We start from the raw sequence: 72,089 nt of genomic DNA, 5'->3' as shown, positions 1-72,089 counted from the left end.
CTCCTCTGCTTCCCACCAGTTCTGTCAGTCTACATAAATCTAGTTCCTAGCTGTTGCCTGTCAGATGGACTCAACTTCAGATTGCTCAATTCTGAAAACTTGGGCAGAGCATCTGAATTCTAACTATTCTTATATCAATTATCTTTTCTTAAGGAACAAAAGAACACTTTCATGAAGCGTAACATTATTTTGGCTATTGACTTTATGTTACTCTAGAGAAAATATTTTCCTGTTCCTGCCTCATGAGTGTTTCTGGGGAAAGAACACTGGGATGTTGGCTAGAAGACGAGCCTTGAAATTTCAAGGGTGATTGAACAGCCGCAGACAATGGGAGAGATTTAGAGTCTACTGGTTCACATTGCAGGTGGGAAATGAAACTTTGATCAATGAGTTAGTCATTCACATATCAAAAGATTAGAAGCAAAGGTCTGAGGGGGAAAGCAGGCAGCATGTAGCCTGTATGAATTAGCAGATTCATCATTTCAAGGTTTCTCTTTTCCTCTTTTCCAGGTCCCTGTGCTCGTTGCTTTAAGTAATGACAAGTCTTATACTCTGAAAACCTTATGTTTGCCTTCAGGGTAATATCAATTAATGTGGTTGCTAAAAACTCATCAGACCTATGAAAGTTATCTTTCAATTTATGATTCATATTGAACCAAATATGTTAAATATCAGTTGATTTTTTAAGAGGAGTAAATATGATAAAAAAGAATATTCAAAATAAGAAAATTCACATGCAAAGATCAACACCCTCTTCATGTTTTTGAAACAAGCCTCAAGGTTGAAAATCACAAAGAAAATTTTAAAAATTGCATCTTCCATTTTCCAGTTCTACAGAAAAGTGAAGAAAGAAAATCTTTGCTGGTAGTCATTAGTAGGAGTCCACAGATTAAAACCATTATCTTACAGCTATCAGAATGTCCAAAATGCTGACAGCATCAAACACTAGCAAGGACGTGGACTAACAGCAAAGCTCATTTATTGCTTGGTGGAAGTGCAAAATGGTATAGATACGTTGGAAGACAGTTTGATGGTTTCTTACGAAATGAAACATACTCTTACCATTCCATCCAACAACTGCACTACTTAATATTTACCCAAAGAAGTTAAAAAAAGGTCTCTCTATACAAAAATTGCATATGGTTGCTTATAGTAGCTTTATTGATAACTGACAAAACTTGGAAGCATCCAAAATGTCCTACAATAGGTAATTAGATCAATCAAATTGTGGTACATCCAGACAATAGACTATTACTCAGTGCTGAAAAGAAATGAACCACCTAGACGTGAAAAGACATGGGGAAACTTAAATGCATATCACTGAATGAAAGAAGCCAAACTGAAAATCTACATAGTGTATGATTCCAACTAAATGAATGAAAAGCTATGAAGACAGTAAAAGGATACATTATTGTCAGGGGTTGAGGGAGGAAGGGATGAATCAGCAGTGTACAGAGAACTTTTAAGGCAGTAAAACTATTTTTATGATAACACAGTGGTACATACATGTCATTATACATTTCTCAAAACCCTAGGATAGACAACATCAAGAGTGAACTGTAGTATAAACTAAGGACCTTGGGTGATAATGATGTAACTTCATCAGTTATAATAAATGTACTGTTCTGATGGGGGATGCTGATAGTGGGGGGAGGTTGTGTCTGTGTGGGGACAGGGAGTAGAAAGGAAATCTCTGAACCTTCCATTCAATTTTGCTGTGAACCTAAAAATGCCCTAAAATATAAAGTCCACTTTAAAAATAATATCTGAGAGGGGCTTCTGGGTGGCTCGGTGAACTAAGCATCTATCTCTTGATTGCAGTTCACATCATGATCTCACGGTCCTGAGATGGAGCCCCTCATAGGGCTTCATGCTGTGTGTGAAGCCTGCTTGAGATTTTCTCTTTGTCTCCCTCTGCCCCTCCTCTCTGCTTGCTCTCTCCCTCTCTCACAAAAAAAAAAAAAAAAAAAACCCGAGAACTGTCTAGTTTATTCATTTATTCTGCATGGGAGCCTTTAAGGAGTACCTACCATATGTCAGATACAGTGACCTCTGCCTTTGAAGAATTATAAAATAGGGAAAAAACAATAAACTGGATGAAATATGGCAGCTATTATAATATTAAAAAAATCTAAGATATTCTACAGAAAACAGTCTCTAAAATTCACAACCACAAATGTCAAAAGTTATGTGGTCAGATCCTGAAAGAGATTTGCTCTATTTCTGCAGCAGTTCTCTGACACTATCCCTCTCCATAAAAGGAAAAATATTACAATATCACATCTGATGGTTAAATGTGGAGTGGAACGTGTAGGTCAACAGCACAGTTTTATACATTGTTTGTAGAGCTTTCGATCCATACAGAAGAAGCAATGGGATGTGGGGATATCAAATTATTTGCCTGTGCTCCAGAGTAAAATCCTAAACTGTGATACCCTTGCAGAAAGGAAACTGTAGTGACATGAGTAATTTGTTTATAATCTGACTTGGAGTTACATGCATAATCTATTCACAATTAATTTTCCTTTCTTTAATTTTGGTTAAAAAATGTATAAACATATTTGGAAAATAATATAGAGTTTTATCAATACTGGATATTATAATGTTATTCAATCATTTACAAGAATTTATAATGAATTCATATTACTCAAATACTAATGTAACCTAGAGGTAAAATAAGAGAGTAAACGTAGCAGGTATATTTGAGAAGGAATGCTTTCAAATTCAAGTAGGAAGTCCAACTGTTGGGGCACCTGGGTGGCTTAGTGGATTAAGCCTCTGCCTTCGGCTCAGGTCATGATCTCAGGGTCCTGGGATAGAGCCCCGCATCAGGCTCTCTGCTCAGCGGGGAGCCTGCTTCCCCCTCCCCCTCTGCCTGCCTTTCTGCCTACTTGTGATCTCTTCCTCTCTGTCAAATAAATAAATAAAATCTTAAAAAAATTATAAAGAAGTCCAACTGTCAGTGGTTTAAATAAATGCTTAGTTTTTATATATGAAATGAAGTCTGAGTTGGCTGTTGCTGTAGTTCAGTGCTGTAAAGTGTCATACAGACCCTGTGCTAGGAGATTTTTACATTTTTGCCTACATTTTCCATTCATAATCATATTGGTTGCCTTGTGGTCATAAGAAAAGTGCTGCAACACAGTATCAGGACTGAATTCAAGGTGAAAAAAAAAAGAAAAAAGAAAGAAAAAGCAAAGGAAGAGAAGTGTCAGCCACTCTTTTGTTTTATCAGTCAAGCAAAAGTATTCCTGTTAGGTAGAAGCCAGACGAGCAGTGGAAGGAATACCAGAGGCAGAGTGCCGAGTTCTTGAAGGGGAAGAACAGAAACAGGAGCTGAAAGCAAGGACGGTGACAAATAAGCTACACAGTATAAATCCAAGAGCTCAACATCCTGACCTTGTGGCTTCCAAGATGTTGGGCCTGAGAGCAAGAACCACTGGTGCAGAACATGTGCTCTCTTCTTCCATTTCTGCCCCAAGGTAACCTCTAGACTCATCATAATGCATTTGCATTGAGGGACCAGCCCCAACAGATGGAGAAAGACTGCCATGATGGTTCTGGCACAAACCTTGTAGGGTCAAAGTCTTCCCCTCCCAACCTATGGGAGTTTCCCAAATGACTGGAAGCAGCCTCCATCAGAGACCACTCCACTGTATGTTGCAGTTCCTCCTAGCCCACAGAGAGTCAATAATATCCAATTGCAAAAGAACCTAGGATTGGTTCCACCTTGTGGGACCTGCCCACTCTCCCACCTTGAGAGTGTACTTTTCCTTTAATAAACCACTTTGTGCTTGTCCCTTTCCTACTGATTATCTTTACTTGAGTGTGTATTCTCACATAAATCTTCTTGTAGGGAATCCAAGGACCAAGACCTCCATGTACACAACACAGACTCTCTCAGAAACCACTCCATTGCACTTACACTGAAATGTCATTGGAGAGGTTGCAGACAACCTGGCAAGGACAACAGGATAGTTATGAATGGCTCAGGCAAATCATGATGCATGACCAGAGGCTGGCTTCTGTTATTAGAGAGATGGGAAATAAATATTGGGCAGTCAATATATTCCATAGTGTACCACCCAGCTCTATGTACCAAACCTACGCATCGTGTGGCCAGTCCTTTCTCAGACCAGAGAAAAGAGAGTGGTCCCCCATCTGGGAGCGGATTTCCCATGATACCTCACATTTGTATATTCAGTGTAAGGCTACACTTCCAACAATCTTTGTATCAAAGACAGGAGTTATGCTTTGTTGTAGGAAAAAAATGCAGGCAGTAGAAGAAGCAGTACCTGGGAAAATCATCATGGAAATTTTATATGTCGATTATTCTTTCTAGTGAAGGAAATGGTACAAACCACTTCAAATTCTAGAAATGAATTTTATAATTCATAGCAAGACAATCAGTTACTAGAACTGGCTGATATAGTTTCACACCAATAGTACTAAATGGCGATAAAATGTCAAGAAGTTGAGGGGCACCTGGGTGGCTCAGTGGGTTAAGCCTCTGCCTTTGGCTCAGGTCATGATCTCAGGGTCCTGGGATCGAGCCCCACATCGGGCTCTCTGCTCGGCGGGGAGCCTGCTTCCCCCTCTCTCTGCCTGCCTCTCTGCCTACTTGTGATCTCTGGCTGTCAAATAAATAAATAAAATCTTAAAAAAAAAAAATGTCAAGAAGTTGGTTAGGGCCTGTGCATATCAACCTGGGTTTAGCTTTAATGCCTCGAAGATGATGTTAGTGTCAAAAGCTGACAACTAAGAGAAATTGAGGTGACTCTGCCCATCCTGTTTTCAATACAAAAGTAGTAATAGATAGAGCTCTTATTAATCTGATGAATTCAAAGACTAAAGCCCTATAAAAATGAATTTTTTTGAAAAAGAACATCTATAATTCAACTTTTAGAAGAAATGCACACATTTGAAAGAAAATATCCATTAGAAATAAATTTATATTACCATAAAATTCAAAAATTTTATCCTTTGTGAAAAAAGAAACTGGTGCCAGGTGGACTGGAGAGACCTTGGGTTCTAAGGCCTTGACAGCCCATCCAAAAGATGTCGCCAGAGGCTCTTGATCTCCACAGCTTTCTTCCTTATTTGGTCAGGGGTTTCCTGCCATGGCCCCTCAGGTAGGAGATTTCAGTGTGCTAACAGGGTAAAATGAAGGAATAACATGAACTTTGACCTACTTTCTCAGCCCTCTGGTTTGATCTGTTTTCTTATTGTTTTGTGTTGGACTGCTGCCAGGACAGGCCTCTGACCTCCTTGTGGTTGGCCATGACTTCTTTCCTGCCCTGCAGACATGCTGTTAGCACCTAACTAACTGCCTGCTCTCACAAAACGAAAGGTGAAGTGGTAAGCAAATGCTGCAAAGGGCAAAAGAAATAATATACAAAAAGAATAAAAAAGAAACTAGATACAAAACGGGGACATGATAAAGCAATTATGTTGTCATCGCGGAGTTCAAATCACCATTGAAATTTTTTAAAACCTTTGCACATATTTAAATTTGAGTGACTCTGAACTTAAAAACTAGACTGGCCAACAAAGTTATAGTGAAGAAAATAAGAATGTGCTACTACAGGTAACATTTAACCAATATAGCCAAAGCTGTAGGCAGAGAAATTCACATTCCTAATAGTTCACGTAAAAGGGAACAATGATAAGAACTTGACCTAATTTTCAAATAAATAAATAAATGAAAAATAAAGCTAAACCAAGGAAATAGAAGGAAGGAAATAAAGTTACCAAGAGCTAGAAGGGTAGGGGGTGAAATTAGAACTCAGTGTAAACAAGAAAGGGGCAATAATTCTCTGAATCTGGTAAAAATGTTGTATAGAAAGATACAAAAGTAGTTTTGAGTAAGAAATTTGTAAATGACACTTATTCTGTACTAGACAATAATCTATGTCAATATGGTATTATTTAATTCTGACCACTGCCCAAGGAGGTAGCTAATTTCATTATTCTGCTTTTCATATATGAAAAAAACTGAGGCATGGAGAAAGTAAGTTAAGTTGGATTCTGTGCCTAGCCTAACCAGGGCACAGATCACAGAGAGGAGGCAGTAAAACCAGGATTTGAACTAGAGCAATCCATCTCCTGGCTCCTGACTTTGGACTCAACATAATGCTGTAGAAACCATGCTTCTAAAATGCATCAATAAACATAATTTAAAACAAATACCCAAGGTATATTTTTGGACTTGAAAAACTAATTGTAAATTATATTTTAAGAATCTTCAAGAATGTTTTGATTTAGAAGAATAATAGAGATTGATTTTACCACCAGTTATTATGGAACACATAATCAGTAATATTGTTCTGTAATTAGACTAGATAAATCACCATAACATACCAGAAAGTGACAAAACTAAGCTTACTAGAATGAAATATGTGCAGTGATGAGATTTAAATCAGTGGTAAGAGGATTAATTCATAAATGGACAGACATTTATTAGAAAATATTCCTATGTATACAATGAATTACAGAATGATTTAATGGTTAATCATGGTTTAAATGAGCGAACTGTAAAATACATAATGGATATTTAGCTGACCTTCAGCTGGGTATTGTCTAACTACAAAAAATGAGAAATGTATAAATTGATAGATTTAAATATAAAAAGTTATGAGACAATATGACAAAAATCACAAAATTAAAAAATAGTCTGAAAACTAAAGTATATTTTAAATATACACACACAAAAAAATTTACTAGAGTATTCTACCAAATAAGTTAAAAAAAAATAAAAATCCCAATTGTAAAACATAAAAGGTAATTCCAACAAAGTTACCCTCTGAAATAGAGAATATAAATGACTATTGAATATGTAGTAAAATAATGAAATTTTTTACCAAAGATACAATAAAACAACAATAGAGTACTATTTGCATGTTATCAAACTGTCGAACTTTTTAAAAAAACTTTTGAAAATAGCTCCATGAATCAGGTACCTTTGTGCATTGTTGGTGGTCATATAAATTGGTACAACCTTCACAAAATGTAATTTGATAGAAATAAATTAATGTACTAAAGCATTCACGAGCACTTTCGAAGAATTCTGTGTTAAGAATTTTCTTTCCTTTTTTCTCTTTTTTTCTTTTCTTCTTTTCGTTTCTTTTCTTTTCTTTTAAGGGGTGCCTGGGTGGCTCAGTGGATTAAGCCTCTGCCTTTGGATCAGGTCATGATCTCAGAGTCCTGGAATCAAGCCCCGCATCAAGCCCCACATCGGGCTCTCTGCTCAGCAGGGAGCCTGCTTCCTCCTCTCTCTCTGTCTGCCTCTCTGACTACTTGTGATCTCTCTCTCTGTCAAACAAATAAATAAATAAAATCTTTTTAAAAAAAGAATTTTCTTTTAATTTGGTATAGAATGTAGTAGTGAAGCATGATTTCTAAGCTTCCTTCCTATATTAGGTGTTTTCCTATCTACCTATCTATCTATCTATCTATCATCTATCTATCTGCCATCTATCTAGCTATCTACTGTCTACATACACACACGCACGCACACACAGAGTATTCAAGATGATACACACAGAAAGCAAAGGGCATAAAGGAAAACTATAGTCACGCAAGAACTTACTTCAAAAAGAGAGAGTAAGAGAGATTTGCCTCTAGCAAGCACAAGTGCATAGTGCATAATTTATTGCACATTTCCTTCCAATTTTACGTAATAGCTTGCATTGTTCAGGCACCAGTGTTAGCTATACCAGTTTGATTGCTTTTTTATGGCAGAAAATTACAGTGCTGCAAAGTCCATTATTTTTTATATAACATTTAATAAACAATTCATTTTAGGGTTTTGGAACCAAAGGAAATGAAAACTACCTCTTGCAGATGGGTAATCCCAATGGTTTCTATATTTAAAGGAGAATGAATCCTGAATACCTTGCTTAACTCAATTGATTTTAACAAGTACTGTATATAACACTGGACCACGCTTTGAGATGCTCACCAGAAAATCTTACTGAAATTCCAATGCTTGAAGAAGTAGGTAAGAATATCATAGAGCCAAACGATGAAACGGTAACATAAGAAATATTGTTGACAAGTCCTTCCCTAAGTCACAACTTCTTTTACATGATATTTACATAAAATTCACATCTTCTGATCTAAAGGGGCAGGTGAGTCTGCTCAGGATAAATTGTCACTGTGGATAGAAAATAATAGGAAAGTAAAAGAAGGGTAGTGTAGAAATGAATGTTTTGCTAGGTGACCCCACATTTCAGTGCAAAAAGAAAATAACAGCCAGAGGATTTTTTTCTAGATCCTGTGAGCTCCTAAGCTAATTTGTGTCAGAGATTTGTGATTTTAAGGTCTTCAGGAAGGAGGAAGGATGTGTTTCAGGGATGTTATTTGCTCTTATGTATCATGACTGGGCCCTTTCTTCTCTGCCTTGATCTATCTTAGCTGGCTAGTGAAGGATGGAGGGGTGTTTGTTATTTCAGTCTGTTTTGGTTAATCTAATTTAATTAGACGTATAAAGGATTTTTTATTAAACATATGATTCAAGAAATCATTAATCTGAATAAATATTTATTGCTCTTCAAATGATATTTATATTTTGAGTAATAGTTTTGGAATGCTAAATATTTTTTAAAACATAATAGAGAAGCAAATATGTAAAAATTAATATTTTAGATCAGAATTAGAGCAAGTAAACTTATTTGTCATTTCTTGGCAAAGCAAGGTTATGTTTTATAGATACTTTTTTTCATCTACAGAGACTGTTCAGAGACACACAGCATATTTCACATGACTAATAGGTTTCACTGTCCCATGTCTAGAAACTGAAAACATCTCTTCTAACTTGAGACAACAAAGCAACATTTGTCTCAATTTTCCTGAAGTGAAACAGAAACAGGTTTATGAAAACGTTTTTCTACCTCTGCTCTGTGAATGGTTTGATATTAAGGTCCGAAGTTCCTTTTAAGTACTTACATTCTGTAAATTCTATAAATCTATTTTCCTAGCAATGTCACTTTCTCAATATCGCATAGGGTGGCAAAAATAAAAGCATAAGATGAAGCAGTGATTCCCAGGCTTGTCAAAACCAAAAGAAGTCACCTACCTATATTCATTTCCCAAGGCTGAAAACAAGGTATCACAGACTGAGTCTTAGACCAAGAGAAATTTATTCTCTCATCTTCTAGACGCTCTAAGACTGGAATCAAAGTGCTCACAGATCATGCTCCTTCTGAAGCCTCAGGAGAAGGATCCTTCCTTGCCTCTTCCAACTTGTGGTGGCCCCAGGTGTACCCTGGCTGGTGGCAGCATCACTCAGATCTCTGCCTCCGTCTTCACCTGGTTATCTTCTCTCTGTGCTGACACTTTGTTAAATTCACACTTGTGAAGCAGAGCCCCAGATATTGGATGGCTAGCCAAGGTTCAACAAAAGACCAAAAGATGTCAAGAGATGGTAAGAGAAAGTGAAACAGATAAATTTATTAATCACAGGTCCTGGAAGAAGTATGCAGGATGCCTTGAGGGGCCACTGTGGGAGGTCAAGGCAGAATGCCAGCAGACAGTCCGGACCGGGGCACATGCCTTTATTAGGGTCTGCAGGTAAAGTGCTTTGGGTTCCCCAGCTAAGGCTGGATTGGTCAGTTCAAATTGAAAAGAGTGACCCTTGGTAAGCTTCAGGAGAGTCTTATCTAAGAGATACAGAAAAGGAGGGCCCTGGGAACTGGGGGGAGACTGTTGTTTACATGGGCTGCTGGGCAAGTCTTATCAGAAACTGAAATCTCCTTGCGACTCTGGTCTGAGCTGGCAGAAGGTGCTGAAGTCAGTTTGAGGTCTCTGGAGGCCACCTAGACATATACAATGAATGCTGAAGCAGCAATACCATGGAGTACTTTGGCCAAACTCTCCATACTCTGCCTTCACATAGTCTTATTGTAAGGACTTTAATAGAGTTTAATAGCACCAGAGTCAAGTTTGTAAGGTCAAATCTGGGTATGCCTCCCTTATAGTTCTGAACTTTGTAAATTAATGGAATTTAATATCAGAGATGTTAACTAAGTTTAGTATCCACATTTTCCTGATATTTATCTTGGGTTTCCTGAAAATACATAGTTTTCTGGGTTTAGGAAATTTTGTAATTATGAGTAATATGTATATTCATTTGTAATGTTGGTAATATTTACAAAACTATAAAGTTAGTTTTATATCTACTAATGAGGAGCAGAAAAGATTTAGTAGAAGGATAAAAATAAAAAGAAGGAAGAGATATGCAGACTTGAAAATGAAATAGAACTTTATAGTAATTATATTGGGAAATACATTCCGTGTTTACAACAATTATATTTTTTTAATTTGAATATCAACATTCAAACCCATGCTGTTTTTAATAGCAAGTACATTTTCCTTTTTGAAATATCCATGACATCCCTATTGATACTTTTAGTCAGTATGCAGATTCAAAACCATGAAGGGTTTGCTGTGATCTGACTTTTGCTTCTTCTCTCTTACAAATATAATACAAAATGTAAAATAATGTAAATGTAATGTACCAAAATCCCCTTTGTTATCCATAACATAAATATGTAATCCTCACTAAAAATATGCAATAAAGTTTTATGACAAATATTCAAATTTTTAATATTCAACAAGTTGGTAAATATATTCTAAAAATCAAATCAATGGCAATATCTACCATATTGCAAAATTCTCCCCAATCTTCACAACCTTGCCAATGTCACAAAACTGATAAATCTTTCATACAAATAAACTGGTAGGACAGAAGGAGAACAGGCTCTCTGTTGCATCTGCCATCACTTTGACTAGGAAGTGTGATTCTGAGGTTGATAGGGTAAGAACTGATTCATCCTTCCAGTACCTTCTCCTTGAAACTAAATCCTTGGATAGTGGAATTATACGATAAGATTAAACGTGATGTAATTCTTCTTATCAAGTGTCATTTCCTTATTATTTGCTTAATATTCCATGTAAGTAATTTATTCTAACCACCTAGCTTTAAAGAATGTTTAGTGGGAGAAAACATACCTTTGCTGGTCTGAACATGTTTATTATATAGGCATACCTTGGAGATATTGTGCATTTAGTTCCAGACCATCACAATAAAGTAAATACTCTAATAAGGCAAGTCAAACAATTTTTTTGGTTTCCTAGTGCATAATAGACTGTAGTGTAGTCTATTAGGTGTACAATAGCACTATGTCCAAAATATATATATATATACACCCTAATTTAAAAACACTTTATTGCTAAAAAATGCTAACCATCATCTGTGCTTTCAGCCAGTGGTAATCTTTTTGCTGATGGAGAGTCTTACCTCATTGTTGGTAGTTAAAGACTGATCAAGGTGGTGGTTGCTGAAGACTGGGGTGGCAGTGGCATTTTCTTAAAATTAGATAGCAATGAAGTTTGCTCCATTGATTGACTCTTCCTTTCATAAATGATTTCTCTGTAACATGTGATCCTGTTTGATAGCATTTTACCCACAGCAGAAGTTCTTTCAAAATTATAGTCCATCTTCTCAAACCCTGCCCCACATTTATCAACGAAGTTTATGAAACACTCTAAATCCTGTCATAACATTTCAACAATCTTCACTGTATCTTCACCAGGAGCAGATTCCATCTCAAAAAAAATTTTTTTTTGTTCATCTATAAGAAACAACTCTTCATCTGTAAATGTTTTATCATGAGATTGCTGCAATTCAGTCACATTTTCAGACTCCACTTCTAATTCCAATTTTCATGCTCTTTACACCACATCTGCAGTTACAGCCTTCACTGACATCTTGAATCCCTCAAAATCATCCATGATGGTTGGAATCCACTTCTTCCAAACTCCTGTTCATGTTGTTATTTTGATCTCTTCCCATGACTCATGAATGTTCTTAGTGGCATCTAAGTGAATTCTTTCCAGAAGATTTTCAATTAACTCTACCCAGACCCATCAGAGGAATCACTATGGCAGCTAAAAGCCTGGAATGTATTTCTTAAATAATAAAATTTGAAAGTTGAAATTGCTGCTTGATCCATGGGCTGCAGAATGGATGTTGTATTGTGTTGGTAGGCATGAAAACAACAATATTGTTTTGCATCTCCATGAGAGCTTTTAGGGATCAACTGCACTGTCAGCGAGTTGTAATTTTTTGAAAGAAATCTTTTATCTGAGCAGTAGGTCTCCCCAGTGGGCACAGAATATTCAATAAGCCATGTTGTGAACAGATGTCTGTCATCAAGGCTTTGTTGTTTCATCTATAGAGCATAGGCAGAGTAGATTTAGCATAATTCTTAAAGGCCCCAGAATTTGCAGAATCATAAGTGAGGATTGGCCTCAATTTCAAGTCACTAAGTTGCTTTAGCCCCAAAAAGGGAAGTCAAACTATCCTTTGAAGTTTTGAAGTCTTGAAGCTAGTTATTGACTTATCTTCTCTAGCTATGAAAATCCTAGATAGCATCTTCTTTCAAAAGAAGGCTGTTTCATCTGCATTGAAAATATGTGGTTTAGTGTCACCACCTTCATGAATTATCTGAGCTAGATCTTTTGAATAACTTTCTGAAGCTTCTACATCAGCATTTGTTGCTGCACTTTGCATTTTTATGGTATGGAGATGGTTTCTTTCCTTAAACCTCATGGCCCGACCTCTCCTAGCTTCCAGCTCTTCTTCTGCAGCTTCCTCACATCTCCCAGCCTTCGTTAAATTGATGAGAGTTAAGGTCTTGCCTTGGATGATGCTCTGGACTAAGGTAATGTGGCTGATTTGATTTTCTATCCAGACCACTAAAACTTTCTCTATATCAACAGTAAAGCTGTTAAACTTATTCATTCATGTATTCACTGGAGTAGCACTATACCATTTCCTTTGAGAATTTTTCCTTTGCACTCACAACTTGTCTTACTGGTGCAAGAGGCTTTCAGCATACCAGAGCTTTTGACATGCCTTCCTCACTAAGCTTAATCATTCCTAGCTTTTGATTTAAAGCAAAAGATGTGTGAATCTTCCTTTCACTTGAACTCTTAAAAGCCATTGTAGGATTATTAATTGGCCTAATTTCAATATTATTGTGCCTCAGGGACTAGGAGTTCCAAGAAAAGGAGAGAGAGATAGAGAAATAGTTAGTCAGTGGAGCAGTCAGAACACACACAACATTTATTGATTAAGCTTGTTGTCTTATATAGGTGCAGTTTGTGGCATTCCAAAACAATTATAGTAGTAACATCAAAGATCACTGCTCACAGATCACCATAACAAATAGAATAATAGTGACATATTTTGAAATAATGCAAGAATTACCAAAAGGTGGCAGAGGCAGCAATTGAAAAAATGCTATTGAAAAAATAGTGCTGATGGACTTGCTTGATGAAGGGTTGCCACAGACTTTCAATCTCTAAAAAATGCAACACCTGCAAAGCACAGTAAAGGAAAACAAGGCATGCCTGTATTTCTGGAGGAAGAAATCTTGTGATACTTTCATATTTAAATAATTTATAGGGATGCCTGGGTGGCTCAGTTGGTTAAACATCTGCCTTAGGCTCAGGTCATGATCCCAAGGTCCAGGTCTTTGTTCCACAGAGAGCCTGCTTCTCCCTCTTCTTCCCTCCCATTTCTCCCTACTTCTCCCTCTGACTGCCACTCCCCCTACTCTTGTGCTTGCTCTCTCTCTGACAAATAAATAAATAAAATCTTTTTAAAAATAAATAAGTAATGTAAAGAATCAAACAATTTTAAAGATACACAATGCACAAGGATATAAGCAACAAACCAATCAGTAAACATTCTTGCTGACACTCCAGCTGCCCTGAGAGCAGAGGGCATACTGAAGCAGGTACTGGGGCTTGAGTTCTCATGCCCACACAGAGACAAGAGATGAAGGTAAAAAATAACAAGAACTTTCATGAGAGAATCAGGACCCAGGTTCAATACATCATCTAAAATGTCTAATTTTGAATAAAAACTGCATCATGACAAGAAACAGGAAAATGTGACCCATATACAGGAAAAAAAGCAACAGAAACTGTGTCAGGACCGAGATGCCAAACTTAACAAAGATATCAAAGCATCCATTATAAATGTGTTCAGAGAACTGAAGGAGTTTAGAAGAGACAAAGGAAGGCATGATGACAATGTCTGATCCACCAGAGACTATCAATAAGGAAATGGAAATTATAAAAAAGAATCAAATAGAATTTCCAGAGTTGAAAAGTACAATAGCTAAAAAAAAGTCAGTGAACTTGAAAATAGAATTGATATAGATTATGTAATCTGAAAGGCAGAAAGGAAATATATTTTAAAAAAAGGACTTCAAAGTAATGTAAGCACCAACAAGTATACCAAGATATGCACAAATAGGAGTCCCAGAAGAGAGAAAAAGAGGAGAAAAAAGACAAATAAATAAATAATAAAAAGTTCCAAAATTTTTTGAAAAACATTAATCTACACATCCAAGAAGCCCAACAAACTCTAAAAGGATAAATGGAAAGATATCACACCAAATATTATCATAAAAAAATGCCATAAACCAACAACAAAGAGAAAATCTTGAAAGTGGTAAGAAAAAAAAATCAAGCAACCAAGTAAATAATGCTATAACTGAATTTATATAGCTTAGAGATACTTATATACTGTGACAGTGAATACTATAATTTTTCCTAGGCTTTATATCCTTTAGATACTTTTAATTTTCAAAGTGCACCCCGAAATTCTAGCATTCAAATCCAAATCTAAGAATAAAAAGAATAACAACCACTGGAATCCAAGAACAGACAGATGAACTGAGTGAAATTCAGTATTTTTTACTTGATCCTGGTTAATCACTTTCATGTAGAAATTTTTAAAGATCATTTAAGTTGGGGGTGGGGTGCCTGGGTGGGTAAGTCGGTTGAGCATCTGAATCTTGATTTCAGCTCATGTCATGATCCCAGGGTCCTGGGATCGAGCCCTGAGTTGTGCTCCACACTCAGTGTGGAGTCTGCTTAGGATTCTCTCCGTCCCTCTTCCTCTGCCCCTCCCCCAGCTCACACACACCTGCATTCTCTCTCTTTCTAAAAATAAATAAATAGATCTTTTTCAAAATCATTTAACTTGGTTTTATTCATGAACTCATAAACTCCTCCATAAGTAATATGTAACTACTATTCCACTTGTGATATAAATCAAATCTATCAAATTGTTTAAATATGCCAAATAATGTAAAAAAAAAAACTTATAACTGTTGAATCACTATATTATACACCTGAAACAAACATAACACTGGAATTTAAATTAAATTAGACTGAATTGAAATTGCATAAAAGATTTTTAAAGTGATCTAAGGAAATATTTTTGTATATTGTTTATATTATTTCTAAGAGTATCTATTGGCAAAAAAAAACCTATCATCTATGGAAAGAAGGCAAAATTTGTTATTTGAAGATCAGATTTTAAGTTTTCACTGACATTTACTAGCAATATATATTGCTCACTTGAATCAAACTCTGTAAGTCTTCATATTTTTACCTATGAATTAAAAATATTTTCTTAATACCCAAGGAAATAAGTCACAACAAAATGTACTGTGAGATATGCAGCCTGAGTATGGCTATTCTACTTCCCTAAACCATAAATTCTGTGAAGATAGATGTTATCAACTGTGTATAACACCTAATCTAAGATACTTATTGATATATACTTGACAGGAACTGACACTTCTTGTTTAAATTGAAAGCACTGGAGAGTAGTGTGTATTTGAAATACAAATACCGTTCTTCTCAAAGTTGTGCTCTCTTGAACTATAATTAAAGATGTATTTTCTTATTTAACAGATATGACAACAAAATGAAATGTTCAAAGCAGTGAGTGATGAATCATACAACACCAACAGGAAAAATAAACTGCTCTTGACTATTGAAAGTTACTTGTTCTGGTGAAATAAATTGTTTTACAAATTATATTTCTGTCTCAGGTTATTGATTTTGCCAATCCATTTTCTTCCTGGCTCATGTAGAAATACATATTCTTAATAAAACACTAATATCTGTAGTGTTATATTTTGTTATCCCATTTATATAAAAAGGTACATAGGTACAATCTATTAAAACAACATCTTCTTGGGTGCCTGACTACTCCATCAGTAGAACATCTGACTCTTGATCGTGGGGTCATGAATTTGAGCCATATGTTGGGTAAAGAGATTACTTTAAAAGAAAAAAAAAAGGAGTAAAATCCATCTTCTTTTGTAGGAGAGTATATTATCTTATTGTTTTCAATGAGGTTATCTTTCATTGTAAAAATAAATGGAAACAAATTAACTAGAGAGCCTTTTAAATTTCTCTGCCCCCTTTCTCCATTTCCTTTTTTACTTACCCTTTTATTTTTAAGAGAGAAAGAAAGTGTGCACACGAGTTGGGGGAGGGACAGATAAAGAGAATCTCAAGCAGACTTCACACCCAGTATGGAGCCAAACTCAGGGCTCCATCTCAGGACGCTGATACCATGACCTGAGGCGAAATCAAGAGTCAGCCACTCAACAGAATGAGCCACCCAGTGCGCCTACCCTACCTTTCTCCAACGCCAACACTCAGCTCTTAAGAGAAAATCATTAACATTGTGACGGCAAAAGTTTTTGTTTTTAAGAACTATGTTCAACAAGAGCTAAAGCAAAATAAATCCATCAAATGAACAAATAATTAGCCAAATAATTACCATCTTTGTAAGTATTCCCTCCAATTCTGTAAGCAATGATGATCTTTGATAGATCAGGATTGACTCTAATCCTGTTGTCATTATCTATGTGACCACCAATTTTTTTTATGAATTTAGTAGGCTATGAGGATACACCAGGCATTCCATTAAGTGCTTTGAATACTTTATCTCATCTTTATACTATTTTACTGAGAAGAAAACTAAGACTCAGAGCACTCATTTGCCTAATATGGTACGGTAGGGAAGAAGTCTGAGACTAGAGGACATAGACTGTTGGTCTTTAATAGTTGGGCAACCACTGTCAGGTATTGGAAGTTGAGTAACTTATTAAACACTTCTTGCCCAATTTCATCCTCTGTACAATAAGGACAATCAAAATATCTATCTCATTAAATTATTATGCTTATTAAGTGAGATGAGTTTATGTGAACACACTTCTCAGATTATTTGTCATATAACAAATAAAGCTTAATAGTTAGACACAGGACCTCCCCCAAACATATCACTCATTTAATATAAATTTCTAAAGTTACAAATCATCTATAATAGCGATAACCCTCCCTCACCTATTATTAATTTACATTGTACTTGTTTGGAACCAAAAGTGAATCTGAATATGGTTAGAGTGATGATTTCTATTCTAATTTATAGAATTTACGAATCCTTTTTCTATGCATGAATAATTTGATCTTCAAAACATTGTTTATACAGTCTGGAAAGAGAAGAATTCTAATTACCTATTGTTTTATAAAACTAAGAGCACATTTTGAAATTACTTATTTTATTAAGACTTTCTTCTTCAGTAAAAAAGAAATTCATGAACCCTAGAAGATGCAGAGTGCGGGACCGGAAACCAAAAGTTAAACTCAAAGCATACAACTCCAGTGTGCTAAATAATACAACGGACACATCATTTGTACTATCATTCCAAGAAATATTTTAATTATGTCAATATAAACTAGCTCATTTAATCTGAACAATAACTTTGAGGCAAGTATCATTATTATTATTTCCAGTTAACAAATGAAAAAATTGAGCATAAAAATATTAAGCAACTTCTTAGGGTCACACATCTAATGAGTGTCATCTACACAGATATAGCACCTCTGGGAAAGTTATTTACCCCATCAGGGCCTCTGTTCTCAATTGTGAATAAAAAGGTTGAAGATATCACAGAAGGTAGGATTTTTAAATCATCACTGCCATGAGTCACATCTCTTACCCAGTGTCATTTTTCATTGATAATTCAGTGGATAGGGGTGGCTGGGAAACAGATAAATATGGAAAGTTCTGGAATTCCTGAACTAGCTGTCTGGGTCTTTTCTTGATGTATAAGAATATACCCTGGCCCAGAGCTAATACATGAGGTCTCTAAGTAAACCGAAAAGGGCCTCATTGTATAATGAAAGCTCTTTTAATCATGAAACATCTCTATTTTATACTTCCTAACTACACAGTTCACACTGACATTTTCCAGTAAATCACAACTCATCAATCCATAAACAACCCAAACAGACCATGTATACCCTGCTAAAATCATTCTATAAATAGGAGTTTTATCTTTCCATCAAGGAATAGTTTCAGGAGGCATGTTTACAAGGTGATTTGATCAGGTCATTTTTCCCCAGGTGTCCTAGGTTAGAACTGGGTACCAATCACCTGCGATCTTTTTCCTGCATGCTGATCTAGATTATGTCCAAAATATCTTTCAAGTCTATCATTGTGATATTTCAAGGTCAGTTGTGTTATAACCCATATCCCTCTCAATTAACATTAAATTCCTCATTAACATCCAAAATACTTTAGTAGGCTAAGGAGATAAGAATAAGCAAAATATCACTGCTAGGATTTAGTCTTTCAGTATGGAACTTAAAATGTTAAATATTTTTTAACAGAACATGAGTTTTTGCCATAGAATTACTCAATAGAACACTGTCAGAAAAAAAAAAAAAACCACCACATAATTCAATAAGCAATTTTTAAAGCTTCATTAAGGGCTTGGGTTTTCTTTTCTCCTCTTGCCTGTTATTGAGCAACCAGAGATTTAGTAATAGCTGTTGAGAATTCATCACTCATCATATTAAAGTCATAACACATTGTCTTCAAAAATGAATGCCAAGGCTGCCCTGGTGGCTCAGTGGGTTAAGCCTCTGCCTTCGGCTCAGGTCACAATCTCAGGGTTCTGAGATCAAGACCTGCATCAGGCTCTCTGCTGGCCGGCGAGCCTGCTTCCCACTCTCTCTCTACCTGCCTCTCTGCCTACTTGTGATATCTCTCTCTCTCTCTCTCTGTCAAATAAATAAATAAAATCTTTAAAAAAAAAAAGAATGCTAAGAATTACTTATATCTTTTAGGCTACCCTAAAGTTTTAGGACAAATACTGATAATAAGTATAAAATTGGTGATAAGCATAAAAACATCTACCCAAATAAAAGGGAAATATACCATCTAATATTATATGAAAGATTAAATAAGTAGAAACAATGAAATAATTAAGATAATAAAAACAAAATTAAAAAATTAGAAAATACTAAACTATGGAATGTCAAATACATCCTAGCATCAGAGTGTATGGGTGTGTATACACATCTTACTAATTACATATTCATACGTATACATTAATATACAACCATATTAAAGACATATTTCTCCAATTATGATTTGTTTTATAGTTTTCAATTTTTTAATTACATATGTGGATTTTCCTTTGTGATTTATTTTATTTACTCAGTTATAATTTCCCTCCTCATCTAATTTTGTCAGGAAAATCTTGTCTTTATTGTGTTATCATATCAGAGATTTTATTTTTATATTTAAGTCATCAATCCATCTTGATAAAAAAGATGAGATTAAATCCAAGGATAGTTAAAAATAGAAAACTCATCTACAACTGTACCATTTTCTGAAACAAGACAAGTTTTCCAGTTGGCTCATAAAGGACTGGAAAACATAAAATAGTCAAGGATCAAGGGAGCTACTTAAAATTTTCAAGCAATAATTCTTAAAATACTGTGAAACTCATGGCTGGCAAAGTATATAAGAAGTGAGGCACTGGTAGATGTCTAAACTGCTACAAACATTCAGAACAGCAAAATTACAATAGAAATCAGAAGCCATACAATTTTCCTCATCAATAACTCTACTTCCAAGAATCAATGCTAATAAATAATCTCAAATTCAGATGTTACATAGGAATTAAAATATTGTGCCATTAATTATAATAGTGAAAACCTGGAAGAAATTTAAATGTCCAACTGTGTGAAAATAGCCTTGTAAACTAGATATATATAAAGGAAAAAATTATATGGAGTTCAAAATAAATTTTCCTAAAAACATTAATTCCATGGTGGTGTTTAAGGTTTACTGAAAATTTGTGATACAAAATTGTAAGGCAGTATAATCTTTTTATATAAATGGTATAAATTTCCTAATTTACACTTAATACACACACATGCATACATAGAAAAATGCATAGAAGAAAATGCACTAGAACGAAAACAGTGATTCTCCTTGGGAGAAGAATTTGATATATGATTTTTATTTACCTTCTTTCAGTTTTCTATGTTATCCATGTTAACAGCTTTGTTATTTGAGTCTTTGATACAGCAACCAAATCCATATCCTAATTTATACATCATTTTTGAGACTGTGAATTTGTCTTCAATAAAATGAAAAAAGATCCTTGAAGAACATTTATAAAAACGCTGATGAATAATTATTTAGATTTCAGGATCTTAAAAGTGTGACTTTCGAATTTCTGCTTGTTTTTCCAAGAGAAACTAAGTTTTCCGTAAGAACTCTTGAGTCCTTAGTAGCTTCCTGTCATGATTTAGAATTTACCATGCTGGGTTAGCTCACACTCAGACCAAAAATATCTCATAAACAGAAATGCCAAAAAGTGGGGCGCCTGGGTGGCTCAGTGCGTTAAGCCTCTGCCTTTGGCTCAGGTCATGATCTCAGGGTCCTGGGATCAAGCCCTGCATAAGGCTCTCTGCTCAGCAAGGAACCTGCTTTACCATCTCTCTCTCTGCCTGCCTCTGCCTACTTGTGATCATTAAAAAAAATAAAAAATGCCAAAAAGCCATTCTGTTCCTTTGATTGTACCATGAAGGATTACATATTAGCCATGATCTCCAAATATCTTCAATTTGATCAAATAACTCATAGATCTGATAGGTAATCAAATATGGGTTCCATTTTATTCTCAACTCTCAGAGTATTCTAATATCTTTTAAATTTGTTCTATCAACAATGTTACTATATGTAGATGTGAAAATTTTCAATTTGTTAAGTTTTGTGCTATCTATTTTATTTGGAGGAATATAACTGCTAATGGTATTCTTACCTATAAATTTTAACTGTCATGTTTAACTGTTTATGTTTTTGTAAAATCTGTGTCTTTCTAGTGATGATGAGAAGGAACACGATGGGCTGTGGGGAAAGGTGAGCCATCTTGAGCTGAGTACTGAGTGCCCTGTTCCTCCTTCATGTCATTGGATTGCATGCAAATTGCCCTGTGTCTCCAACTAAGGTGCATATGCTTACAGCTTCTCTCTGAGGCAACAGAGTATAGTACAAAGTATTTTGTTTAGACCCAAAGACTTGGTCAGTGTCAGTATTACAAAGCGAGAAAGTTAATTTCTTGCTGTCCCAGACATCAACTAGTTAATATTCAGACTCCTATACCTCTGCAGTGTCCCCCACATCCAACCTTGAAATACCCTCAGAGCTACTGCCCTGAGTACTGGGTACATTTGGGGTTATCTTTTTCAAATTCATCCCAATGACTTTTCTGCTTCAGGTGGTTTTTCCAAGTTGCTGCCCCCTTTCAATTTGAAATTTGTTCTGATTGTCATGGTAATTATGCATTTTGCTTATCTTTTTTAATAAATATTCATTCTCTGTCATTTCTAAGGATTTGAGTTCTGGGCAAGGATGGTACATTAATAAAATAAAACTTAAAAAACACTTTTTCCAAATGTATCTTAGGTGTTTTCTATTTTTTAAAACTGCTTAGTTAATTAAAATAACATTATATTATTTAAATCTGGAGAAATTTGGCAGGAAATAAATATCTTTATGAAAGTCACTGTAACAAGGAAAATATTCCTCCAGGCTTCTTTTATATTTCTTACAAATAGCTGTTTTATAAAAGTCAGACATGCCTTTTTAAAATGTATTTTGGTTTTGATATTAAATTATATAACTTTAATGTGGTTTATTAATATATAATTGATTCTCATGAATTTTTCATTTATTGAAATATTTTATTTTTTATATATCTATTACATTTTGCTTTTGCTTTCTAATATTTCCTATTGTGTTATATAATTTTTCAAGGAAAAAATTATAAAATACAGGAGTCAGAATGGTTATGCTGGTATTTTTTCTTTCTAATTTACATGAGAGAAATTCCAACATTATTATTGGTTTTTTATCGATTAATTCTTACACTTTAATGAAACTTTATAATTTTTTCTGATCTACTTTTGGAGACCAAAAAATCATGTGACAAGCTCTGTCTTTCAAATCTTTATTGTAGGAGCACCTGGGAGGCATAGTTGGTTAAGTGCCTAATTCTTGATTTCAGCTCAGATGGTGATCTCAGGGCCCTGATGTTAGGACTGTGAGAACAAACCCTGTATTGGACTCAGCGTGCTCAACATGGAGTCTGCTTGAAATTCTCTCTCCCTCTCCCTCTGCCCCTCCCACTCATGCTCTCTAAAATGAATAAATATTTTTTAAATAAATAAATAAATATTTTATTGTAGAATGTATGATTTATCGCTATCATGATTTTTCTCTTCATGTTTTTTAACTAAAATTTTCCTGTTTCCCATATTAATATTGGGATCCATGCTTTTGTTTTTGTCTTTTGTTTGCATTTTCTTACTTTACTTTTATCAGGTCTTTTATTTTTCAAGTTTTTAGGAAGATGGGGAACATATCCATTTTATATTGACATGATTTTTATTTTTTATATTACATTATATTTGAAAAACCTTGGAGTTTCCATTTTTCTACCAATGATTTTAACTTTTCTATCTAGCTTAGTAAGTGTTTTATGTTTTAATTCTATCGTATAGTTTATTCACTGTTTTAAATCTTGTTCTTTTTTAATTTTGCTATATGGCCTACTTTCCTTTGATGTTTCTACTTTTTCTCTCTTGTTTTCTAAGTATGGACTCTTGTTGTGACTTAAAATATTTTTATATTCAAGTCTTTTTAAATCTGAATAGAACTCATTTTATTTCATTATCTATATCAAGACTGGGATAGTATATATTGACTTTATGTGATGTGAGACAAGATCAGCACATCCAATTTTTGCCATTGTTAAACCACCAGATTTTTCTGTGACTTCACTAAAATAAAAGGAAAATAAAAGTAGGAATACCTACTCATTCAAATGTAATTTTTTAAAAGTTTCCAGGACACATAACACCAGAATATTTCTATAAATACTCTACATGCACCTTTTTATCCCATAATTGTACTCTGTGCCAATTGTGACTTTTCTCCTTTTTCTCTCTCAAGTAAAATATCTTGCCTTGTTCCTTTGTCTTTTCTCAAGTCTTCATCCTCTCAACCCTCCTCCCATCTCTTCTCTCTCACTTCCTTCCCTTCTGTCTTCCCCATTTATACTTGTTTCTATGACCTCCCCAATAACCATAAAGCTACTGTTGGTCAGTCCTTCTCAATTATTTAAGAGAAGTATTCCCTCTCTCACTTTCTACAATTCCCACTCATCACCACAGTTAGCAAATCAAATCGTTTGAAAGAGTTAACTCTCCTCTGAAGAATTAGCAGGTGCATATACAGTTGGCCATTGAACAACACACAGTTGAATGGCACAGGTCCACTGACCCATGGATTTTTTACAGTACAGGGCTACGAATGTATTTTCTCTTTCTTTTAATTTTCTTAATAACATTTTACTTTCTCTAGCTTACTTTAGTGTAAAAATATATTTCATAACATACAAAATGTGTGTTGACTGTTCATGTCAACAATAAGCTATCAGTAGTTAAGTTATGGGGCAGTCAAAATTTATATGGCTTTTTTTTTACTGTGTCAATATTGGTGTCCCTAATGCCCTTATTGTTCAAGGGTCAATTGTCTATGCTTATCATTATTGATCTGTAACTTTCTTCTACCAGGAAAATAAGTGATGATCATATACAAAGAAAGCAGCACAATCTATGTTGTGGCTTCTCTATCATTTTGAGGCTCATGGCCAAATCCTTTCCCCTATTCTCTTTCCCTATACAGTCAGGTTTAACTCAACGCTGAAGGCTTTAGGGTGTTTTTGTCCACTTAAGCTGAATTGTCATCACAAACACCTGGGAACTAGATTTTTAACTATCTTGGAAATATAAATATCTGTCTTAGATCTGAAAGGAAATCAGGCTGGTGAGTCAGTAACCTCTGTTAGCATCTCGCCATACCTCTACTGCCCATCCTCCTATTTCTTACGGAAAAATAATCTTGGATATTTGTCTTAAAAAATTAATCTCTCCCTCTAGAGATTCTCTAGAGCCTCTGTATCACAACAAAAGGAAAAGAACTCCACATTTATATAGGATCTTTCCCCCCACATGGATATAGTCCACATAACATGTCCTTTGTCCCTCCTTGTTTTACCCCCCCCAAAAAAGGTAAAGTCATTTCTTCCTCATTAAGCCTTGGGTATAACCTTCCATTTATCCATGTGATCACACTAGAAGCAAATTAAGAGAAACTGTCCCTGGGGCACCTGGAAGGCTCAGCGGGTTAAGCCTCTGCCTTCAGCTCAGGTCATGATCTCCAGGGTCCTAGGATCGAGCCCCATATCGGGCTCTCTGCTCAGTGGGGAGCCTGCTTCTTTCTCTTTCTGCCTGATTCTCTGCCTGCTTATGATCTCTGTCTGTTAAATACATAAATAAAGAGAGAGAGAAACCGTCCCTAAATTATGTTAAGTACTTAGGAGCCTTGATTGGAACTGGAGTTCCACCTGTCATGACTTCCCTTCTTTTCAAATCCATGCCTCCTTGAATATGTTGCATCTTACTTTTCACACACCAGATCTGCCAAATTTTTATCAGGGATGGATACAACATAGGTAGTATAATACTTCTTACTTCCTCTCAGTAAATTCTGACTCCTTCTTCCTCCAACTCCACCACAACCAACTAACATCATTCAGTTAACTATTTACTCTACTGTCAGAATAGTCTCCCTAGCTACCCTACAACCCAGCAATTGCACTACTGGTTATTTACCCCAAAGGTACAAATGTACTGATCCAAAGGGACACATGCACCCCAATGTTTATAGCAGCAATGCCCACAATAACCAAACTATAGAAAGAGCCTAGATGTCCATCAACAGATGAATGGATAAAGAAGATGTGGAGAGTACACATAAACACACACACACACACACACACACACACACACACAATGGAATATTACACAGCCATCAGAAAATGAAATCTTGTCATTTGCAATGATGTGGATTGAACTAGAGGGTATTATGCTAAGCAAAATAAGTCAGTCAGAGAAAGACAATTGTTATATAATCTCACTGATATGTGGAATTTGAGAAACAAGGCAGCGGATCATAGGGGAAGAGAGGAAAAAATGAAACAAGATAAAACCAGAGAGGAGACAAACCATAAGAGACTCTTAATCTCAGGAAACAAACTGAGGCTTCCTGGAGTGGAGGGGGGTGGGAAGGATGGGGTGGCTGGGTGATGGACATTGGGGAGGGTCTGTATTGAGGTGAGCACTGTGTATTGTGTAAGACTCATGGGCACCTGGGTGGCTCAGTTACTTAAGCACCTGCCTGCAGCTCAGGTCATGATCCCAGAGTCCTGGGTTCAAGTCCCGCATCAGCTCCTCCTGCTCTGTGGGGAGTCTGCTTCTCCTTCTCCCTCTGCCTGCCACTCCCCCTGCATGTGCTCTCTCTCTCTCCATCAAATAAATAAATAATTCTAAAAAAAAAAAAAACTGACCCATACTCTCGAAACAAATAATACATTATATGTTAAGAAAAAAAAAATAGTCTTCTTAATTCTTAAGTCTGATCCTGTTTCTCTTCTGCCCAAAAAATATTATGCAATAAAATTCAAACTCCTCAAGATTACACTCATGGTTCTCAGTCATATGGTCTCAATCCACTTCCAGATCTTAACTTTTACTGTTTTTTTCTCATTGCTTATATTGCGTTCAAATCAGACATTAGCAAATCCATTTTCATTTGCATGCTTTTTTTCATGCTGGATTTTCATGCTTTTTTTGAATGCTTTTTCCACTTGAAATGCTATCGACACTTAGAGACAAACAGAGGATCATAGGAGAAAGGAGGGACAAATAAAACAAGATGAAATCAGAGAGGGAGACAAATCATAAGAGACTCTTAATCATAGGAAATAAACTAACGGTTGCTGGAGGGGAGGATGTAGGGGAATGGGTTAAGAGGGTGATAGACATTAAGGAGGGCATGTGATGTAATAAACACTGGGTATTATATAAGACTGATGAATCACTGAACTTCACCACTGAAACTCCACCTCTGAAACTAATAATACACTATATGTTAATTAATTGAATTTAAATTAAAAAAATAGCAAAAAAAAAGAAGTGCTTTCGACACTTGGAAAACTTTATCAAGCCTATAATTTGAAATCTTATCAATCTCAAATCTCATGTTCATCCTTGGCCTACGTTATTCCTCATTTCAAGATAATCACTCCTGACTTTTTAATCCCAATGGAAAACAACAATCTACTCTCCCTTTTTATTTCAGGTGTATAGTTAACTGTTACATTGACAGTCCAATGAATGCTGCCCTTAGTATTCATAGTCTTCATATCTTATGTTATATTTATATTCTCCTACAATGACCCTGGACTTGGCAACATTACTGTTTATAAAATGGGACATTAGCAGATGTGATACAAGCAGAGACTTGATAAGTTTTTGAACATTGGTCCTTATCTCCTTGGGAAAATTCCTCTTAGAATTCAAGAAGTTGTTATACTAAAAAAAAATTCTAGACTATCCTGCTTAAAGAGAGCTCATGTAGTAAAATACTGGAAGATTGTACACAGATGTAGAAAGGGACCACTTGGAAAAACAAGTGAAGTGCTCTAAATTGTGGTCATCACCAAGACCCAAAGACATGGGAGAGATCTTCAACTTTTAGCCCAGCCCATTCACCAGTTTCCTACCACATAGGCAAAAGAATGACCTACTCAACTCAAAACATCATGCAAAATAATGTCATTGTTTTAAGTCAGTAAGATTTCAGGTGGATTATTATGCACTGACAGATAACTGAAATAGTGTATTTTTCTTTTCCACTGGATTGAAAACACTTTAAATTGATTCAATGTGTTTTCACTTTGTTGAACAATACTTAGCATAGTGCCTTACAAAGTGTATATATTAAATAAATATCTAATTTAATATGGTCTCCTGGTATATTCATTACAAATCTGGAAAGTTAGCATGACAGATTTTTTAATCCCTATTTTAAAATGATAGGAATATCTGTTAACATTTGTATAGTAATTTAATATGGTTCCAAGTGGATTTAAAAAAAAACCCAACTCTAGAACTAATATTCAAGTATAACAAGGTTACAGAATATAAGATTATTATACTAAAATTAATTGCTTTCCTATATACCAGCAATGAACTATTGGAATTTGAAATTAAAAACACAACAAAGGGGTGCCTGGGTAGCTCAGTTGGTTAAGCAACTGCCTTCAGCTCCAGTAATGATCTCAGGGTCCTGGGATCGAGCCCCACATTGGGCTCTCTGCTCAGCAGGGAGTCTGCTTCTCCCTCTGCCTCTGCTCCTCTCTCTGCTCATGCTCTGTCTCCCTCTCTCAAATAAATAAAATCTTAAAAAAAAAAAACACAACAAAGATGACTTTTTTAAAAAAGAAGAAGTAATCCATATTCATGGAGAGGAAGATTCAATATTGTTAAGATGTCAGTTCTCCCCAATTTGATCTATAGATGCCACAAAATCCCAGGAAGTTGTTTTGTGAATACCAACAAACTGATTCTACAGTTTTTATGGAATGGCAAAGGACCCAGAATAGCCAATGCAATATTTCAGAATAGCAAAGTCAGAGAACTTACATTACCTGACTTCAAGATTTACTATAATGCTACAGTGATGAAAATAGTGTGGTATTGGTAAAGGAACAAACAAATGAATGGAGCAGAAGAGAGAGCCCAGTAATAAAATTACATAAACAGAGTCAACTAACTTGACAAAAGAGTAGAAGCAACCCAATGGAGAAAGGACAGCCTTTTCAACAAATGGTCCTGGAAAAATTAAAGATACACACACACAGACAGACACACACAACTAAGTCTAGATATGAATATTATATCTATCCCTAGAATTACCTCAAAATTGACACAGACCTAAATGTAAGATGCCAAACTATAAAAATTCTAGTAGAAAACATTGAAAATCTAGATAGATGACTTTAGATTTAGTGTACAACACAGAAGTACAATCCATTAAAAAATTTGATAAATTAGATTTATTAAAATTGAAAACTGCCTATGAAAGACACTGTTAAGAGAATAAAAATGCAAGCCAGAGACTGTTGGAATATCTGAGAAAGGACTATTATCCAAAATATACCCAAAAAAAACTTAAATTTAACAATAAGAAAACAAACAGCAGCACTAAAATGTAGACAAAAGATCTAAAGAGATACCACACCAAAGAAGATATACAGATGGCAAATAAGTACATGAAAAGATGCTCACTATAACAGGTCATTAGGGAAACGTAAATTCAAACAATGAGGTACCACTGTACACCTAGGCCAATAACCAGAATATTGACAACACCAAATGCTTGTGAGACGCTGCAACAACATGAACTCCCATTCATTGCTGATGGGAATGCAAAGGAGTACAGACACCTTCAAACATAGTGTTACATTTTACAAAGCTAAACATAGACTTATCATAGCACCCAGCATTTGTGCTCCTTGGTATTTACCCAAATGAGTCGAAAATATGTCCACACAAAAGCCTGCAAAAATCAGCTTTATTCATAATTGCCAAAATCTGGAATAAAACAAAATATCACTTAATATGTGAATTGATTAATGTGGTGTATCTATGCATGAGAATAGTATTCATTGATAAAAAGAAATGAACTGTCAATCCATACAAAGGCATGTAAGAATCTTAAACATATTGCTAAGTGGAAGAAGCCGGTGTGAAAGAGCGACATACTGTATGATTCCAACTATGTGACATCTTGGAAAAGGCAAAACTATGGAGACAGCAAAAAAGATCAGTGGTTTTCAAGGGTTTCTGAGAGGCAAGGAGGGATGAATAGGTGGAGTACAGTGGATTTTTAGGGCACTGAAACTATTCTGAGTGGTACTGTAATGATGAATATATGATTATCTATTTTTCAAAACCAACAGTACTATGCAACATGAAGAGTGAATCCTAATATAAACCATAGACTTCAGTTACTAATGTATCAATGTTATTTCATTAATTATCAGAAATCTAATATATGAAAAAGAAAACACATGGTATAGGGCTTGGCACTTAGCAGCACTGCAATGAGCCATGACTACTTCCTATAACTAAAATGGTTAGCAAATACTGGGAAATATTATTGTGTAATTGGCTTCTAAGAAGTGAGATACTGAAAGTCCATTTGAAAAATATTTTTGTCTTGTATACATTTTCCCTTTTTTTATTTAAGTAAAAAAATTCATTATACAGTAATTTTATGTATCAACTTGACAGGACCACAAGATGCACAGCTATTTGATCAAACATTATTCTGGGTGTTTCTCTGAGAGTGTGTTTTGGCAAAATTAGCATTTAAATCAGAAGACCAAGTAAAGCACACTGCCCTCCCTCCTGTGGGTGGGTCTCATCTAATCAGTTGAAACCCTATATAGAACAAAAAGATGACTCTCTCCCAAGTAAGAGACTCCCACCTGACTGCTTTCAAACTGGAAGATCAGCTTTCTATCTGCCTTCAAACTCAGATTGAAACATTGGCTCTTCCTGGGTCTCCTGACATATAGTAAATACAAATTAAATTTTGTTGACCAGATGACAAAATTATGGCCTAATTTTTGTAAAGTCTACTTGCATTGAGGTCCTCTTTCACTCAATGGACTGATATGAGTCTATTCTTTTCCTGAGAAGCCTGACTTACTTTTTCACAAATACCTTGATAATAAGATTATCCCTACAATTATTTGTGTGACCTTAGTGAATCTCTTTCCTATAGCACAAAGGACCTACAGGTACCTTTGTCACTGCCCTTAATATTACATTATCCACAAAGTAGCTACATTTTTGTAATGTCGGTTATCATTTTTTCTGATTAAGCTACTACAGAATCATTATTTCTGTAAAATTTCCCTTAAAATTTTCCAAATTTCTTGTCTTTGAAGTTACAGCAGTTTTCAGAATTTATACTGTGATTTTCATGAGAATTAAAAACAGATATTAAGTAAGTATGTCTAGTTTGTTTCTTTTCTATAGAGTTCTTTTTCAAATTATCTCTTTATCCTATTCCTATCTCCTTTATCTTGTCAACTCCTTTGATAAGTCTGTTAGGTCTTTCTTTCTTTCTTTCTTTCTCATGCACACCTAGCGGCAATTCTGGTTTTTTGGTTTGTTTTTTTTTTTAATCTGAAAAATAATGGCTGGAGTTTGGGATCCCCCACAACTAACTATAACTTTTTTTTTTTAACCTTAAAAGAAGGGTAAAATGATCTCGGTCTGAATTTCCTATTCAAAAAAATGGGAGGGGCGCCTGGGTGGCTCAGTGGGTTAAGCCGCTGCCTTCGGCTCAGGTCATGATCTCGGGGTCCTGGGATCAAGCCCCGCATCGGGCTCTCTGCTCAGCAGGGAGCCTGATTCCTCCTCTCTCTCTACCTGCCTCTCTGCCTGCTTGTGATCTCTCTCTGTCAAATAAATAAATAAAATCTTAAAAAAAAAAAAACTTTAAAAAAAAAATGGGAAATGGGAGATATCTGAAAAGTGTATTTTCTAACATATTTTTGCTGAAACTCTTGAGTCAGGCTGAAATTTCTGTGTGCTTTTTTCTAGCCAGCAAGATCTCTGCTTTAGACAGCTCTGGTGCATGCTGTACTGGCTTTAAGCTTTTCACTTCATGTTTAAACTCTGGGTTGATAAAATGCTTTTACCACGAAGGTTTACCACTAACTCATGAAATGTAGAAAAATAACAACATATAGATGGTTTAGACAAAATAAGTAGTATAGATTAATATTTACTTACTGTTTTGCCTTAAATTCCAAGAAGCTCTGTGATAAATAAATTGCTCTATTACATTATTATTAAGAATAACTAACTTATCTTTAGCTCCCTTTTAGTTGCATTTCTGGGCCATTATATGGTAATTAGAATTTGATAGATATATATATGAACATTATCAGCCCCCGTAATTTTTTTTTAATTTGGTGTTATATTTAATTAATAAAACAGAGGTATTTATAAAGAAAATATGACTATAGTCCTTACAGGTAAATATGAAATGAAACTCACATTGAGGTCATTCTTCTTTACATACAACAAAAGAATAAGGAACGTATTGTAAAATAGTGCTTACTATGATTCCAAGAATTTCTGAAACATTATATGGGTATAAACAATAAGCAAAACCTTCCAAACACCACCAGCCCCCCAAAATCACATAATCATATAAACTTTGATCAAGAACTTCAATCCCTCCCCTAAAAAAGAACTTCAAACCGGAGCTCAACAGTCAGCATTCTCTTCAAGTATAATAAAAGTGAACTTCCCTCTGATAACCTTTTTTTTTTTTTAACTTCTGTGATGTTCTTGCCAAACCTGACACTCACCAGGAAACAGATCAACAGTTTCTGGGGTGCAGAGACATCCACTGAGAAAGAAGGAGATGTGAAACTGCCCCAGTCACCCAGTTCATACCAGGATGTACCCCCATGCGAAATGACTTTATCCTTCATAAATTCAGTTTGATTTTTTATAGAATAAGTGTATTTAGAGTTATTCATTTTTAAAAGTTATAACATTATATAAGTGACTTATCACTTGTTATCATAAAAGGCCCTCTCTTCCTTCAACTAACATGAGCCTATTAGGCCAATCAATACTAGGTATAGAGGCAAGAAAAGGCAAATTTTGCCTCTGTTGGTTTAACTGCCCTCATTGCATGCATTTTTTTTTCAAATAATATATCAACACATTTAAAAAATATAAAGGTTATTTTTAAATTCATCTTGTCACATTTTTTAGAATTGGAAGTCATAAAGACGTTCCTTTTTTTTTTTAAGATTTTATTTATTTATTTGACAGACAGAGATTACAAGTAGGCAGAGAGGCTGGCAGAGAGAGGGGGGGGAAGCAGGCTCCCTGCTGAGCAGAGAGCCCCATGTGGGGCTCGATCCCAGGACTCTGAGATCATGACCTGAGCCGAAGGCAGAGGCTTTAACCCACTGAGCCACCCAGGCACCCCTCATAAAGACATTCTTGACTTCTTATTCCCACATCTCTTTTTACTTCTAGAGATACAGGTTATCACAGTGAAATTTTCTCTGACAGCTAAAACTCATGCTTAATATTCTATTTCCTGTGGAAAAGGATTGGATTATATAAATGTGACATGTGTCAAATGGCAATTTCAAACATTAAAAGTTACCATCTTACCTGGAGGCCATCACTCTGAATTTAAAGAAGAAATTTTTTAACTACTTGTAAGATTAAATACCATATTTTGAATTTCAATCATTCTAAATCTTGTATCAATGAATGTTTTGATATCAGCAATAAATATGTGAATGCTATGGTTTCAGCATGTGGCCAGACTCCAAGTCACATTTTGTCTTTTGGGGTTTGGACATTCAGAGCACGTTGTTTTCAACAGAATTAGAACTCCAAGTCTGTGTTCAACATAGCACCAAATTTGCAAACAAACCATTCCAGCACATAAAATACACTGATGACCCTGACAGTGATGATTTTGACACAGCTGAAACAAGGACAGCTAAAGCTGTGTGCCCTTTCAAAGCAATCAAAACTGTTCAGCGTCAAGAGGAAAAAAAAAAAAAAAAACAGAAATTGTCACAATGCAAATGTTTACTCAACTTAAGTATACTCTACTTTAACCAAGTACACAAATAACTGATCTGAGTTGACTAATGTGTGGATATAAAAAGGTAGGCTGTCTTCAGGAAACACAATGAATTGACAGTGATAACCTAACTGCAGAACATCACAAAAAGGGAGATTAAAAAGAAAAATAAATAAATAATATTAAACCAGTTTCCTTAGCAACTAACCAATTGACACAAAAAAGAGTAGGATATGTTCTGTCTGCTTTGAACTGTATGCTGCCACATAATTTGCTTATTATAGATTCTATACAGAGGAGTATCTGATGTAGGTTTTTTTTTCATTACCTCCATGTCCAAAAGTCCTAGGATTTTGTCAACATGTAAAGGTCATTTAAATAACACTGTTTTTCTATCCTTTACTTGGAACAAAACTATGAGAAACATAAACAAAACCAGAGAATTTCACTGAGTTTTTAATATCATATTGAAATACCTGATCTACCTTTGTTGTCTTTACTGTGTGGAATTGCATGAGTATGACAAATGTCATGGTGAAAATATCTAGATTTTCATTTATATGAGAAACATGGTGGGAAGATAATTTTGCGATAGTGGTAAAAAAAATATATATCTTGGTGACACTGTGATAAGTCAGAATTTGTTTGTAGGTGCAGAGTGAGAAGTCTTTCCCTGCTACATGGGGATGAACAATAGACGCTCAGAAGGACATTCAACCCCCAAAGCAGCAGCCAATGACACATGTCTGTGGGAAATGCCACATGGAAAAGGACAGAAGATCCAGTCAGAAGATCCAGTCAGAAGCAGAGAATGCACATACAGAACAACATACAAGAAAAGAATTAAAAGATTGGTGGCTTTTGATACTTGACGAAACACAGAATTCAGAGAAATGCCTTCATTTGTATTTGTTGTTTTGTTTCTCGTTGTATGGCTTTTCATTGGTATACTTACCTTTATGAAATAAATACAAATACCAAATACGCATGATTTCATATTTCAACCGCATTGCATTTAGGTATCTATCAATAGTTTTTATAAGAAAAATACTTTTTGTTCAACTACTCTTGAAAAATAAAAACTTATTTTTGGCTCAATTAATGTGTATGTAATCTGACACACAATGGAGGTTGAAAGTGCTTCCCCAAACAATACTTTCAATCAAAACCTGGAATCATCTGGGGCTATTGTTAAAAAAGAAGGTTTCTAGAGCCCTCTAAAGTTCTGATTAGGTAAGCTCCTTGGAAACCACTATTTGACATCACCAACTGTTAACTCTAGCATCATACAGAATAGAATATACCAATGCACTTACTGTCAGTGTCCACACATGATTTGGAGTTATATTTTCATTTGTTACTTGTATAGGCCTTTCTATATCTGTATATAATGCTTGACTATTTAAACCTTTATTTTAATTCAGTTGGTTAACATACAGTGTTATATTAGTTTCAGGTATATGTATAGTGATTCAACACTTCCAAAGGAAAGAAATTTTAATGGTTGTTTTCTGTAAAGCAAAGTCAATCCCAAGGAAAGTGGATAAAGCAGGTTAGTAAGGAAGGCACAGTTTACTAGATGTAATCATTTATTAAGGTAAAAAATTCTTTCAGGATATAAAAATAAAAGGGATTATTTTACACTGAATTACTGGATAAATGTCTCAAACTTTTGCCTTGATTTTAGGATTAGAAATTGATAGTTCCACACCTATACTCAATCTATTTCAGGATTCCATCATTATGGAAAGTTGTGGTGGCCTCCTTAACATTCATTTTAAAGATTAGATCTATTCTAATTATTAATATTTTTATTAATATTTATGTGTCTCTGGCATTTGAAAATTTATCTATGCCCATTTGTAAAAAAACAAATAAACAAACAAAAAAAAACCACCTTTCTACTCCCATCCTCAAATGCTGTTTTATAAATATATTATGTGCTTTACAAAAAATACTATGCTCAAATTTTCAGTGTTTCATTGATCCAGGTTTTTCTTTAGCCATGTTTCTGTAATTCTGTCTTTGTGCCATGTTAATTCTATACCTTGGTCTTTTTAGACAGAGGGGTCCCCATAAATGTGACTTCTCTATGAAAGCCCTTATAACAAACCTTAACTCATTGGAAAATGTAGTTACTCTTCACTGTCCTTAATTTGATCAGAGGTCCTTTGCATGCCAATAGTTTAATTAAATACTATTATTTAGTTAAGGTGACATCAGTTTTGTGGAAAAAGTATTACCCCTGGAACACAAGACTGCCAATTTAGGCAGTCACCTACATTTCTGTGTCTCCTTCATCTATAAAATTGGGGTAATTTGACCTCTTGCTTCCTTTGACAGTTTTAAGGAAAAAATGGGAAAATAGAAATAAAATTGCTTTTAAAAGGTTATTTTGAATAGCGCTCATAAATATAAGTATCAGTAAATCTGAGCTTGAAGTTAACACATAACTTGTGCCCTGCTGAACTGCTTACCAACAACTATGGATTTGCTCTTCAGGAAAACTATATCCAGATCTATGGGGAAAAAACACTGGAAATGGGTTAGTCTAGTCCTGTTACTCACTGATAGGCCAGTTTGCTTCATTTCTTTTAACTTCAGCTTCATTATCAAAGTGGAGAAATTATGGTGATCAGTACATGAAGGAAACTGCTTGCTGTGAGGCTCTGAAGCTTTGTTCAGAGACTGAACTTACAAAAAATTCTAAAATAATGGGTGAAATCAGAAATGACTAGTCCTGGGGCACCTGGGTGGCTCAGTCTGTTGAGCGTCTGCCTTCAGCTCAGGTCATGATCTCAGGGTCCTAAGATTGAGCCCTGCGTCAGGTTCCCTGCTGAGTGGGGAATCTGCTTCTCCCTCTTTCTCTCCCTGTCACTCCCCCTGCTTGTATTCTCTCTCTCTCTCTGAAATAAATAAATAAAATCTTTAAAAAAAAAATGACCATTCCTAAGGAAGAATAAAATATACCATATAAGGTAAGAAAGGGTAAATCGAGAAGATTTAAAAGTAAGGTGTTTTTTCACATATATAAATACACGCACATCCCCCTCCCTCCTAGAGTGAGTGTCATGTACGAAATTAGTCAAGTGAGCATGGTTATTTGAGCAGAGGGCTCAAGGATGACAGGAAACCTGCCAGAGAAAGACAAAGGGAAGGGGCATTCCTGAAAGAGGAAAGAGCCAGTGGAAAACTGTGGGTAGAAAGTAAGTTGGCCTTGCTCCCATGAGACTCAAATTTAAAGGTAAGTGGAGGCCAGCTCACTTGGGACCTTGTGATGGGAAGCCATTGGAACAGTAAGCAGGAGACTGATGTAGTTTAAGACCTGAAAGATTACTCAGCTGGTTCTGTGACAATGGAAAATACATAGACAGGTGACAGCAAGGAAGCCCACTGTAGAGGCACCTGTGATGATTCAGGCTGACAATAATGGGGGCTGGGCCAGGGTGGCAGCTTGGAGGGAGTGTGAAGTAGCCGGTTGTGAGATACATTTTGAAGTTGAGCTAATAGAACCTATTTGATGGATTGGCTCAAATGCTCAGTAGACAATGTGGACTTTGGTGAAAGGCTTTGGGTCCAAATACCCACAGTGCCCTTTGTTATGAGTGTGAATTTCCTAGTGTTCACTTTCCTCACTTGTAAGATAAACATGAGCTAATATCACTGATCTCAATGGGTTGTTGCAAGATAGAAGGAAATAATCCATAACAGCTTTCAGTCTAATAAACATTCACTGTTCTTGGGGTGCCTCCGTGGCTCAGTGGGTTAAAGCCTCTGCCTTCGGCTCAGGTCATGATCCCAGGGTCCTGGGATCGAGCCCAGCATTGGGCTCTCTGCTCAGCAGGGAGACTGCTTCCCTTCCTCTCTCTGCCTGCTTCTCTGTCTACTTGTAATCTCTGTCTGTCAAATAAATAAATAAAATCTTTAAAAAAAAAAAAAAAAACGTTCACTGTTCTTATCACCACTACTATAATTCCTACCACTTTCCATAGACAGTTGTATTAAACCTTGGGACTTATCTCCCAGCTACTGGTCTTCCTGTCCTCTGCACTCTTCAAATTGCTCTTTCTCAGGTACAAATTTCACAGCTCTGTCCTGCTGAAAACCTTCAGTAGCTCCCCATTCAGATAGAATCAACAATTGAGGGGCACCTGGGTGGCTCAGTGGGTTAAAGCCTCTGCCTTCGGCTCAGGTCATGGTCCCAGGGTCCTGGGATCGAGCCCCGCATTGGGCTCTCTGCTCAGCAGGGAGTCTGCTTCCCCCCTCCCCGCCCTGTCTGCCTCTCTGCCTACTTGTGATCTCTGTCAAATAAATAAAATCTTTAAAAAAAAAAAAAAAGAATCAACGATTGAGAATAGTATATTTGGTACTTGATAATCTGATCCCTTTCTTACCTCTGTCACCACTTCAACCCACTTCTCACTTAACCTTTGGGTTCTAAGGAGACATTTACAGTTCCGTCAAGAGGTGACAGGTCTTATTTCCTTCCTACCTGTGCCTTTTTTTGTGCTTTTCTCTCCGCCTGAAATGACCTTTGCTGAGGTTCTTTTCAGGACTCAACTTGAGTTGTAGCCTCCTTCAGGGAGATTTTCTTAGTTAACAATCCGATTCAGAGTCCTCTCTTAAGAAACCCCATAACATCTGATCTAGATTATAAATTCTAAACAAGAAAAACTGCTGTCTGATTAAAGCTGCGTCCACTGCGGAGCAAAAGTAGATGCTCAATAAATAAATGTTGAGAGAGTTGAACTTTTTATAAAAACCTTAAAACATAAAATGTGTTCTTCTTTTGACTGTCTACTGAGCAGAACCGGGAAGACCTCATATGGGACCCAGGATTGCTGAGATTCTCAGCTGTCATAAAAGAATGCTAACCCTACTCACACATCATATATTACATATGCTTGTAAATTCAACGGAAAGCTACATGAAGTTAGTTTTCAGAGACTAGCCCACTGGACTGAATAGTATTATACCTACTCTATCAATCTAGATCAGTCAAGAGATGTTTATTTAAACCAGTTCATTTTTGCCCCAACCAAATTATTTTTACTAAAAGAAGCTCCAGTGTAGGGATGCCTTTGTGGCTCAGGTCATGATTCTGGGGTCACAAGATCGAGCCCCTCATTGGGCTCCCTGCTCAGTGGAGAGCCTGCTTCTCCCCCTCCCTCTGTTTCCCCTACTTGAGCTCTCTCATGCACTGTCAAATAAATAAATAAACTCTTCAAAAAAAAAAAAAAAAAAAAAAGAAGCTCCAGTGTAATGACATCAACATATATTGTGGATCATTAAAACCATCCTTGAAACACTGTAAGAATATTGCCCCAAAGTTTGTGGAAACACGTTTACATAATTGCTACTTCTGGTTGAATGGCAAGAGAAATCCTTATATTGTCATACTTCATCTTGTGAAATTGCTCGCGTTTGTGTTCTTATATGGTAATTTGCTTATTAATCAGAATTCCTTAGTCTCCTTTGTCTTAGAGCCAAATCAGTATAGAGGTTATAATAGTGTGGGGTTTGTTTTGTTTGCCAAATTCCTAATCTATTGTCCCCACCCTGTTCTATTTTCTCCTTTTGTCCTACCTTAAATCAGGAATTCCAGTATTAACTGGTAACACTAGGGATGCCTGAGTGGCTCATCCACCTTCAGCTCAGGTCATGATCTGCATCTGGTCCCAGGATGGAGCCCCACCTAGGGCTTCCTGTTCATCAGGGAGTCTGTTTCTCCCTCTCTCCCCCTTCCCCTGCTCCTCGCCACTGCTCGTTTGCTCTCTCTCTCAAATAAATAAATAAAATCTTTTTTTAAAAAATTGGTAACACTAGTTATAATAAAGAGTAACAAATATGCTGCAGAATCTCTCCCACGCACACAATCTATGGACACGTGCAGTCCAAGAAAGCTGTCTCAAGCAGGCTGAGGCTACCTCTAGGTGGTCACTCCAGAACCCAGCTAACAGTGACTTTGCCATCTCTAGTACGTGGCCTTCAATGTAACAGACATCATTTTTACCCCATTCAACAGGAAGAGAGAAGAAAGAACATGGAGGAATATAAATAGAACTTTCTTCTGGCCAAGCCTGGAAGGGATACCCGCCACGTCTGCTCACACTCTCTGGCTAGAATTCAGCAGCATGGCCTTACTTACCTGCTCTGGAGTCTTGGATATATAATTTAATTATGAGCCCCAAACAGGATCCAATGGTAACTTGTTAAATGGTTAACAATATCTTCTATAAACATATTGGCAAGTCCCAAACCCTTACTAGACAGAGTAAGATTAAATAGAAGCATCCATATGGAAAAAATGTTTTTAAGACATTTATAATATAAGCAGGGTATTAGGCAAAAAAAAAAAAAAACTCAAGTTAAATAATGTAGGATATAAAAGTAGTTAGAATTTCAATCTTCCTTAATCTCATATTTTTGTCACATTTGAGGAAAATTAAACACTTAAGAAAGTAAATATTGAGTGTTATTTATTTGGATTAAGTAAATGTAGCTTCATATTGGAAGAGAAAACATAGCCAAAACTAAACTGCATTTAGTGTATAGTGTTTATATTTTGTGGAACATATATTTTTCAGATTAAGTTTTATTGCTGATTCATGTACACAGAATTTATAGGAGAAAGAACATATTTTATTAGCAATCCCATCTTGTTATGCTGAATAATAGAACATTTTAGAGAATGAGTCAAATAAAGAAGAAAATGTTTTTCACACAGCGTCAACAGGGAGATGGGGATATCTTATATACCAATACTATATGAGTACCTAGAGTTGTCAAAATCATAAAAACAAAAAGTGGTAGTTGCCAGGGATAAAGAAGGGGAGGAAAAGGTACAGAGTTTGAGCTTTATTTCAACTTCACAAGATGAAAAGAGTTAGGGGCATGGATGGTGTGTGGTTGCGCAACAGTATGAATGTGTTTGGTACCACTGAACTGTACACTTAAAAATGGTTCAGAGGGTAAGTTCGAGTTATGTGCATTTTAGCCCAACCGAAAAGAAGAAAGGAAAAAAAAAACAAAGGATAGCACACAAAGAAGAAAGAAATTGTTAATCTGGCATTTCAAGTATGTGCAAAACTCCTAAATAAATACTAGCAAAGTGAGCCATGCACTGTACTGAAAGCCTAAGGTATTGTGACTAAGAAAGATTTTGTCTTAGAAATCCAAGAAGACTGCAATTTATTAGAAAAACTACTAAGGAATGAGTGTCGGCAGACGAAAGGAGAGCAACCTCTCATCATCTCAATAGATACTGAAATTGCAACTGACAGAATGCAACATTGCTGCTTTAAAAAAATCCTAATCAGGTAGAGAGAGAAAGAAACCTCTTTTAAGTTGCTGAAGGCATACGTGGCATAAGCCCCTGGAGCAGCAGCCAGGGAGTTCCTGGCATTATCACCACCCAAGTGTCTCTCTATTGACCTGTCTGATGCCTGGGGCTTGATCCCTGTGAGGAACCTTAATGTTTACTGTAGGTTCTGTTTAGTAATCGTGTTCTGTTTTAAGAAACAAAAGAGGAAACAATGGCTCCAGAAGATGATTCAGTCTTGTAGTTTCTAGAATTAAACACAATGGCATTTTAAAACTCTGATGGGAATCACATATAATTTCAAGGTCACTGCTTTGTTTGTGGCATTTCTTGGATATTTATTGCAACTAAATTTGAGTTGGGAAAACTATGTGCCTTAATTTTACCTATTTTTTATTCCTTCTTCCCCAATAATTCTTTAACTGGCCCCCATATTTAGAAAAGTATGTGCATTTTCTTGTTCAGTGTACATTTTTCCCCCATGCACGTATGAAACGCAGAAGTACAGGCAGGGTGTGTGTTCAGAAAACAGGAATTGCATGGGAAAGCAAGAAGCCATACCCTTGAGCTCTACTACCACCTTCTGTACAACAAGAGAGGATTCCAGTTGCCAACCTGGTGAGCCGCAAGAACCAAAAAAACATAAAAACTTAAGAATTCTGCCAAAGGGGAGAGCAAAAAAAGTGGAGGTGTGCTGATACAAAGAGAAAGCCTCAGTTAATAACACCATCAAACAGAATACCCTGTCCAAAGCTAACCAGCAAAGATTTCAGTAGGTGTCTGTTGCTTCAAATGTAAAGACAGCAACATAAACTGTAAGAAACATGAAAAATCAAGGAAACATGTCATCACAAAAGAAAATAATAATTTTTCAATAACTGAGCTTGTCTTCCCAGCGGTGCTGGTCATGGCCAGAGAAGTCTTGTTTCTCTCAGGCAGCACTCAGAGTTGTGACGCATAACCTCCAAGTCTGAGGGGAGGGAGGAGGAAAAAATGGGAGCAAATAAGAATTTCAAAGGGACACAGCTCCTGCTGACTGCTTCAGAATCCTGCATGCAAGCTTTTGGGAGTAACCCACTGGAGGATCACTCCACAGGGGCACCCTCAACACCCCCCTCCCCAATGCTAAGCCCAACCCCCCTCCCCACCCCACCCCACCCACCCCCACCTCCCTGCCAGACCCTCAGACTTGCTCCCAAGTGCTGTGGTAGACAGGTCTGGTCAGAAGAATGCTCTCAGAAAAAACAAACCAGGGCCGGCAAGGGAAGAACTACAAACTGGTGCTTTAGTGCCACCTTCTGGAAAATAAAAAAAGTTTCCAGCAGCCAGCTTGGTGAGTTGTAACACAGGAAAGCATAAAGAATTTAGAATTCTTCCACAAGAGGGAGAGAGGAGTGGAGCAGGTCCACCGCACAAATCCTGAACAACCCCAGATAAAGCAACAACAATGAAGAGTGTCACCTCTGAATAAGACTAATCAAGGAAATATGTCACCACCAAAAGGAAAATAATAATTCCCAACAACTGCATTCAAATCCATGAAATATTGTGACCGAGGTGATGAAGAACTCAAAATAGCTGCTTTGAAAAAACACTAATTCAGAAAGATATCTGTATCCTCATGTTCATACCAGCATTGTTTACAATAGGCATAGACATGTAAACAACCCAGGTGTCCATCAACAGATGAACGGATAAAGAAGTTGTGGTACAATGGAACATTATTTGAAAAAATGAAAAATACAATGGAGCATTATTTAACTATAACACACACACACACATACACAAAGGGGGCACATGGGTGCCTCAGTTGGTTAGGCAGCCAGCTCTTGATTTTGGCTCAGGTCATGATCTCAGGATCCTGAGTGTGCTTGAGGATTTTGCCCCCCTCTCCCTCCGCCCCTCTTCCTGCTTGTATTGTCTCTCTCTCACTCTCTCAAATAAATAAATCTTCAAAAAAGTAAAATTAAAATTTAAAAATGCGAGGAAATCCTGCCATTTGCAACAACATGGATGAACTTTGAGGGCATTATGCTAAATGAAGTAGAGAGACAGAGAAAAGCAAACACTATATGACCTGACTTGTATGTGGAATCTAAAACAAACAAGCACACAAAAAACACACCAAACTCAGGCAAAGATATGATTTGTGGTTACCAGAAGCAGGAGGGTAGGAGGGGAGGGAATGGAGGAAGGAGGTCAAAAGATAAAAAATTCCAGTTAGGTAAATTAGTATAAGAGATATAATATACAGCATGACTATAGTTAATGCTGTTATATTATATACAGGAAAGGTAAGAAAAAAAAATCCTGAGTTCTCATTAAAAGGAAAAAAAATTTTTTTATTTATTTACTTTCTCTTTTTATTGTGGATGGATGGAGATGATGGATGCTAACTAAACTTGTTGTAATCATCTCACAATATATGTAAGTAAAGCCATTACTCTGTACCCCTTAAACTTATACAATGATGTATATAAATTATATTTTGATAAAACTGGAAAAAATTTTAAAATAGCTGTTTTAAAGGAAAAAAAAAAACAGTGAGCTACAAGAAAACTCAAATATCTCAATGATATAAGGGTAAAAAATACACAACCAAAATGAGCTTGTTACCAAAGATACTGTTACAGAACTTGGACTAGATCCTGGCCAAAGAACCACTCAGCACTCAGAGACCTTGGAGGATGGGAGGTTTATTTAACACTAGCAGGCTCAGAGGAGAGTAATCTCCCAAGATCTGAGACCCAAGCACAAACAAAGGGGTAGTTTATACACTTTTACTTCCATATCTGTGCCACTCTTGTGCCTGTGGCCAGGGCAGGGGGGGTGTTTAGGGGGGAAAACCTGTAATGGCCCTAGGACCTGTACTGGGATTCCCCTGCTGGATTGATTGGCCAACTTAGAACACAGATTTCCCTTATCAATATCAACAAATTCCAAAGTTAAGAATTCATCAAATGAGGACAGGGTTCAAGATGGCAGTGTAGGAAAATCCTGAGCTCACCTCCTCTCGTAGACCCAACAAATCCACAACTACATATGTAATAATTCCCTCTGAAGGGGACCTAGGAACTAAATCTATAGAGCCTCTACAACAAGGGACAGTAGACACCCAGAGAGATAAAAGACGTTCCACAGCTCTCAGATCCTGCATAGGAGAGAAAAGTCTCCAAAACACATGGATTTGAAAACCAACAGGGAATATCTCCAGGAAAACTATCGAAATGAAGGGAAAGGAAAACCCACTCTTAAAGGACTCATTCACAAACTCACTCAACCTGGAAACCAGCACAAAAACACCAGACTGAAAAGCATATAGACCATAGGTGATGGAGACCCACTGACTAATCTTGGAGTGCCTACAGGAGAGGGAGGAGACAGCCAGGACTCTCCCTGAGGATTGAGACACTGGTAGCAGCCATTTTGCTATCTTGCTCTGCTCCACTGATCCTGGATCTGGCAGGCAACATTTTAAAATCCTCCCTTTAGACTACTAACACCAGGTGTCCTACCACATTGCCAGCCATGCACAACCATTCACGTTGGCCAGAACTATAGGTGACACAATAATATCTTCACCCAATAACAAACCCACAGCAGTCACAACCAGTCTTCATAACCAACCTGGTTGGTGGGCCACTCTCATCTACCCGCATCATCTTAGGAGTTATGGATGAACCATGTAGCCAGCCAGACATGGGATAGTCCTACAAATCAGTACATCTCCAGCAGGCACGGCCCCACCACAATAGGAAGATTGCATTAGAAATACTAAAAGGACTTCTTTAAGTGAAAAGGAAAAGGCTATTACTAGAAATAAGAAAATATATGAAAGAAAAAAATCTCACTGGTAAAGGCAAACATATAATATAGGTAAAGGATCAATCACTTATAAAGTTAGTATGAAGTTGTTGAAAGACAAAACTTATAAAATCAAGTATAACTGCAATATTAGTTAAGGAATACACAAAATAAAAAGACTTAAAAGATAACAAAAATATAAAACATGTAGGGGAGAGAAATGTAGAGCTTTTATAATGCATTCCAATTTAAATGACCACCAATTTAAAATAGACTGTTTTATATATATAGGTTTTTATACATGAACCTCCTAGTAACCACAAACAAAAAACTATAATAGATACACAAAAAGTAAAGACAGCGGAATCCAAACATCACACTAAAGAAACTCATCAAATCATAAGAAAAGAGAGCAAGAGAAGTTAAAGAACAGAGAACCACAAAAGCAGTCAACAAAATGGCAATAAATACATACACATCAATTGTTATTTTAAATGTAAATGGACTAAATGTACCAATCAAAAAATATAGGATAACTGAATGGATTTTAAAAAAACAAAACAAAACAAAAAAACCAAGATCCATTTACATGCTGCCTACAAGAGATTCACTTCAAACCTGAAGACACACACACTGAAAGTGAAAAGATACAAAAAGATATTTCATGCAGGGACACCTGGGTGGCTTAGTTGGTTAAGTATCTGCCTTCAACTCAGGTCATGATCTCAAGGTTCTGGGATTGAGTCTTGCATTGGCCTCCCTGCTGGGCAGGAGTCTGCTTACAGTGTAAACAGTATCAAGTGTACAATATAGTGATTCAACACTCCATACAACACCCAGTGCTCATCACAACAAGTGCACTATTTAATCCCCATTACCTATTTCACCTATCTTCCCCCACCCCTACGTCCCCTCTGGTAACCATCAGTTTATTCTCAAAGGTTGAGTCTGTTTTTTGGTTTGTTTCTCTCTCTTTCTTTCCCCTTTGTTTTGTTTTTTAAACTCCACATATGAGTGAAATCATAAGGTATTTGTCTTTCCCCGACTGACTTATTTCACTTAGCATTATACTTTCTAGCTCCATCCATGGCTAGCTTTCATTCTTTTATATGACTGAGTAATATACTATGGTGTATATATACTATATCTTCTTTATCCATTCATCAATTGACAGACACTTGGGCTGTTTCTATAATTTGGCTATTGTAGATAATGCTACTATAAATATCAGGCAAAAGAGATTTTAAAACAAAGTGTAACAAGACAAAGAAGGTCATTACATAGATAGGAGCACCTAAACATACAAAAAAAATATTAAAAGACAAAAGGGGAGAAATTAACAATAACACAATAGTAGTAGGGGACTTTAATAGCTCACTTACATCAATGGATAGATCACCCAGACAAAAAATTAATATGGCAATGTTGGTCTTAAATGATACATTAGGCCAAATGGAACTAATAGACATATATATATAGAACATTCAAACCCAAATCAGCAGAATACATATTCTTCTTAAGTACACATGGAACATTCTTCAGGATAGATTGCACATGAGGCCACAAAACATGTCTCAATAAAGTTAAGAAGATTGAAATCATATCAAGCATCTTTTCCAACCACAATGATATGAAACTAGAAATCAATTACAATAAAAATGGAACAAACAAACATACACATGGAAACCAACATGCCACTAAACAATCAATGGGTCAAGAAAAAAAAAAATCGAAAACTACCTAGAGACAAATGAAAATGAAGACACAGGCCTTGCAGACACAGCTGCCCTAGAACCACCCATATCACCCAGCCGAGGACAACCCCACTGTGTTCTTCCACATCTCCATGGACGGCAAGCCTTTAGGTCACATTTCTTTTGAGCTGTTTGCAAACAAATTTCCAAAGACAGCAGAGAACTTTCATGAACACCAGGGAAAATGGATTTGGTTATAAAAGTTCCTGTTTTCACAGAATTATTCTAGGATTTATTTGCCAGAGTAGTTATTTCACATCCTATAATGGCACTGGCAGCAAGTCCATCTCTGGGGAGAATTTGATAATGAGAATTTCATCCTGAAGCATACGGGTCCTGGCATCTTGCTCATGGCAAGTGCTAGACCCAATACAAATGGTTCCCAGGATTTCATCTGCACTGCCAAAATTGAGTGATTGCATGACAAGCACATGGTCCTTGCAAGGTGAAAGAGGGCATGAATATTATGGAAACCATGAAGTGCTTTGGGTCCAGGAATGCCAAGACCAGAAAGAAGATCACCATTGCTGACTGGACAAATCTGATAAATTTGACTCGTATTTTATCTTTTAAAAAAATGAAATAGGGGGCGCCTGGGTGGCTCAGTGGGTTAAAGCCTCTGCCTTCAGCTCAGGTCAAGGGATTGAGCCCCACATCCGGCTCTCTGCTCAGCAGGGACCCTGCTTCCCCCTCTCTCTCTGCCTGCCTCTCTGCCTACTTGTGATCTCTGTCTGTCAAATAAATAAATAAAATATTTAAAAAAAATTAAATAGGCCCACCTCTGGAAACAAGAAAAATTTCAAATGTAAGCAATCTAATCTTACTCCTAAGGAAACTAGAAAAAAAAAAAAGGACAAAATTAGTTAAAAAAAGAAAATGATAAAACTGAGAGCAGAAATAAACAGAGACTAAAAAAATAAATATTTTCTTCAAAAAGATAAACAAAATTGATAAACCTTTAGCAAGACTCATCAAGAAAATAAGAGAGAGGGCCCAAATAAATAAAATCAGAAATGAAAAAGGAGACATTACAACTGATACCACAGAAACACAAAGAATCATTAAAGACTACTAAAAGCAGTTATACACAAATAAATTAGAAAACCTAGAAGAAATGGATAAACCCCTAGAAACAAACAATATTCCAAGACTGAACCAGGAAGACACAAAAATCTGAGCAGATTGATTACTAGTAATGAAAATGAATCAGTTATCAAAAATCCTGACAAACAAAAATCCAAGCCCAGATGGCTTCACAGTCGCATTTTACCAAATACTTAAAGAACAGTTATTATCTTTCTCAAATTATTCCAAAAAGTTGAAACGGAAGGAATTCTTCCAAGCTCATTTTATGAGGCCAGCATTACAGTAATACCTAAACCATCCAAATTGGAAAGGAAGAAGTTAAATTGTCAACTACATTCCGGTGGCATAATGCCATATATATATACACACACACATATATATACTTTAAGGCAGCCACCAAAAACTATTAGAATAAATAAATTCAACAAATTTGCAGGATACAAAATCAATATTTGGAAATCTGTTGTCATATACTAATTTCTAAACACTAATAATGAACTATCAGAATGAGAAATTTAGAAAACAATGCCATTTACAATTATATCAAAAAAATAGAATAAAATGCCAAGGAATAAATTTAACCAAGGAGGTAAAACACATATATTCTTAAAGCTATAAGACACTGATAAAAGAAACTAAAGATAACACAGATAAATGGAAAGGTATACTATGCTCATGGATTAGAAAATGTAATATTGTTAAAATGTCCATACTACACAAAACAATCTTCAGATTCAATGCAATATCTATCAAAATACCAATGGCACTTTTCACAGAACTAAAACAAATAATCCTAAAACTTGTATGGAAGCCCAGAAGACCCTGAATAGCCAAAGCAATCTTGAGAAAGAAAAAAGCTGGAGGTATAATGGTCCCAGGTTTCAAATCATACTACAAAGCTATTAGTAATCTAAACAGTATGGTAATGACACAAAAATAGACACATTGATCAATGGAAAAGAATAGAAGCTCAGAATTAAATCTATGGCTTAAATGGCCAATTAATCTGTGATAAAGGAGGCAAGAATATACAATAGGGAAAAGACAGTCTTTTCAGTAATTGGTGTTGGGAAACTGGGCAGCTACATGCAAAAGAATGGAACTGGACAACTTTCTTACACCACATACAAAAATACATGCATAATGAATTAAAGATTTAAATATAAGCTCTGAAACCATAAAATTCCTAGAAGAAAACTTGGGCAGTAAGCTCTTTGACATTAGTCTTAGCGGTATTTTTTTGGCTCCATCTCCTCAGGCAAGGACAACAAAAACAAAAATAAACAAATGAGACTACATCAAACCAAAAAGATTTTGCACAGTTAAAAATACCACCAACAAAATAAAAAGACAACCTGCTGAATGGGAGAAGATATTCACAAGTAATATATCAAATAAGGGGTTGACATCCAAAATATACCTTAAAAACATAAAACTCAATATCAAAAAAATCAAACCATCTGAAAAATGGGAAGATGGCATTTTGTCCAAAGAAGACATACAGATGGCCAACAGACATATGTAAAAAATGCTCAATATCACTAACCATCAAAGAAATGCAAACCAAGGGGTGCCTGGGTGGCTCAGTGGGTTAAAGCCTCTGCCTTCAGCTCAGGTCATGATCCCAGGGTCCTGGGATCGAGCCCCACATCGGGCTTTCTGCTCAGCGGCAAGTCTGCTTCTCCTTCTCTCTTTGCCTTCCTCTCTGCCTACTTGTGATCTCTATCAAATAAATAAATAAAATCTTTAAAAAAAAAAAAGAAATGCAAACCAAAATCACAGTAAGCTATCACCTCATGCCTGTCAGGACGGGTATTAGCAAAAAGACAAGAAATAACCAGGGTTGACAAAGATGTGGAAAAAGAACTCTCATGCACTGCTGATGGGAATGTAAACTGGTATAGTCACTATGAAAACCAAAATAGAGGTTCTTCAAAAAATTTTAAAAAGAACTATCAAACAATCCAGGAATTTCACTTCTGAGTATTTGTCCAAAGAAATGAAAACATGAATTCAAAAAAACATATGCATGCCTATGTTTACTGCAGTATTATTTACAATCACCAAGATGTGGAAGCAAACTAAATGTCCATCAATAGACAAATGGATAAAGATGTGGTGTGTGTGTGAAGTAATATTACTCAGCCATAACAAAGAATGAAATCTTACTATTTGAGGCAACATAGATAGATCTAAGGGGTATTATGTTAAATGAAATAAGTTAGACAGAGAAAGACAAAATACTATGTGATTTCACCTGTATATGGAATCTAAAAAACAAGAAACAAACAAACAAAACAAAACAAAAAAAGACTCATTGATACAGAGAACAAACTGGTAGTTACCAGAGGGGAGGTAGTGGAGGAATGGACAAAATAGGTGAAGGGGATTAAGAGGTATATTCTTCCAGTTATTAAATAAATAAGACAGGAAGATATAATATATATCATAGAAAATATGGTCAATAATTATAACAACTTTGTATGATGACAGATAAGTTTGCAATATATAAATACCAAATCACTATGTTATGCATCTGAAACTAATACAATATTGTATGTCAGTTATAGTTGATTTTAAAAAAGGATTCAATGAATGAAATGAAGAATGAATAGAGAATGCCTGCAGTAGAGTAGAACAGATGGAATAGTAAATAAGTTAGAGGACAGGAATTTTGAAATAACACAGTTGGAAGAACCAAAACAAAAGAATTTTAAAAAGCAAAACAAGCCTGAAGGATCTATGGCATTCAAACAAAAGATGTTAGAATAAACTGGATTCCAGGGGTGTCTGGGTAGTTCAGCCGGTTGGGCATCTGACTCTTGGTGTCAGCTCAGATCATGAACTTGGGGCCCTGGGATATAGCCACCTGCCAGGCTCTGGGCTCAGCAGGGAGTCTGCCTGAGATTCTCTCTCTCCCTCTCTGCTACTCTCTCTCTCTCTCTCTCTCTCTCCAAAATAAATAAATAAATCTTTAACAAAGAAAAGAATAGAAAAGAATCTGGATTCCAGAAAGAGAAAGAGGAATTATGGGACAGAAAGTTTATTTAAAAATGTAATAGTTAATTAATCTCCCAAACCAAGGGAGAGACTTGGACATTCAAGTTTTCAAAGCTAATAGATTATTATCTGTGCCCTATTATCTCAATGTGAAAAGATGTTCTCCAAGAACCTTTATAACAAAACTATTAAAAATCAAAAATAAAGAAAGAATCCTAAAGAAATTCTGAGGGAAAAACTGCATAACTCACAAAGGAACCACTATTAGTCTGTCAGGGACTACCTCAGTGGAAACTCTACAGGCCAGGAGAGTGTAATAATGTACCCAAAGTGTTGAAGATAGTAACTGGCATCCAAGAATAGTCAATGGCAAATTCTGCTTCAGATATGAAGGAGAAGTAAAGACATTCCCATATAAACAAAAATGAGGAAGCTGATCACCCCTAGATCAGTACTTCACAAAAAAAATAAATAAACTTAGTCCTTCAAGCTCAAATAAAAAGATGTTAGTCAGCAACATGAAAACATATGAAAGTATACAACAAACTGGTAAAAGTGAAAAATATATTGTCAAGTTCAGAAAACTTTAGGTCTATAATAACATAGTGAGTTAACCACTTAACTATAGTATAAAGGTTAAAGGGGGGAAAAAGTACTAAAAGTAACTCTAGTGACTTTAATTGGTTAATAAATGCACAATATATAATGACATAAATTGGGACATCATAAATGTAGAAGGTAGGAGTAAAAGTATAGAGCTTTTGTCAGCTATTGAAGGTAAGTTGCTATAAACATAAAATAGTCACCCAGCTAAGCCACACCCAGATTCTTGACCCACAGGCACCATAAGGTAATAAATGTTTGTTATTTTAAGCCACTACATTTCAGGGTATTTTGTTATGCAATTAATACATAATACATTGTCCTTGTGACATTTCTATATAGTAGTCATTCTATTTCATAAAATGGTGATAAGCTATTTTATTCTATCATGTGAATTATTCTCATAAAATAGAAATTATCCAAAGAAGATGTAGTGTATACACACACACACACACACACACACACACACACACACACACACTGAATACTATGCAGCCATCAAAAGAAATGAAATCTTGCCATTTGCAATGACATGAATGGAACTAAAGAGTATTATGCTGAATGAAATAAGTCAATCAGAGAAAGACAATTATCATATGATCTCTCTGATATGAGGAATTTAAGAGGCAGGGCAGCGGGTTGTGGGGGTTAGGGAAGGAAAAAATGAAACAAGATGGGATCAGGAGGGAGACAAACCATAAGAGACTTAATCTCACAAAACAAACTGAGGGTTGCTGGGGGGTGGGGGGATAGGGAGAGGGTGGTTGGGTTATGGACATTGGGGAGGGTATGTGCTATGGTGAGTGCTGTGAAATGTGTAAGCCTGATGATTCACAGACCTGTACCCCTGGGGTAAATAATACATTATATGTTAATAAAAATAATTTTTAAAAAACAGAAATTATCCATTCCTTGAAAGTTGTACATAAATTCTAGCTTGAATGTGAAAAGACAGAACTTTGACTACTTGCAATTTTATTTTATTAGCCAACTTTGTTGACAACTGTATTTCCCTTAAAGTGTCCATTTAATTCAGATATTTGATATAGGAAGTTTGTAGTATCGTGTTATAATCTTTAAATTCTTCTCTACCTGTTATTTCAATGGAAAAGAAATAAACCAAAATAGTAGTGAACTTTAAGTGGTAGAATAATGCATTATATTTGTTGTTATTTTAATATTTTTATGGGTTTTCCAATTTTAAAATAAAAAGTCTATTGAGGAATCAAAATTTGAAAAAAATGAAAATATAACAGAGTTTATAAGCATCTATGGGTGTATATGTGAACATGTATTTGTATATATAGAGAGAAAAGTTATAAGTGACTTAGCACAAGTATTTTCAGTAGAAAAATGAAGGAAAATGTCAGAAACCTACAAGGTAGGAAGTGAGTGGAAAGAATTGGGTTTAAACAGAGCATATACTACTATTTTCCTGAGAGAAAGGTGAAAATGGTAGAGTCTTACATAAAAAGTAAACTAAAGACAAGAAAAGTAATTTTATATTTTGTTTTTAAAGTACAAGAACTTGAGGCTATTTACAGGCCAAAGGTAAGGAAACATTTAATTTAGGAAGATTGCAACAAGAAGAAAAAGAAATAATTGATGCCTTAAGGACTGCAAAGCTTTCAATACTACTGAATACAGGGAGGGAAGGCAGACAATAAACACTTGATTATAAATTATTTATTGAGTATTTAGTGCCTTTCTGGAGAGCTATGTCCAATAAAACCCGGTAATTTTCCTAGTTCTAATTTACTATCTCATGGTAAATTAACTCCTATCTCCTTCTGCTGTGACAGTTTGTACTTTGATAACTTGATAGCTATCTGATTTTCTTCTCTGTGTTCTTCTAAGGAAAGGCATTTCTCAATGTGCCTTTTCCCCCACCCGGAGGCCCTAAACAATTTGGTGATAAGCTACCTTTCAACATTCACCTGATGCACACCAACCCACCCCCAGAACACAGTGAACTTCTTCTAATTCTTTCTTTGATGTCCCTGATTGCCAGCCCATGGATCACACAATGTTCTTGGGCCTCCTGGGCAGCCTATCAAGCCCACCTCTTGGCTCCAGATTTACCTGGATGGGACATAAATATTTATAGAAGATGTCAAAGTATCACTGAAAATTCTGCCCTCAGTGTCCCATAAGGGAACTTGATGATGTGTGTTCATAAATTTGATTTCTTTGCAATGTAAGCTATACTTCCAAAGCTTTTCCTCATGATCAAGAAGGCAAGAATTCCAAGACACACAAGAAAAATCAGTAACTTCTGAATTTATAATCAGAGGTACTAAAGAATCCAGGTCAGAAAAGTTAAAGTAAATGGAACAGTCCTCAATAACCAGCACACACCCCCAAAGACCCTAAAATTTCACTGTGAGTTTTTAGGGTTAAGGGAGATGCTTATTCCCAGGCACTACTGTCCCAGTAATTTCAGAGGAGAAAAAACATGAACCCAGACTTAGGGAAAGTCATCCCCAGAGCTTTCAGCAACCCCACTGGCTTAGACTAAGACTTTGGAGGTTTATATCTTTCAAGACCTACAGTAATAGCACCACGTGCCTCCACCAATCTCATATCTTGAATTAGCTCAAGAAGTCATTTTCAAAGTCTCAATAGCCAGGGAGGACCTTCTCCAATAATGAAACTATGTGTCCCATTCTCCTCCTGTTAGTGAGGAAATAAATTGAATAGTTTAACTCTGGAAATGCCTTAACCTTTACAGTTCTTCCAGGACCCATAAGACAATGATTTTTCACAGACTCTCTTCTTCCTTCACTATGGTTTTCCTCCTCTGTAAGTGTTGTGCATCCTATTGTCCTTGCCTACACCCAATCAACCATTTGACAAATGTACTTTGAATGACTGATAATCATCACTTCTCGGCCTTTGGGCTAAGATCAAGTGAATGACTGATAGTTATGTCCATTGCATGCTGTTTCCTGATATGAAGGCTCATTGGAACACAGAAATGTTCTTGCTACTCAAAGGTTCAATAATCATACAACAACCCATCTCTTGAGTCCTAAATATACAAAGACATTCTCTTCATCCAATCTACTGATTCTCTCCAGTTATTCAACCATGAGGGTCTTGCATTCCATCCTTGGAGTCCTTGCTTTGCTGTCCATAGTTCCTCAAGGTAAGACAGAAATCTTTCATTCCAGAGATATGAAAATATACATGAAAGAAAATACAAGGTCTTCCAAGAGTTTGAAAATAGATTAGACAGGTGCAGATTAATGAAGAAGGTGAGAGGAGTGAATTGGCCCTCACAGGAAGAGTTCATGCTCAGGACAAATTCTTAAGGTGGTCCCCTTCAGTGATTTCACTTATTTTGAACTCTAACTTGAGGACTGTTGTTTGATCCAAAGATGGTGAGAGGATGTTCACAGAACACAGGAAACTTGGGGAATTGAAATAATGGGAAGTAAGTGGTGATTAGAATGGCCAAGGGTGAAAAGGAGGCTTCCCCATCATAATCTGTGGTTCACAGAACTCTGATCACCAATATCAGTAAGGACATCAGTGGAAATGACTTTGTGTATGATGGGAACTAAGATTCCATCTTAACACTATCCAAATGACCAATTATACAGGCATATTATTGAATGATTAATCTAACCATCCCAAGTTAATTTTTAAATCCACCAATACTATTTAATAAAAATATATTCATCATTGGATTTATGACAGGAATTTATATTATTATCTATGGATTTACCTCTCTTTTCTGATGCACCCATTACCTTAGAGTACATTTTAATAGCTGGCAATTTAAGAGTCCTCTCTTTGTTCTTATTTTTTATGTATTTTTGATGAGATAAAATTAGCTCTTTTAAATTATACCATTTCAGTGGTTTTCTATATATTCATAAAGTTGTGCAACCATCACTACTATCTAATTTCAGAACATTTCATCAATTCCATAAAGAAACTCTATGTTCGTTAGTAGTCATCCCCAATTCTCCCCGCCCTTCAGACTCTGGCAGTCTCTAATCTACTTTCTGTCTCTACCAATTTACCTATTCTGGGTATTTAATATAATCAAACACTATGTGACCCTTAGAGTCTGTTTTCTTTTACTTGGCATATTTTTCAAAGTTCATCCATGTTGTAGCATCCATCAGTGCTCAATTTCTTTCAACTGAGGAATGGTATTCTATTGAATGGATATACTACCTTTTACTCATCCATTCCTCAGTTAATGGACACTTAGATAGTTTCTACTTTGGAGCTATTATGGATGGTGTGCTATGAACATTTATATCCAGGTTTTTTTGTGGACATATTTTCAATTCTTTTGAGTATAAAACTTGGGATAGAATTGTTGTGTTATACAATAACTATGTTCAGGGGCACCTGCATGGCTCAGTTGATTAAGCATCTGACTATTGATTTTGGCACAAGTCATGATCTCAGGGTCCTGGGATCGAGCCCTAAATCAGGCTCCTCACTCAGTGGAAAATCTCCTTGTCTCCCTCTCCCTTTGCCCCTCCCCTTGCTCACTCTCTCAAATAAATAAATAAATCTTTTTTAAAAATGTACATTTGGGGCACCTTGGTGGCTCAGTGGGTTAAAGCCTCTGCCTTCAGCTCAGGTCCTGAACCCAGGGTCCTGGGATCGAGCCCCGCATGGGGCTCTCTGCTCATCAGGGAGCCTGCTTCCCCCTCTCTCTGCCTGCCTCTCTGCCTACTTGTGATCTCTGTCTGTCAAATAAATAAATAAAATCTTTAAAAAAATGTACATTTAACTTTCTGAGTAATTGTCAAACAATTTTCTACAGTTGTATGTTTCATCTTATAATCCTACCAGCTGTGCATGAAAGTCCAATTTCTCTACATCTTCACCAACATTTGCTATTGTCTGTCTTTGTTATTATCATTATCCTAGTTGCTGTAGCAATATCTCATTGTAGTTTTAATTTGCATTTAACTTGCAACTTAATGATGCTGATCATCTTTTCGTGTTTTATTGGCCATTTTTGTATCTTCTTTGTAGAAATGTCTATTCAAATCCTTTATTCATTTTTTAATTAGGTTGTCTTTTATTATTGAGTTACCAGTTCTTTATTATTCTGGATGGGAAACCTTTATCAGACATAGGTTTGCCAATATTCTCTCGCATTCTGTGAGAGTTTTTTTTTTAATATTTTACTGTAAATGTTTGCTGTACCAGTGAGTATGTTTTCAGGTTCAAGCTACAAACAACTCAGATTCAACTGACTTAAACAATTAAAAAATATATATTATTGCACATAAGAAGTCCAAAGGTCAGAGAGTTCTGAACTGGTTAATCCAACAGATCAACCATACCATCAAATGTTGGAAGAGAGTCAGATTTATTCTTGACTAGCTTTTCCTATGGTCACAAGATACCTGTCACTGCTTTGGACATCATATCCAGATCCACCAAATTACACCAGAATAAACAGAGTACATTCCTTCTTATATTGACAAGGAATATTTTCTCAGAAGTTCCCCAGAAATGAATTGCATACATACCCTCAAACTAATCACTGGCAGAGAAATGGAGAGCACTATCATTGGCTTAAGCTAATACAGATTTTTGCCTAGGATAACTAGAAGAATGGTAGACAACCAAACATTAGTATTCTGGCTACAAGAACACATACTAAGATTCTGACTCCAAAGCAATATATCTATACACTGTTGTTTAGTTTTGTCACCTTGCTTTAAAATTCATATAAGTGAAATGATATAGTATGTACATTTTGTATCTGGCTTACTATATGCCATACAACATGCATGAAATTCAACTATGTTATTGTATACAGCTGTAGTTCATTAGTTTTAATTCCTCTATAGTGTTCCTTCATAGTAATATGCCACAGTACATTTATTCATTTTACCATTGAACATTTAGATTGTTTCTAGGATTTTGCTGCTATAAATACTGTTACTGCTGTAAATTTTTGCTAAAAGATTCTTGTTGTATATGTGAACACATACTTATCATGTATATTCCCAGGCATTAAAGTTTTTTCATAGAACATGTATATCTTCAACTTTAGGAAATAATGCCAAAGAGTTTCCCAAGCTGTTGAACTAATTTACAATATCTTCAGCTGTGAAGAACAGCTCTTTTCGGTCCACATCCCCACTAACAGTTTAAATAATCAAGGTATTAATTTATAGTCATTCAGCAGATGTATGGTAGTAACCAAATGTGCCTCACATTGAAATTCATATATTAGTAGTAAGATTGAAGATATTTTCATTTGTTTTCTTGGCCACTTTAATATCAATTCCCAAATATCTTTTAATTATTTTGTCCATTATCCCATTGGGTTGTTATTTTCTCAGCAATCTGTAGGGTTTTAATATAAATTCTGCATGCAAATGCTTTATTACATGTCTTAAAACCATCTTCTGCCCAATGGCTTGCCCTCTTACCTCCTTTATGATATCATTTTATAAAAAGAAATTTTTAATGTCAACAGTCCAATTCATCAAACTTTGTTTTAATTTGGGTTTTTTGTGTTCCTTTCTCACCTAAAGTTCATAAAGATATTCTCTGAATATTTTCTTCAAAATGCTTTCTGTATCTTCCAAAAGTTTTATTATTTTGCCTGTCAAATTTAGATTGTAAATCTCTACCTAGTATTGATTTTCATGAAACTGGGGACAAATTTATCCTTAAATTTGTTTTTACCATATAATATAGCTAATTGACCCAACAACCTTTCTTGAAAAAAAAAAAACTTTTCTCAATGATTTACAGTGCTCTTTTGTCATAAATCTAGGGTATACCCTAGGCTATCTACTCTGTTCCATTGCTCAATTTGTCTCTCTTGGCACAAACAATATACTATTCTAATTAATGAGAATTTATGATGTCTTCATATATGGTAGAGAAGATGTCTACATTTTCTTTTTTTCAAGGACTATCTTGAATATTCTTGCTCCTTTGAACTTTCATATATATTTTAGAATAATCTATTCAAATACACATACATGCATATTTAGTGAGAATTTTCATTAAGACTGTAGTGAATCTAGAGATCAATTTAGGGAGAGCTGACATATTTACAAAATTAAATCTTTCTACAACTTTGTAATATTTTGAAATCAGGAAATGGGATCCCTCCAGCTTTGTTTTTCTTTCCCAAAGTTGTTTTGGCTCTTCAAAGTCTTTCGTGGTTCCATATAAGGAAAAATAATTGACATAGAGTAAAAAAAAAAAAAAAAGAAAAGAAAAGAAAAAAAAATCAATGTAACCAAAAGCTGGTTCTTTGCAAATATAAACAAAATGTGTAACTCCTTAGCCAGACTCATCAAGAAAAAAAGAGAAAGGATACAAATAAATAAACTCAGAAATAAAAATGAGATTTAACAACTGACATCATAGAAATACAAAGGATTATAAGGGAATACTATGAAAAAATACATGCCAACAAATTGGAGAACCTGGAAGAAACTGATAATAAATTCCTTAAAGAATATAATCTTTAATAAAATAGCAGAAAGAGAAATTAAGAAAACAACCTCATTTGCAATTACACCAAAAAGAATAAAATATCTAGAAATAAACTTAACCAAGGAGGTGAAAGATCTGTGTTCTGAAAACTATAAAACATTGATGAAATAAATTAAAGACTACACAAACAAATGTAAAGATATTCCATGCTTATGGATTGGAAGAATTAATATTGTTAAAATGTCCATACCGCCCAAGGCAATCTGCAGATTCAATGGAATCCCTATCAAAATACCATTAGCATTTCACAGAACTAATCCTAAAATGTATGGAACCACCAAAAAACCCAAATAGCCAAAGCAATCTTGAGAAAGAAAAATGAAGCTAGAAATATCACAGTTCTGGATTTCAAGATATACTACAAAACTGTAGTAATCAAAACAGTATGGTACTGGCACAAAATAGACACATAGATCAATGGAACAGAATAGAGAGCCTAGAAATAAACCCACACTTATATGGTCCGTTAATTTATGACAAAAAAGACATGAATACACAATAGGGAAGAGACAGTCTCTTCAATAAATGCTGCTAAGAAAACTAGACAATACATACAAAAGAATGAAACTACCACTTTCTAACACCACACATAAAAATAAACTCAAAACAAATTAAGGGCCTAACTGTGAGACCTAAAACCACAAAAATCCTACAAAGGAACACATGCAGTAATTTCTTTTACATCAGCCATAGCAACATGTTTCTAGATTTGTTTCTTAAAGAAAGGGAAACAAAAGCAAAATTAAATTATTGGAACTACATCAAAATAAAAAGCTTTTGCAAAGTAAAGAAAGCTATCAATAAAATAAAAAGGCAACCTACTGAATAGGAGAAGATATTTGCAAAATGGTATATCCGATAAAGAGTTAATTTGCAAAATATATAAAGAATCTATACAACTCAACACCAAAAAAATAAATAATCCAATCAAAAATGGGCAGAGGGCTTGAATAGACATTTTTCCAAAGAAGACATAAAAATGGCCAACAGACACGTGAAAAGATGCTCCATAATACTAATCATCAGGGAAATGTAAATCAAGACCACAATGAAATATCACCTTATGATATCTGTCAGAATGGCTAAAATCAAAAAGAGAAGGAATAACAAATATTGACAAGGATTTGGAGAAAAAGAAACCCTCATACGCTATTGATAGAAATGAAAATTGGTACAGCCACTGTGGAAAACAGTATATAGGGTACTCCAAAAATTAAAAATAGAATTACTAAATGATCTAGTAATTCTACAACTGGGTATTTATCCAAAGAAAATGAAAACACTAATTTGAAAACATATATGCACCCCTATGTGTATTGCAGCATTACAACAGCCAAGATATGGAAGCAACCTAAGGGTCCATCAATAGATGAATGGACAAAGAAAATGTCATATATACACACACATAAAACACACACAGAGACACACACACATGGAATATTACATAGCTATAAAAAAGGATAAGATCTTGCTATTTGCAACAACATGGATGGACCTAGAGGTTATTATGCCAAGTGAAATAAGTCAGCCTTAAAAAGATAAATATCGTGATTTCATTCATATGTAGAATCTAAAAAATAAAACAAATGAATAAACAAACAAAAAGTACAATCAGTTCTATAAATACAAAGAACAAACTGATGGTTGCCAGAGAGAAGGGGAATGGGAGGATAGACAAAAATGGGTGAAGAGAAGTGGGAGATACAGATTTCAAGTTATGGAAAGAGTAAGTATGATAATAAAAGACACAGCATAGGGAACAGTCAATGATATTTTAATAGCATTGTGTAGTAACAGATGGTAGCTATACTGTGGTGAGCATAACGTAATGTATAGAGATGTTGCATCACTATGCTGTACACCTGAAACATGTAGCATTGTGTGTCCACTATCCCCAAAACAATTAAAAAAAAAAATACTTCAAGTAAACAAGCTCACTTTATAACCAAGGAACTAAAAAGAAAAACAAACTAAGGCCAAAGTCAGCCAAAGCAGGAAATAACAAAGATTAAAGTGGAAATAAATGAAATAGATACCAGGAGAAAATAGAAAAAGATCAGTGAAATGAAGAGCTGTTTTTCTGAAAATATAAAATATACAGTCCTTTACCTAGACTATCTAAAGGGGGAAAAGAGAGGGGTTTCAAATGAATAAAATAAAAAATGAAAAAGCAGACATTACAACTGATACCATAAAAATACTTAGATCATAAGAGATTACATGAACAATTATATGCCAATAAATTGGATAACCAAGAAAAAAAATGGATAAATATCTAGAAACATACAACCTACAAAGACTGAATCAGGAAGAAATAGAAAATCTGAACAGATCAATAATAAATAAAAGATTGAATCAGTAATTAAAAACCTTCTTACACAAAGAACCCCAAGACCAAACAGTTTCACTGGTGAGTTCTACCAAATATTTTAAGAAAAATTAACACCAGTTTTCCCCAAATGTCAAAAAAATTGAAGAGGAGGGAATACTCCAAAGCTCATTTTATCTGGCCAGAATTTATGCTGACATGAAAGCCAGACAAAGAACACTACAAAAAATAATAAAACCACAAACCAATATTTATGATAAATATAGATGAAAATTTGCCAACAAAATATTAGCAAACTGAATTAAACAACATATTAAAAGTATGATACAACATGATCAATTGGGATTTAACCCTAAAATGCAAATATGGTTCAACATATCCAAATCAACAAGTGTAATACAGTAAATTAATACAATAAAAGAAAAAATCATATATTCTCAGTAGATGAAGAAAAATCATATTACAAAGTACAACGTGTATTAATGATTTTAAAAAATCCTCAAAAAATTTGGTATAGTAAGAACATACCACAAAATAATATAGACCGCATATGACAAAACCACAACAAACCATATTCAACTATAAATGTCTAAAAACTTTTCCTCTAAGATCAGGAAAAAGACAAGAGTTTCCACTCTCACCACACTTATTCAACATAGTTTTGGAAATCCTAACTAAAGCAATTAGGAAAGACTAAGAAATAAAAGGCATCCAAATTAGAACAGATTAAGTGAAAGTGTCTTTATTTGCAGGTGATGTAATCATACATAACAAAACATTACTTAGCTAGAAAACTGTTGGAATTAATCAACAAATTCAGTAAAGATTCAGGATATAAAATCAACATATAGAAATCAGTTTCATCTCTACATACTAACAACTAAATATCAGAAGAAATAAAGAAGATTAATTATCTCACTCACTATACCATAAAAAAACAAGAAAATGTAAGTTGGGTTCAAAATGATGGCAGAGGAAAATCCTGAATTCACTCTGTATCAAGGCTACAACAAACATATATAGACAAATTTCCTCTGAAAAAGACCGGGAAACTAGATGAACACAGCATCTATAACAAAGGACAAAAAGGACAGCATGAGGATGAGTAGGAGAGGCAGAGACACCATCTTGCCAAGAAAGCCCCACACCAGATGTGGTGATCTACATTTGAGGGAAATCTCAAAAATGTTGAAATTTTACCTTGAAAAGTAAGGGATGTGTTTTCCACATCAGGCACCACAACCCTTAGATGCTTCACAAACCCTCTATATAACGGGCTTTGAAAAACAATGGGGATTATTTTCAGGAAAACCACAGAACTGTAGGGAATAAGAACCCACTCTTAAAGGGCCTGATGGCAGACTCACTCTGGGACCCAGAGCAAAAACACCAATTTGAAAAGAGCCTACACCATATGTGAAGAAAACCTACTTGTTAATCTTGAAATACCTGCCAGAAAAGCAGGCAACCATTGGGACTTTTCCAGGGATGCAGACACTAGCCAGTGCTATATTTGTGACCTCATTCTACTTGCTAAGGATGGCACTGAAAAGGTGACATTTTGAAACTATCTCTCTAACCTTTTAGAGACAGTGGGCATGCCCAACTGAGAACCCCATCAGTCCCAATTGTGCATCACTGTTGGGTCAGGCAACAGCTCAGCCAGTGCCCATGTTCCAACAGAGCCATGTGTCACAGTCAGGCCAGCCCCCACAGTGCAGCCATGTGTATCAGCCGCATCCACCCTTCCACCACAAATATACCCCAGCATAGCAAACAGATGTGTACAGCACACATAGGAGACACTCTTGAGCATGCAACTCCCACAGTCAGAGGGGACTGCATTCCAGGGCTCCAGGTGATATATCCTACAAAGACTGTTCCTTTAGGACTGAGAAAGGTACTTAATTTACCTATTAATAGAACCAACACAGAATCAGGCAATATGAGAAGACAGAGAATTACATTCTAAATGATAGAACAAAACACTTTAAAAAAAGAAAAGCATTAATAAAACAGAGATAAGAAATCTACCTGGTAACATAGATCAGTGGAACAGAATAGGGACTCCAGAAATGGACACTCAACTCTATGGTCAATTAATCTTTGACAAATCCAGAAAAAACATCCAATGGAAAAAAGACAGTCTCTTCAATAAACGGTGCTGGAAAAATTGGACAGAAGAATGAAACTGAACCATTCCCTTACACCATACAAAAAGATAAACTCGAAATGGATGAAAGACCTCAATGGCAGACAGGAATCCATCAAAATCCTAGAGGAGAACATAGGCAGTAACCTCTTTGACATTGGCCACAGCAACTTCTTTTAAGACATGTCTCCAAAGGCAAGGGAAACAAAAGAAAAAATTAATTTTGGGACTTTATCAAGATAAAAACTTCTGCACAGCAAAGAAACAGTCAACAAAACTAAGAGGCAACCCACAGAATGGGAGAAGATATTTACAAATGAGATTACAGATAAAGGGCTAATATCCAAGATTTATAGAGAACTGCTCAAACTCAACATTCAAAGAACAAATAATGCAGTTAAAAAATGGGCAGAAGATATGAACAAACACTTCTCCAAAGAAGACATACAAATAGATAACAGACACATGAAAAAATACTCAACGTCATTAGCCATCAGGGAGATACAAGTCAAAACCACAATGAGATACCACCTTACACCAGTTAGAATGGCAAAAACTAAGAAAACAGGAAATAACAAATGTTGGTGAGGATGTGGAGAAAGGGGAACCCTCTTACAGTGTTGGCAGGAATGCTAGCTGGTACAGCCACTCTGGAAATAGTATGGAGTTTCCTCAAGAAGTTAAAAATAGAGCTACCCTAGGACCCAGCAATTACACTACTAGGTATTTACCCCAAAGATACAAATGTAGTGAAAAGAAGGGGCACATGCACCCCAGTGTTCATAGCAGCAACATCCACAATAGCCAAACTGTAGAAGCAGCCGAGATGCCCTTCAACAGATGAATGGATAAAGAAAATGAGGTTCATATATACAATGGAATATTATTCAACCATCAGAAAGGATGACTACCCACCATTTGCATAGACATAGATGGAACTGGAGAGGATTATGCTAAGTGAAGTAAGTAAAGAAGAGAAAGACAATCATCATATGGTTTCTCTCATGTGGAACATAAGCAATAGCACAGAGGAACACAGGGGAAGGGAGGGAAATCTGAAAGGGGAAAAATTAGAGAGGGAGATGAACCATGAGAGACTAGGACCTCAGGAAATGAACTGAGGGTCTCAGAAAGGAGAGGCATAACAGAGTGGTGGGTATTAAGGAGGGCACGTGTTGTGATGTGTACTGGGTGTTATACATAACTAATGAATCACTGAATACTACATCGAAAACAATTATGTACTATACAGTGGCTAACTAAACATAATAATAATAAATAATAAATAAATAAATAAATAGAAATCTACCTGGTAAAGATTTGAAAGTAATGGTAATAATGATGTTCGATGAACACAAGAAAGGAATGGATAGGGGCACTTGGGTGGCTCAGTGGGTGAAAGCCTCTGCCTTTGGCTCAGGTCATGATCTCAGGGTCCTGGAATTGAGCCCTGCATCAGGCTCTCTGCTCATCAGGGAACCTCCTTCCCCCTCTCTTTGTCTAGCTGCCTCTCTGCTTACTCGTGATCTCTGTCAAATAAATAAATAGATAAAATCTTTAAAAAAAAAAAAAAGGAGAGGAATGGATAAGCACAGTGAGATCCTCACAAAGAGGTAAAAAGTATAAGAAAGTTTCAAACAGAAGTTACAGAGATGAAGAATACAATAATTGAACTGAAAAATACACTAAGGTAATCAACAACAGACTGGGTGAAGCTGAAAATCAGATCAATGAGCTAGAAGACAGGCAATAGAACTCATCCAGACAGAGCATCAAAAAGAAAATAAATTAATGAAGATAGCTTAAGGAAACTTTGGAACATCAAGTGTAATAACATTTGCATTATAAGGGACAAGACAGAGAAGAAAGGATAAAAAAACTTATTTGAAGAAATAATGGCAGAAAACTTCCTTAATCTGAGGAAAGAAATGAACATACAGATTCCAGAAATTTCCAGATAAGATGAACCCAAAGAGATCACACCAAGACATGTTATAATTAAAATAGTAAAAGTTGAAATTAGAAAAAAAGAATCATAAAAGCAGCAACAACTTATTATATACATAGGAAACCTCATAAGACTATTCCCAAACATTTCAGCAAAAACTTTGTAAGCCAGAAGAGAGTGGCACAACTATTCAAAGTGCTGGAGGAAAAATATTCCAACCAAGAATTCCCTACATGTTAAGATTATATTTCAGAATTGAAAGAGAGATAAAGAATTTCACAGACAAGCAAAAACAAAAGGGGTCCCTCACCACTAAACCAGACTTACAAGAAATGTTAAAGGTTCTTCTTCAAGTAGAAAGAGAAAGGCCATAATGAGAAGAAAATTATGAATAGAAAAAATTTCACTGGTTAAAGTAAATATATAGTAAAGGTAGTAAATCAATCATTTATAAAGCTAGTATGAATATTAAAAAACAAAAGTAGTAATCAGTAATATCTACAATAATTACTTAAGGGACATACAAAATGAAAAGACATAAAATATGACATCTTATACAAAAACATGGAGAGGGGAGTAAAAATGCAGTTCTTTTAGAATATACTTGAATTTAAGCAACCACCAACTTTAAATAGCCTGCTATATACATAGAATGTTATATATATATATATATATATATATATATATATATATATATGAACCTCGTGGTAAACACAAACCAAAAACTTATAATAGATACAAAAAAATAAATAAATAAAGAGAAGGGAAATCAAACATAACACTAAAAAAGTCATTAAGTAACAAACAAAAAGAGCAACAGAAGAAGAAAGGAATGGAAAGCTACAAAACAACCAGAAAACAATTAATAAAATGACAGTAAGTACATACCTATAATAATTACTTAAAATGTAAATGGACTGAATGCTCCAATCAAAAGACCTAGGATGTCTAAATGGATTTTTAAAAAAAGAAAAAAAAAATCCATCTATATGCTGCCTAAAAGAGACTCCCTCCAGACTGAAAGATACATACAGACTAAAATGAAGGGTTGAAAAAACTTTCTACAGCAGTCATCCCTGGTCCAGCAAGTGAACAGAATTTTCATTCCAATATTCAAACATATTTAAAGCTGATTATTGGAAGATTTATTGTCCTTCCTGTAAATGTTTGTCAGAATCTGCAATTATTGAAAGAATTTAAACAGTTTATTAACCTTCAAAGCAAATCATCATGTTAGAATTGCATGCCTGGAATTTTCTTCTCCTACTTCTTTCATTGCTACCACCTTTCCAAGACAGTAAGAACTTTTTATTCACTCTAAACTTCAGTGTCCATAAACATGGCAAGCATATAAACTCTACTCTAACTTGTGAAACAGGTGAATTAAGCATAACATACTTCATCATCAAATACTTGCTAAAAGCCTAAGCTATTAATTCTTTTACATATAGTAAAGAGAAATAATACCTTAAAAATGTATTCCATAAATTCACTGCAACAGCTCATATAAATTTCAGCAATCAGTCCACTGAAAAAGTACATATGTAAATTTCATCACTTAGGTTTCTGAAAAGCTCTTTTAACACATTAGGCTCTTAACTCTAATTCCAAATTCAATATAAACAATTCAAAATTGCTATGGAGACTTTCTTCTGGTTTCTGGTTTATTGTGTAAGGAGCTTAGAACCATCACTGCCATTTTCATAGCAAGAAAAAAAGCTGAACAAACTGAAAACCAGCAACTCTTCTTAGATCCTCAAAGAAGTGAAGTCACAGGGCAAACCGCAACCCCCAAAATTAGACAGAGAGGTGGATTCAGGGAGACTCAGAACTTCCCAGAACACAACCCCAGATGCAACATCCATGAGAATCAATACAAGGATAACTGACAAATTGTAGGAAGCTCAATACAAATTTGAGAGTTAAAACTCCAGGGATTAAAAAATAATAAAATAAAGTAAAATAAAATAAACAGACTTAAGGGTGCTCTCACACTACTGTGAAGTTTACCTCTTGGAGCACTAACAGGTTTTCTTATTGATGACTGGGAAGAAAAATCCTTTCATATTTCCAGTGGAAGGTGACAAAAGTAGTCATTTTGAAATATACTGAGAGCAATCTGTTCTTCTTAATGAAACCTGCCCTCAAAAGAAACTATTTCAGCAGAACCTAACCACTTGGGGTCTTACCAGGGTCTCAGTGACCAGGTGAAAGTGAAACACCCAACTCTAACCCAATCTACCCTTCCACATCGGGAAAGGAAAATAGCCAACTAGTCTGTTCAAGACTTTTTGTCTCACCTAAGTGGGGGAAGGGGGGCTGAGAAACAGTTTGTAAAGTTCATAGCCCTTTGAGGGGCATAGGCTCACTAAAAGACTGATATCTAACCATAGGACTATAAAATGATTTCTCTGCCCCCACATCAAAATATCACAATAGGGGACTACAACTAAAAGAACTGCATGCCTCAGATCTTATTCAAGAAGTCATCTCAAGGGAAATCCAAAGGCAACTGAGAAATAAAAAAGCAAAGAAATCTTGGGAAATCTTAACTTCTAAAAGCATTTCATTGCAAATGTTTTTTCATTTTGTATATTATTACACAAAACAATCACATCTCTGAGAACAACTTATTAAGAAACACAACCAGGAACAGTTTTGTCTTTGTTTTTGTTTTATCTTCTGTGAGCATAAATTTAATTTTATTTTTTCCAGCTTTATTGGGATATAATTGACATATAAGACTGTGTATGTTTAAGGTATAATATATGTTGATTTGGCACACTTATGTATTACAAAATGATTACCGCCATAATGTTAATTAATACCTCCATTACAGCATGTAATTACCTTTTTTTTGTAGTGAGGACATTTAAGAATTGCTCTTTTAGCAAATTTCAGGTACATAACCCAGTATTATGAACTGGAATTACCATGCTGTACATTAGATTACTAGAACTAGTTCATCTTATAACTGGAAGTTTCTTTCTTCTTTTCCCTTACCCTCTCAGCCCCTAGTAATCAATAGTTTTTTCTACCTCTATAAGATCAGCTTTTTCTATATTCCACATATAAATGCTAATATATAGTATTTGCCTTTCTCTGATTAATGAAATGAAAAATTTATAAGACAAATTTGAGAGAATGTGTCACTAGAAGAAATGCCTTACAAGACATGATAAAAGAAATTCTTCAGGCATCCCTGGGTGGCACAGTCAGTTGAGTACCTGACTTAAGATCTCAATTTACATCTTGATCTCATGATCTAGCCCCTCATTATGCTTTATGATGGACATGGAGCCTACTTAAAAAACAAAACAACAAAAACAAAAGAAATTCTTCACTTATATTCAACAGTAAAAAACTGAAAGCTTTTCCTGTAAGATCAGGAACAAGGCAAGGATGGCCATTTCTCCCATTCCTATTCAACATTCAACTAGTACTTAGGTAAATAAAAAAGACAAAATCATCCAAATTTTTAAAAAAAGATTTATCTTCATGGGCAATGACATGATTTTGTATTTAGAAAACCCTGAGACACTACCAAAAACTGTTAGAAGTAATAAAAGAATTCAGTAAGCTATAGACCACAAAATCAGCATACAAAAACCATTGCGTTTCTACACACTAACAACAAAGTATTCAAAAAAGAAACATTGAAGCCAATCCCATTTACAATAACATCAAAAGAACAAAATACTTAGGAATACAAAGTAACCAAGGAGATGAAAGATTTGTACACCGAAAACTACAAAATATTGAAAGAAATTAAGGAAGACACAAATAACTGGAAGGATAACCCATATTCATGGGTGGAAAGAGTATTGTTAAAATATGCATACCACTCAAAACAATCTACATGTTCAATAAAATCTTTATGAAAATCCCAATGTCATATTTTTGCAGAAATAGAAAAAACAACACCAAAACATTGTTTAAGGAAATATTTAAAACAAAGATTAAAAATTTAAGAATAGAAAAAAGTGTAAGAATGGAAAGAATGAAGGAAGAAAGGAAGGAAGAAAACAAATCCTAAAATTTATATGAAACTACTAAAGTCTCTGAATAGTTGAAGCAATTTTGAGGAAGAAGAACGAAGCTAGAGGTATCACTCTTCCTGATTTCAAAATATATTACAAAGCATCTGTTCTTGATTTAAAAAAAAAAAAAAAAACGCCTTGAAAGTAGGGATTGAGGGAACATAACTCAACATCATAAAGTCCATATCCAAAGACCCACAACTAATATCATTCTCAATGAGTAAAAACAGAGCTTTTCCTCTATGATCAGGTACAAAACAGGGATGTTCACTCTCACCATTGCTATTTAACATAATATTGGAAATCCTAGCCTCAACAATGAGACAACAAAAAGAAGTAAAAGGCATGCAAATCAGCAAGGAATAAATCAAACTTTCATATTCACAGATAACATAATATTCTAGAAACCTAAACATAGAAAACCTGACTAGGGGCTCCTGGGTGGCTCAGTGGGTAGGCAGCCAATTATTCCGGTTCAGGTCATGATCTCGTGGTTGTGAAATAAAGCCCCACTTTGGTCTATGCACTCAATACAGTCTGCTTGAGATTCTCACTCTCTCTGCCCCTCCCGTGGTTCTCTCTAAATAAATAGATAGATGAACATAGAGAGATGTTAGATGATAGATGATAGGTTAGATAGATAGATAGATGATAGATAGATTGATTAATTTAAAAAATCTTTTAAAAAAAGAAAAGAAAACCTGAATGACTCCACCAAAAAATTGTTAGAACTGATACACAAATTGAGCAAAGTCTCATGATATAAAATCAGTGTACAGAAATCTGTTGCATTTCTATGCACCAATAATGAAACAGCAGAAAAGAAAATCAATGAATTGATCCCATTTATAATTGCACCAGATACCATAAGAAACCTAGGAATAAACCTAACCAAAGACATAAAAGATCTGTATTCTGAAAACTACAGGACACTAATGAAAGAAATTGATGTTGACACAATAAAATGGAAAATTTCAGGCAGAAACCTCTTTGACCTCAGCTATAGCAACTTCTTATAAGATATGTATCCAGAGGCAAGGGAAACAAAAGCAAAAATGAACTAGTGGGACTTCATCAAAATAAAACACTTCTGCACAGCAAAGGAAACAATCAACAAAACTAAAACAACCTATAGAATGGAAGAAAATATTTGCAAATGACATATCTGATAAAGGGTTAGTATCCAAAATCTATAAAAAACTTATCAAACTCAACACCCCAAAAAATAAATAATCCAGTTAAGAAATGGGCAGAAGACATGAGCAGGCAGACACAGATACTGCATGATCTCACTTACATAGGGAATCTGAGAAAGTCAACCTCATTCATAGTAACAGAATAGAATGGTTGTTACCTGAGGCTGGTACAAAAAAGGAGTCAGTCAAATGGTACAAAGTTTCAGTTACTCAGTTATACAATATAAATGAGTTCTCAAGTTCCACTATACACATAGTACTTATAGCTAACAATACTGTATTGTTTACTTACAACTGGCTAAGAGGATAGATCTTACACCAAGTATTCTTACCATAACAACCACAACCATAATAGTAATAATGGAATTGGGGGGAAATTTTGGTAGGTGATAGTTAATTTATGACATTAATGGTGATGATGGTTTTATAGGTGTATGCTTGCCCCCAAATGTATCAAGTTGTATATATTAAATATGTACAACTTTTACATTTCAGTTATATCATAATAAAGTGATTAAAAGTCAATTAAAGTGTCTATGAAAGTATTATAACTAAACAATGAAAGACATCATATAGATGATATAACTAAACAATGAAAGACATCATATAGATGATGTATAGAGCATCATCAGTATACAACCCCCATGGTATCAATGACTGTAGCCAGTGAGCATCAGTAGCTGTTATCATCTTCAAAAGAGAGACAACCAGACATTATGGGCCCTCCTGACAAAATGCACACAAGCAAAACACCAACTATGCTACAGCTGGTTCTGGGAGTCAAACAGGAGTCTAATTTTAGAGCCTCTCAATCCAGTTGCCAGTCTGCTGAAATATGGAGGACACAAGAACATGTTGAATTCTCCAAGAGTATGCAACCAGAAAAATATAAACAGGGAAACACATCTCAAGTTCTTCAACCAAAAAACTGTAAAGAAAGGATTAGGGAAGGACCTATAGATTTAAAGGGAATATCAAAAACTGTAATGAGAAGAAAACCGAACTATAATGTCTAGGAATGAAACCCAGGCAAAAAAACTATTTTTTAAAGAAATGATCATTATAAAACTTAAATTTCAGGGTGCCGGGGTGGCATAGTCAGTTAAGCCTCCAAATCTTGGTTTCCACTCAGGTCTGGTCTCAGAGTTGTGAGATCCAGCCCCAGGTCAGGCAGCGAGTCTGCTTGAATTTCTTTCTCCCTCTGCGCTTCCCCAATCTGTCCTAACTTGCTCTCTCCTTTTCTCACTCTCTCACTCTCTAAAATAAACAAATAAAACTTTAAAAAAAAAAAAAACTTAGATTTATTTGGGAGCAAAAGATAGAAGGAAATGCCTATGTGACACAGAGAGAGAAACCAAAGTGAGACATTATGACTTATGGGAGTTTGTGCAATCTTAAAACTGTCCTCAGTGAGGGAGACATGGCTTCGAGCCTAAATGTACTGGACAGTTAGAACAAGACCCAGCTTCCTCTGTTCCCTTCTCATTCTCAGCTGATGATTTCTTTTTATTTCACCAAGAAAGTAAAAGCACCAAGAGATAACTTCCTCATTTTCCCATCACCATATGCCTTCACCTAATTTTATCTTACTCCGCCTTGTCTCCATTCTCCAATTTAAGGATACCCTAAATTGGAGGGTCTCCACTTTCAACTAGATTTTTATCCCCACTCACTTTTTAAAGACTTCACTCCTGAGGTCAAACATTGTTTCTTGCATCATGAATTCCCACCCCTAAACAAATTGTCCATTTAACACAGAAATATACCATAATAGGTCTCATCAGAAACTCTCCTCTTCAGCTCACTGCCATACTCATCTACCCTATGGAAAAGACCTTCATTTATCTTTCTTCAGTATCTCTGCTTTTCTCTTCTGCTTACTTTTTTCTGAGCAAGTTCTCTATTGATGTTGTTTTCATTTATTATAAAACACTTTAGACATTAAAAGATACAAATACAAAATATAACCTAATAAGTTTTTTTTTTTCAAAGCCAGGATCTTATTTTTTAAACACACGTGCTCTTTAGAAGTCCACAGCTGCAGAATGAAGTGCAATGCTGATGAACATGCGATTAGATACTGCTCTGACTGGACCATCTGCTGCAAAAGGAAGAAAAATCAACCTACGAAAAAAAAGGATTGGCAGGAAGGCCTGGGTGGCTCAGACAGTTAAGTGGCTACCTTTGGCTCAGGTCATGGTCCCCAGATCCCTCTGCCTGGTGCTCCCCCTCCTTGTGCTCACTTGCTCTCTCTCACTCTCTAACAGATAAATAATAAAGTATTTAAAAAAAAGAAAGAAAGAAAGAAAGAAAGAAAGAAAGAAAGAAAGAAAGAAAGAAAGAAAGAAAGAAAGAAAGAAAGGAAGAAAGAAAGGAAGAAAGAAAGAAAGAAAGAAAGAAAAGAAAGAAGTGGTGAAAAGTCTAACTCCATCTTCTTCAGATTCCAGGAAAAGAAGCTGAAAGTGTTTAAAACTATCTTTTCTATATAAGGGTAATTAATATGATGGATAAATGAAATTCATGGTAATTATATGTTTAAATGGTAAGGTTAAA

General features: G+C 35.4%; 2 pseudogenes; one reads left to right on the top strand and one right to left on the bottom strand.

Moving 5' to 3' along the window:
* Window positions 1–11,313: 11,313 nt before the first annotated feature.
* Window positions 11,314–13,007, bottom strand: LOC111153109 (annotated as a pseudogene).
* A 23,015-nt stretch (window positions 13,008–36,022) lies between these two features.
* LOC111153108 lies at window positions 36,023–52,518 on the top strand (annotated as a pseudogene).
* The last annotated feature ends 19,571 nt before the right edge of the window (window positions 52,519–72,089 follow it).

Source organism: Enhydra lutris, unplaced genomic scaffold (assembly GCF_002288905.1).
Source record: "Enhydra lutris kenyoni isolate GAN:26980312 unplaced genomic scaffold, ASM228890v2 scaffoldscaffold3, whole genome shotgun sequence".
Taxonomy (NCBI): Eukaryota; Metazoa; Chordata; class Mammalia; order Carnivora; family Mustelidae; genus Enhydra; species Enhydra lutris.
This window is presented reverse-complemented; position numbering and strand designations above follow the sequence as displayed.